The 70,385-nt window shown below is 45.4% G+C and overlaps 4 protein-coding genes across 15 annotated transcripts in view; 2 read left to right on the forward strand and 2 right to left on the reverse strand.

Moving 5' to 3' along the window:
- Positions 1-4,997: 4,997 nt before the first annotated feature.
- Positions 4,998-34,078, forward strand: LRRC75B (leucine rich repeat containing 75B). Its single transcript, XM_030501442.1, has 4 exons — positions 4,998-5,533; positions 10,249-10,377; positions 13,577-13,689; positions 26,681-34,078. The coding sequence occupies exons 1-4, from the start codon at positions 5,276-5,278 to the stop codon at positions 27,201-27,203; spliced, it is 1,023 nt and encodes a 340-aa protein (XP_030357302.1). The 5' UTR covers positions 4,998-5,275; the 3' UTR covers positions 27,204-34,078.
- Positions 34,079-42,309: 8,231 nt separating this feature from the next.
- SNRPD3 (small nuclear ribonucleoprotein D3 polypeptide) lies at positions 42,310-47,919 on the reverse strand. Of its 5 annotated transcripts, XM_030501450.1 has the most exons (5): positions 47,639-47,919; positions 46,855-47,026; positions 45,286-45,435; positions 44,327-44,519; positions 42,310-43,463 (listed from the first exon to the last, which is right to left on the reverse strand). In XM_030501450.1, exons 3-5 carry the CDS (start codon positions 45,409-45,411, stop codon positions 43,402-43,404), a joined length of 381 nt encoding a protein of 126 aa, XP_030357310.1. In that variant the 5' UTR covers positions 45,412-45,435; positions 46,855-47,026; positions 47,639-47,919; the 3' UTR covers positions 42,310-43,401. The 5 variants fall into 5 exon arrangements, with proteins under 5 accessions (XP_030357310.1, XP_030357308.1, XP_030357312.1 ...); XM_030501448.1 differs by lacking the exons at positions 46,855-47,026; positions 47,639-47,919 and adding an exon at positions 46,112-46,689; XM_030501452.1 differs by lacking the exons at positions 46,855-47,026; positions 47,639-47,919 and adding an exon at positions 46,372-46,445.
- Positions 46,193-56,191, forward strand: GUCD1 (guanylyl cyclase domain containing 1). Of its 8 annotated transcripts, none has more exons than XR_003993733.2 (8): positions 46,194-46,623; positions 48,437-48,521; positions 49,118-49,234; positions 49,983-50,148; positions 50,404-50,526; positions 50,874-50,965; positions 52,576-52,817; positions 53,446-56,191. XR_003993733.2 is itself a non-coding variant. In XM_030501446.2 (7 exons), exons 3-7 carry the CDS (start codon positions 49,227-49,229, stop codon positions 53,535-53,537), a joined length of 600 nt encoding a protein of 199 aa, XP_030357306.1. In that variant the 5' UTR covers positions 46,193-46,623; positions 48,437-48,521; positions 49,118-49,226; the 3' UTR covers positions 53,538-56,191. The 8 variants fall into 8 exon arrangements, 3 of the variants coding, with proteins under 3 accessions (XP_030357306.1, XP_030357305.1, XP_030357304.1); XR_003993734.2 differs by having other exon boundaries at positions 46,195-46,623; positions 50,436-50,526; XM_030501446.2 differs by lacking the exon at positions 50,404-50,526 and having other exon boundaries at positions 46,193-46,623.
- Positions 56,192-58,144: 1,953 nt separating this feature from the next.
- Positions 58,145-70,385, reverse strand: part of UPB1 (beta-ureidopropionase 1) — a 17,088-nt gene continuing 4,847 nt past the window's right edge. The window contains exons 6-10 of the mRNA XM_030501443.1: positions 66,332-66,501; positions 63,107-63,188; positions 62,215-62,257; positions 60,967-61,121; positions 58,145-58,752 (exon numbers count right to left, since the gene is read on the reverse strand). Coding sequence (XP_030357303.1) covers positions 58,657-58,752; positions 60,967-61,121; positions 62,215-62,257; positions 63,107-63,188; positions 66,332-66,501 — 546 coding nt within the window. The 3' untranslated portion in view covers positions 58,145-58,656. The remainder of the gene's footprint in view (positions 58,753-60,966; positions 61,122-62,214; positions 62,258-63,106; positions 63,189-66,331; positions 66,502-70,385) is intronic.

Here is a 70,385-nt window from a genome sequence, read left to right on the forward strand (position 1 = left end):
GAAAGCCCACACAGGGCTGGAAGAGATACCCCATGCTGGAGGTGTGTGATGCATTTCCTGAGTGGCACAGGACAGGACTTTGCGCTGAGCCCGGCTAGCCCCAGTGCTTACAGAGCTGTGATGGGTGTCTCTGGTGGTGCTTTCAGAGCTGCTAAATAAAATTCTGCCTTTCTGCGAGGCACTGCAGCTGCTGCAGTGGTTCAGTGCAAGACTGTGTGTCCAAACCTCACAGTATCTAGCTTTACACATGGCTTCATTTAGTCAAGACAAAATTAATCTAAATGAAATTGGTGCAGCATGCTTCCCTAATGGAGGTAACAGAAATCTTCCATGTACCTCAGACACCAAATTAATTCATCATGAAAGCAGTGGAAGCTCAGAATTCTGTGCTAAGAAGCCAAGTTAATGTCATGTGTCACTGTAGTGGACTGGTGACATTCCCTGTGCTTCCAGCAATGTTGTCCAATTTATGTGACCACAAGATCACAAGTTGTTAAGATTCTCTATTCAGGCAATACACAGGCCAACAAATCTGCTTTTATGGGCCCTGCTAGAATTTGATTGATTTCCCCAGTAACGAGTGGACCAGTGTCCATAGTTACTTAGCAGAACTCTGCCATTTTTAAGCCACACCACTGCACAGATGCATGCCTCAGACCCAGAACACCACCAAGGTGCCTCATGGACTGTAAAGAGAGCCTCAGCTGCAAGAGGCAAAAGGCTTAAGACCTAATTAATATTACATGGGCTATTGCTACCATTTCTCCATCAAGTGCAGAGTCTCAGCAGTGCCTGTCTGCGTGCAGTTGCTACTGCCAGCACTGATGGTGTGTTCATCTTTTATCTCCCCACCTCCATGTACTCTGCAGAAGCAGTAAGAGGATTTCTTCCCCAAAACTGCAGTGTCATTGACAGGTGGACCTTCTCCAGGCTGTGCTGCTTTGTTCAGTCAATACTTCACAGGTATTTGGGCTATGAAGCTCCCTACATACATTTCCCCTTGAACAGATCATGGCTAAATAGCAAGTGCATTTGCCCCCATATATAGTGGAATTAAACCTAGACTGTGGACTAGCTCTTTGCATGTAACTCTCCAGGGCTATAGCTCCCTTCCCTGCAGGAAGCTTGGCTTTGAGGGATCTGCCAACAAGCTCAGAGCCATGAGAAATAACAAGTTGGGAGCTCAGACAAGCAGGTTTGCAGGCAAACAAAAGCTGAAGCTGTGAAAGCGTGAGGCAGTCTGGCAGCACAGCCTCACCACTGCCTTAATCCTCTTTCCCTTCTTAAGCACTACATTAATCAATTACATTTCCAACCCAGCAACAACAGTCAAAAATGTAACCTTCATCATACACAAGGCAAACATAATTAGGATTGTTATTCAAATCCAGCTTGAGCAGAATACAAATCAGAACAGCCTCAGCAAGCATGCAGGTGTGTGAGTGTACCCAATTCCTCCCAGGCAGAGGCAATGGGAATTGCGGTCACACTGGGAGCAGCACAGAGTATTTATTTCAAGGGAGAGGGCAGTGACAGAGCTCTGGCTGCAGTGACCCAGCTCTGCAGTGCTCTGCTGAGCACTCCCCAGACAGGGTGGTGGCATGTTATACAGTGCACACTGAAGGCAACCCTCCAGTTGTGTCAGGGCGGAAGCCACAACCTGCCCCACCACAGCGCATGAGCCCAAGCTCCCAGCCTAGCACTGCATACACCACAGACCCTACAGGGATGAGACAGTACAAAAATAAGAGGCCTTGGCAACCTCTGACCGTGGTTGCCAGTGTGAATTCGTAAGGGGAGAGCAGTAACTATCCCCTTCCCAGTCTACTGACAGGCAAACTGAGACACAGGGGCCTAAGCATGCTGTGCAATGGCAAGAGCGAGCCAAAAGCGGTCAGTGAAAGCATCAGCCCAGGGGTCAAAAGCAATCAAAAAGCCAAAGTGAGTACTAGAAGACAGACCAAAACCACAAACCTCACTGCTATCTGGTAGCTCCAGGGTGCATCTGCATCCCCATGGCTGTTGTGCCAGTTTGCTAGAGGCTACGGCAGAACTAGAGAAGGGGCAGGCAGCTGGTTAGGGGTGATCTAAGGTCTGGAAAGTCTTCTGGACAAGACCAAGATTCTTCAGCCTAGGAAACAGACACTTGAGAGGTTTATCATTTGAGAGTAGCTTAGAGAAAATTAATAAGGAATGACTGCCTGCTGCTTCTTTCAAAAGCTACAAAGCATCAAAAGAAAACTGTAAGTGACAGATGCAGAACAAAGTAAATATTCACACAACACACAGCTGAACAGTGGAACTCATGGCCATAAGATGCTGTGGATGCCCTGAATTTGCTCAGGCTCAAAAAATGATTAGGAAAAACCTGTGAAGGACTATGAAATGTAGACATCCCCACCTCAGGAAATTCCCAAATTACAGGTCGTTGATGGTAAGGAGGACATTCAGGAACAGAGTGACCTGCACCCCCCTGTTCTTATGCTCCTCACTAGGCATCCTCTATTAACCACTGGTAATTCAGGATTCCAGGGGAAAGAGACCTGCAGTCTGATCCAGTACAGTCACTATTCTGTTCTGGCACTGACCTGAGCTATCCTTACTTGCCCAAAAGGCCAGGAGCTAGGAATTTTCCCATTACTGGAAACTGTGGTGACAACAAGGAGATGTGCTTACAGCACAGAATTGAGTGAATAGCGAGAGGATCTCTGTTTAACTTCCATTTTTCCTATTTCTCATTTTAGGAGAGATTTTTGGTAAAACTCTTATGTCAGCCATGCTGCACCCAGCTAGTTGCAGTTGGCAGCACCATGTACAGCTGTGTTAAGGTTAGAATAAATTAATATCCTTCTGAGAAGTGCTAATATATCCACTGGGATGAAGTGGGACCTCAAACCCCTAGCTTGCAGTGACTGTGAGAGACCCTGCAGTCCCCACTCTGTCCTACCCAACAAGCTCATGAGCTGATCTATCTCCCTGTAGTGCCACCACAGCAAAGAGGAAAGGGAAGATGGCAACACTCCTGTAGACTGGTATCCCCCAGGTCTTGCATCCTTGCCTGCTGGCTCAGGCTCTCCTGAGGCTGCACTCTCTGTCAGAGTCTACTCTTCCCAAACTCCTGCCTCCTCCCACTACATGAAGCAAACCTTGTTGACCATCTTAGCTACAGAAATACACCCACTTGCTGTCATATGCCCTTCACACAGATAGGGCAGAACTATTTTTTAGTCTACAAAGAGCTGCCATCCAGCCATTCTCCCTCAGTAAAGCCAAGCAGAGCACTAGTGTGTTTCTCATTAGCTCCTATTATTCATGCTATTGTAGTGTCTCCATTTTTAAAACACATAGCCCAGAGAGAGCTGAACTGCTCCTGCAACTGTTTGTTTGTTAAGAGGATTTGATCTGTGGTGAGATATTTCGAAGCGGCACTCACTTGGAAGTAGAAGATGTCCTGGTACCAGTGCCATCCTCTGAGGCACTTGCTTGCCTTGGTTCTCCCACCACCTTGGAACAATGCACATGAACTCAGCCTCACCTACATGCGAACTGCAGATTATGTTTCCTTCTCCTGACTCTCGGAGATAAGGTATGAGACAATTCAGCCATAAAAAGCCATTCAGCTATTAAACGGACCCTTTGGTTATGAACCCCACTATTGCTGCTTCTCCTTTCAGCAGTGCTCACAGAACAGAGCAGGCAGAAGCACAAATCTAAGGCAGCCTGTCTAGTTGCCTCCGCTGACACCTTTACCCATCGCTCCAGTCAGCTATTGTCCTTCCCTTTGCTCCCAGTGACACTCCTGCAGCCATAATGCTGCACTCCAAACAGGTGACTTCCTTTTGACCCAACCTCTCTCAAAGCTCTCCAGCCAGATCCTTGAGTCCTTACTCAGCATCTACTCCCTCCAAATGGGATAAGCCTGAGTCAGGCTCAGTGATATCTCAGGATCTGTCATGCTAATTTCTCTCTTGCAGGTGCTTAGATGGAGCAGGGCTTTTCTCTGACCAAACATTGAGTAAAACTCTAAGAAGGGCTGTCAGAATTTGATCTGTCATGGTTAGAGACCTGCGTAAATGCTATGACAAAACTGATGCATTGGCCAGGCTGCTTTAGAGTCCAACCCCATTTTGTCCCTGTCTCTTCAAGCCAGACTGAGGTCACCCATAGAGTATTTGAAAGAGGCTGCAATGATGCAGAACACACACATCTCCAGTCCTATTCACAGCTGAGGAACACTGAGAAAGAAAATGAACCTTGCTGGCTCTGTACAGCAAAGAGCCATAGCCACCCCATTTCCCCAAAGTGAAGACCCAATGACCACAAGAACAGATTCTACTGCAGATGCATCAGATAATACTTGTCTAACGGATGCACAAGGCAGTGAGAACTCCAGGTTGTTCCTATAGCTGTATGCCCTCACATTACAGCTATCACATCCTCCTCCTCTGTATGCAGGTGTCCATCATGGGCACCTGGGCTCAGTGTGGTCATAGCCCTGAACAGAAGTGAGCCTATGGCTCCAGCTCCGGAGCAGGTCAGGCTAAGCCACCATGACTCGGTTGCCTGCAAAACCTCAGTGGCTGGAGGTGGAATTCGAGCTTTGTTTTTTACCATCCTGTCGCATGGCAGTGATTTTATCTGAGGAATAGCAAGTGCTGTGCACTGCTGGAGGAGGGAGGAATGCATACGAGGGAAACACTTCTACCCACAGCAAGTAAGGAATGGTGCCAGCATCGTACTATCAGTTGCAGACAACGGGTGTTGGGCAAAATTCCTGCCACTTTCTAGTTTCTTAAAATCTAGACCTCCTCTGGGTCCAACAGCAGACCGATAGGAAACACAGCCCACAGAAGTCCCAGACAGATGGCGTGTTTTGAATCACTATTACTCTTGACAACCTTTTGCAGCGTTCAAAGAGTTTGCCTAGGAAAAAAAAATCCTCCCCAAAATGCCTGGATGCAAGGGGCGCTCCCGGCAGCATCCGCTCCTCTCTTTGTCTTTTCCACCAAGCATCTCCCGGCAGAGGAGGCGCCTTCGGGAGAAGAGGCAGCGAGGGCTGCCCAGCCGCTGGGGAGGCGGGTGCTGGGGCTGGGACTCGAGTAAATAAAATACTCCTGGGGCGTTGCTCCTCCGGGAGCGCCGGGAACCACCAGCGGCGAGCTCGGGGAGCCGGGGCGGAGCCGGGCGGGGCTGCCCGGACCTCCCTCCTCCCCCGACCCACAGCCCCGTACCCGCCCGGCCCGGAGCACGACGGCATCGCGGCCGGAGCGCGGCCATGGGCTCCCGCCTCAGCCGGCAGAGCAGCCTGGAAGAGGAGAGCACCCAGGAGCCCTGCGCCGGCAGGCTGGAGGGCGGCCGGGGCGACTTCCACTTCTCCTCCCTGCTCCTCCATCCGCAGAAGCTGCCCGGGGTGCTGCGGAAAGCCTCACCGGCGCCCTACGTGCGGCGGGTGGGGTGGCTGCGGGAGATCCAGGCCACCATCCGGGAGCACAAGCGGGAGCACGCCGTGCACATCCTCAGGCTGCTTCGCAAGGTAAATGCTGCGAGCGATGAGGGGCTCGGGCCGCCACCTCCGGGGCAGGGCGGGCAACAAAGGGCTGTGCGCGGCGCGGGCGGTGCCGGCCGGGCCGGGGTCTGCAGTGTGGGGCGGGGAGCCGGGGTTTACAAGCTCCCCTCCTCGGCAGTGTGGGGTTTGCAGCTCCCGTCGGCGGGGTGGGGCGGGCTCTTTGTGCTGCCTTTCTCCGCTCCGGCGGTGCGGGAGCTGCCTCGGTCGGTGCCGCGGCAGGCAGAAGCGGCTGCGAGAGGCGACACCTGCCCGGTCTCCCGGCCACCGGCCCGGCTCCCCGCCCGGGCGGAGGGGCTGGAGGAGGGCTCGGCTGCTCTCAGGAAAAGGGGGGTCCAAGCCTCAGCTGTGACCATCCACACCCCTCAATGCAAGCCCCTGGGTGTGCTCAGGATCGATGCCCCCCAAAGAAAAGCCACTGCCATCCCACTGCCAGCACATTCCATTATGTCCACCCAGCCAGACTGGCCAAGATCTGTTTTTGGGAGAACCCAAAATGGTTTTGGAGAGGAAGAGGACCTCTGGGGCAGTCTTTGCTGAGAGGAGAGGTAAAGGGGTCAGTGTATCAGTGGAAGCTTGTTTCTGCCTGCTGCCATTCAGGAGCAGAAAAGCCAGTGTGCAGACAGTGTGGTGCCAAACTGATGCTGAGGACAGAGCCCTGCTGCTGGAACAGAGCCATCTACTCCATTGCTCGGTGCTACCATCACTTTCCAGGCAAACTCAGCTCCCCCAACTGCAGGCAACTCTGCAGTCAGTAGCACAGGGGATGAATCCTCCCTCTGATTTGGACATAAACCACCATCGGTTCTTAACTTTCATCTTAGTTTGTTAGATAATGACCTACCTAATCTTGGGAACATACTGAGTTTCTTGCCATAGTGGCAACTAACCTTTGGGTTACTCAGGGAGTACGATGGAGCAGGACTGGCTTGCTGGGATGCTTGCAGCCATATACCAGCTGCAGGGAGCTGCATTAGCAGCCCTCTCTCTGTTCTGAACATCCTGGGCTTTGCAACACACCCAACAGTGGTGGTCAATGCCCTGTGCTCCCAGCAAGTTGCACACTTAGGAGTAAGAATTTATAGGACCAAAACCTACGTCTCTACTTTTCTTGTCCACTGCCTTAGCATTCACATGAGGATTGTCACCAGCTCAAAAAACATTGTTCTTGCCACACATGTAGACAGATAAACCCTCAGCAGAAAGCCTGTATGTGTGCACCTGTATGGCAGACAAAGGTGAAATAACATTTCAAAGGCAGTTTGGAGAGGTACTATTACAAGAAGCTTGTGAAGAGAGAGGCAACCACTCACTTCATGAACGTGGCAATGAACAGACTTTTGTAGTGTATGGCCTAAGGCCAGAACTACTGAATGTTATGTTCTGTAGTGCTCAGCACCTCTCTTTGAGACTGAAGCACTGAAATCCTCCACAGGCCTTGGAGGTCTCCAGAAGATCCATCTGTGAACAGTCAGGGTTTGAATGCTAAGTCACAGGGCCACCTGGCCTGGAGGGTCATTTCTAAGCCCTCTTTTCAGGACCAGTTAAACACTCAGCTTCCGCACATCTGCAGAGAATTACCATGTCCTGAACATCAGATTTTGTCCACTGCCTTTCCAGTTCCTCTTGTTATTCCTGGTCCCCATGTCTGTCTGTCCATGTTGAAACAGCGACCCTCATGACAGAGCAGTGAGACGTGCATCCTGTAGTCACAACACAGCCTTTCTCTGCCAAGTGAGACGGGAGTCCATCCAACGCCACCCCAAAGCCTCCAGTTTGGTGTGTGCTCAGAGATTTCAGAGGCACAAGGCTACGTCACTAATACATACCACAACCGTCAACAACTAAACACAACTCTCAGCCAGTCTGGGGTCATGTAATCAGAACCAGTCCTCCTCACATGTCCAGCACCAGCTTCGAGAGTACTATGATCAGCCTTTTTTCCCATTTACAAATTTCCCTCATTCCCTAACTAAATTCAGCCCTTAGCTTGGTCCCCAGCATGTTCTTCCTTACACAGACTGGCTTACCTTGGCAGTAAGATGCTCTAAGGAGTCACGGATTAATGTGTCTCAGGTAAGGGTCTGTTTGTAACCTGTAAAAAGAAAAAGATAGCTTGTTTAGTGGGCAGTGATGATATTTAACGCCATACCTCATCACTGTGCCTTGGGCAAGGGTACAAACACCCCAGAGAAGGCAGAGCAATGGTGGGACCAGAATCACAGCCTCCTCAGCTGAGCAGACACACTCAGCCAGACCAGAGCTCATGGGCTGCTGGTGTGTGCCTCCTGCTGCAGGCAGCCTGCTGCTTCCAGCAGAGAGAGACCTTATCTAGTCCTGCAGGTGTACCCCGCAGAGTGTGATTGTATCTGCTAGTGGGTTTTGGCCTGTGGACTGCTCCAGGATGTTGGGAGGGTGTAATAAACTAAAGCAAGCCAGGCAGAAGCAGATCCACTTAGAGAGATGCAAGGTCCTAGCATTTTAGAAGACTGCAGTTAGAATAACTGCAAACCATGCGTGTACACTCAGGTACACTTGCTTTGTACAGGAGCACTTGAACAACTTCACTGCACATCACCTTACCAGTCACAAAAATACCACCTGCAAAAGACGGACCAGATTTCTGCTGGTCTAAATGGACATTACTCAGCTGAAGCCAGGGGAGACAACAGATTTACACCAGCACGAAGCCTGGTACAGTCTGATTTCCCTGCACCCAGACAATGGCCAAGTATAATTTTTAAGATAACAGCACTAAGCAAACTGATCTGGCAAGACTTACAATATTCTGCTGTCTGCAGCCACCCTTTAGGTGGTACAAAATTTTCCACAAAATGATAGAGAGGGAGGGAGGGAAGTAAAATGAACCATAAAACGTCCCTGGGCTAAGAATTCATGGACTATCAACATGAAGTGAACATTTACAGCTATATTACTTATAAAGCCCTTGCAGGCAGGTTTTATAATGGAATGCAGATTCATCTTAATAGTATAGCTCCAACTGGGGGAGTTTAATTGCTGCTCTGACATCCAGTGCTGCATGCCCAGCCATGCCATCCTCTCGGCAGCTTTCTTCATCTGCGCATATTACATTGGCGTAGGAGGCTCCATTTCCCTGAAGCCTTATGGTGAAGGGAGACATTGGCATGGTGCCTTGGTATGCTCCTGGCCCACATCCAGCTGTGTCTGGCTGGCTGTCTTTCGGGACTTATCCACTGCTTGGGTTCCTTGGTTGCTTATGGGTGTCATCTGTGTACACACAGTAATGGGACTGTAAAGCATTTCATTTATTATCCCTTTCTCCACTAGATCTGTACCCAGGGTCTCTTTGGTATTGTGCTCTTGCTCGATTCAGGCAGGAGAGAGTAGATACAACAGTGGCTTTACTTGCTGCTTAGGGTTAAGATCCCACACCTCTGCTAGCTATGGCTCTGTCCCTGCTGCTGATGGATGTGTGTACACCCAGCTGGCTTTTTCTTCTCTCTCTCTCTTCTTCTTCTGTTTTTATTTTCTCTGAGCTCTCAGTGCACCTTTCACTGGTGATGCACACATTCCGTGGAGCAGCGCGAACATATGGGGCACCCATTTGCTTATTCATTTCTCCTGGCAGCAGCATGCAGAATGTGCATAGGACTTGTTTCCTCCCCCAGCTGAGCCCTCCTTGTCAACTGAATCAAACTCAGCACTATCCCTATTAGGGAGCTCCTTCGTTCTACGTTCCTTCTCCTGGGATATTCTTTTTCTGTCCTTAAGGCATTTTCAATGTGAGTATGTTGTCTCTCTTTACCGGATGCCCTTTTTTATTTTCACAGCCCTGTGGTACCTCCTGATTGGAAGTAACTGTGCCGTATATTAGATCTTAGCTTTCCTCTTAGCAAGAAACAGCTTAGTTCTTTGCAGTATCGCCCATCTGGCCCCTCAGAGGCTTTTTTGTTCCCAAGGATGCTGAGGTTTCTTCCAGCATGTGCAAAGGTGCCCCATACTCGAAGTCCATGGAGGTAAGTTGCATGGGCTACTGATATTCCCCCAGCTCATGCTGTGGAAGATAAGAAGAGGACTCCCCGAGGCTGTCATGATTGACAAATTTACCTACACCCAAATTTACCTATACCCAAATTTACCATTACACCCAAAAGGCAATACTGGCAGTGCTTAGCACTTAGTGAGAAATTCAAAGCACAGCTAAACTCATATTGACGGGCAGGACTTCTGCTCTGCCAGCCACCACCAGGGCATATGGCAACATCTAAATACCTGAGAAAGGTTTGATTTTTCCTGGAAATCTGAGATTGGAGAGGCAGGTTTAGAGCCAGCCTTCCTGCTCAGCTTCTTCAGCAGATTCACACATAGAGGCTGACAAAGCTGTGAGCTTCTCTAATTCTCTCTGGGCTTCAGCCAGCCTGGGAATAATACCACTCTCACCTTCCTAAGGCGGGTGGAAACCAGGTGGTCAGTCCATAGGCTGACTAGCTGAACTTAACACTGCATCTCATTCAGCTCTTTGGCTGTCCACATCTCCTATCGCAGTAATGCTGTGTCAGACACAGCTGCTTCACCTTTGTTGGATAGTTTCCTGCATTGAGCAACCAGCTGGCACCTCATCACATTTACTTTTTGGTTTCAAAACACCTCATGGTTATAGCTTCAAAGAAGCCCATGTATCTAACTGACTGTTTTTCCTGTAGGACCTGGGACTGGAAGGAACATTCCTCAATGAAGTGCTCTACAAAAATGCGACTTTCCTCAACTTGGTGGATCCCATCTCCCACGACTTGTTGATGAGCCTTGCTAGAGATCTACAGTGTCCCAAAAAGGTGAACCCTGCCCCCAGCCCAATGAATACTTTGCAACATAACGCTGATGCAAAGAGAGCCCAAATACAGTGGTGGGTGGTGCTTGCAGTCTTTCAGAACCAGCCAGTGTATGCCCTTGGAATGGTAGCATATAGATTGTGGTGTATATTTCTGTAGAAATGAGTTAAAACTACCTCAGAACATGAATGCAACTGAAGGAGGGGGTGGTTATGTGCACAGAAATCGCTATTTTTGTGCCAATGGTACACTTGATGACATGGTACAGGGCAGATAAAAATATATGGGGTGGATAGTGGTGCCATATTCCCTGGGACACCTCAGAGGTTCCAAGCAGCTAGCTTATCGGGGGACTTTTGGGGCTGCAGAGGGGAACAGAGATCTCTGTGAACCTCTGCCCAGACTGGTGCCTCTGCAAGAGGAGGAGAACAACCTCTTTCTTGCCAGAGCCTTTGCTATATTAACTGCCCTCACCCAGCATTACATCCCCCCTATAACCTTCCAGATCCCTAAGGCCAGTGCATGAGGAATATATTACAATTCAGGGTCCAAGAAGCAAACATGTTAGGGCACAGTATCTCTGCACTGCTTCGGCATGTTCCTTCAGAGACCGAGGAGAGCAGAAGCAAGGCTGGCTGTAGACAAACATCAGGGATACACAGTCCCACTGCAACACCAGTATCTTTTTGTTACGAGTTTTGTTTTGTAACACCAGTAACTTTTGTTACTCCTTGCCACCCCAAACACTTGGATTTGCAATCCATCCATTTACTCATCAGGCTTGGCAAGTGTCATGTTTGCTTTATAAGGAGAGCAATAGAGCGAATTTCTTTATTCAAAGAGAGATATGACTTACACAAAGCTCAGAGCAAACAGCAGGGCCCTAGGGAATACACTGAATGCTTGCTGTAGATTACTGGCATTTCTAACCTTGTTCTGTCATCTCCTGACACTCGTAACAGTTAACCTGTCGGGTGTCAATAGACAAAGCACATTTAGACAAAGTTCCATCATCATCATTGGGCTGCAATGCAGCCTACGTAAGATCTTTTAAAGTGTAGTTTTAGTGCAAATTTTATAAGCATCTAAAAAGGAAGGGGGTGGGTTGCAGAAGCACCTCTTAACCATACTTCGCTTGACCTCACCTCCAGCTGTTGTACCAGACCATCTCCAACCTCACACTGTGCAGAGCCCTTCAGGGAAGGCAGCATGAGGGGACATGACCTTACACAGGTACCTAGCAAATAATACACTGCAGTTCTTACCTACCTGCATATGCTTCTCCTCCTCTATTTTCCACGTGTTACGTGACACATGTACCATTATATAGATAAGATTTTCCCCATTCCTAAGGAAAATGCTGAGTACCTGAGCTGGCCCTCAAAACCAACAGGAGTTTAATTAAGGGGCTAGAGACACTCAGTACTCTACAGCACTAGCACAAACCTCAGCAGCCCACGTCCCCTCTCTGACCCTGGCTGAGCGTCTGGTGGGTGTAACTGCATTACAGGCAAGCAGGCTGAGTGCGATGCCCAGTCTGTCAGTGAAATTTAAATCAGTGAGGACATGGGAAAGAACAGGACGGTAATTCTCAGTTGTGAGCCAACAAATGCTTGCAGAGCATTGTGCCAGCTTCTGCACTGAAGCCTGCAGTGCACATGCACCCACTTGGAAAGGTTTGGTGTTTTGGTGACAGCAGTGTGCCACTTGCAGCCCTGCCAGCATAGCAGTAGCCTAGAATGAGGCACCTAACCTAAGGGCATGGGCCAGTCCTTGTGGAGTTCTTAGGGGACCTGTGACGGGGATGAGAGAGTGCTCAGCTGAGCATTTAGGCTGGGATCCCTCTCCACTTGGCACAGCACAACAGCCACATGCTGGCAGCGCATCCCTGGAGAGTTGAGCTGATTCAGGGACTGCTGAGGAAAGTCACAGTGCAGCTGCTGGCCCACAGCACAGCGCTGTAACCACTTGCCATAAAGAATGAATTAGCATATTCCCCTACAGCTTTACTATGTATTTACCTACCAAATCCCTACATGCACATGTTGCACAACAGCTGGAGGGCTGAGGAATGGGAATGCAGGTGTCTGCCAGCATTTGGAAAATATGATGAAAAGGGCAGAAATCCCAGCCTTCAGCAGCTGCCATTTGCCATTCTGCTTCACCAGAGGAAGAGAGGTGCTGTTCAAAGCCATGGCAATAGAGAATACATGCAAAAATAAACTCAGGAAGGTAACAATCATCTTGGTGCCATCTTTTCCTTGTGAATTACTACTGCAGGGGCTGGAGGGAACTGCTGGCATTGGGAAACGCCCAAACGCAAACCTCCAGGAGCAGAATGGATGCAAGGATATAAGATGGCGTATGGGGTACTCACTGGTTCCCTGTCCTGTTATCTCCCAGCTGAAGCACAGGAGGGAACAAAGTCAGAGTGCTGCTGCAGGAGGAGCAGGGATGTCCCAGGGCACATCTCTCCCAGCAAGCAGCACCTCAGGGATGGAGCAAGATGCCAATTGCTAAACTTTCCATATCAGGGTAACAGATAAGTTGGTCCAAAGACAGTATGTAGTGAGAGTTTGGGAAGCATAGCAACAAGGTCTTTGAGAGAAATTTAGCAGAGTCCTGTACCACATTGTTGGCAGCTTGTTTGCACAGCTGGGGACAAGTGCTGCTGAGGATACAGCAGTGAGGAGTTGAGACACCCATGTTGTCCCTTGCATTGGACTTTCAGTAACAGTGGAGGTCTTCTGAAGAAAAGGGTGTAGGGGGTTCCCTGCACAGAGCCCCTCACACTGTCAGCCACCTCTGCCCTCCTGGGTGTTGCCTGGCCTAAAGCCAGACTCCCTGCCACAGCTCTAGAAAATAACCCCTCTTCTGAGCTTCACTTGCTCCTGGGTAGGCTGTGAAAGTGTAGCCCCACTCTGGGCAAGACCATGTTGGCTGGACTGGAGTCCTTTCTGGCAGTGCACAGCTCCTGCTGCTTCTCCTCCACCTCAGAAGGAGATGGCATGTAGCAGAGGCACCTCAGGCCTTCTCACCACTCCTCTTTCATCCTCTCTTTCTCTTCTCTTCATCTCCTCCCTTATATACATGTACCTGCTCCACTACCACCTCTGCTCCTTTCCCATCTTCCTCTGTTTTCCCCCTTGCCTCCTCTTCTGCTGTGGTGCACACAGAGTCTAAGCTGTCCCTTTGCTTTCAGGAATATGACCCTTGGAAATCCTCAGACAGGATCTGCAGGCAGCTGATTTACCACCTAACCCCCCACTCGAAATGGCACCGGCACGGCATGCCCCGGAGGAAGTCCCAAGTGTGGTAAGCAGCATGACAGGGACACTGTGGGTGGGCATGGAGGGGGATCTACCAGGAGAAACTGTGCTGCAACCCAGCCCCATCCCAGTCTGCCACTGGGATGCCACTGGCCTTCTCAGAGAAAGGTAGGACTTAAAACCTGCATGGCAGCCACTGCTCAGTTTCTTAGAAAGCCTCAGGCAAGCAGCCCAGGGTCAGTACCAACACCCCTCTCCTTGACCTGGTTTCCTATTTACTCCTTTTTATATAGTCTTACAGTTCCTCAACCTCTCCCAAGGGCATCAAGATCAATCCCACTGATTGCAAAGCGCAGACAACTCTCCTGGCAGGGCTTACAGGGTGTTTGGCCCTAGGAGCATGGCAAAAGCTGGCAGCCTTGCACATACACACACCCATGAGCCAAGCTGAGCCGACCCCCAGCTCTGCATCCCACTTTGTCCTTGTTTATCCCAGTAGAACTTCCCAGCCTGTAGGGAAGGTCTCCCATTAAAAGGCACTACCAGAAGCTGATCACCCCGCTCAGCAGGAACCACTGTGGGATGGCTGACAGAGAGGTGACCATCTTTACTTACCTCCCATTTCTCTGCCAGGACTAGAAGGACCTGAGATGGCGTAGAACCTCAAGTACAGGGAACCCAACTCAAAGTACACTGGCCACTGACAGCTACTGGATGTCAGCTGCTTTCCACTACTACAAACATATCAGACACCCACACTTGTTCTCTCCTTGAGATTTGATGGCTTTTCTAACCAGATAAAGAGCAATCCCTACTTCTTTTAAATCCACCCCTTCTTTCCTCATTTTCTTCAAGCAAAGCCTGTTCCTGTGGCACAGATCACCACTGCTAAAGAAGAGACAGACAAACTAGTAAGAAAAGAGCTCATGTCAGTCGCATTAGCTTCTCAGGAATAAATGCAGGATTGGATAAAAAGAAATGCAAAATTGACAGCACCTGAGAATGGCCTTGGGCTTTTCTGAGACTTTCAGTCTTTGATACGTGTACCAGCAACTTAAAATCCCCCATGGAATTGCTATTTCCATTGCACCTTTCATTCTGACTCAGAGGCAGATCCCCAGTGCATCTTAGGGAATAAAATCCCTAATACCATGATTTCCAGGCCATCTGCCTCTCATAGCTGTAGCCCTGTTTTACCACTGTGAGTTTCAATGCTCTCAATCCCAGCACTCCACAGGGCAGGACTGTTAGTGTTGGTTTGCAGGTGGGAACCACAGCACAAAACAAGACCGAGGGACCAGAGATGAGTGAGTCCTTTTCCAGATCCACTCAGTTAGATGACATAGAAAGTGCAGCAGGAGGGCCAGGAGACCTCCATGGATGGACAAGGAGCTGCTGAGGAAACTTAGAGGGAAAAAAGAAGCTTATAGAAGGTGGAAGCAAGGACAGGCGGCCTGGGAAGAATACAGGAACATTGCCCGAGAAGCTAGGGACCAGGTTAGGAAAGCTAAGGCCCAGCTAGAGTTAAGTTTGGCAAGGGATGTAAAAGATAACAGGAAAGGATTCTATAGATACGTAGCAAATAAAAGACAGGCTAGGGACAATGTAGGCCCTCTCCAGAAGCTATCAGGAGAACTGGCTACCATGGATTTGGAGAAGGCTGAGGTTCTTAATGACTTCTTTGCCTCAGTCTTCACCAGCAAATGCTCTGACCACACAACCCAAGTCTTGGAAAGCAAATGCAGGGACTGTGAGAACGAAGACCTTAGGCCCACTGTAGGAGAGGATCAGGTTCGAGACCATCTTAAGAACCTGAACGTGCACAAGTCCATGGGACCTGATGAAATCCATCCACGGGTCCTGAAGGAGCTGGCGAATGAAGTTGCTAAGCCACTGTCCATCATATTCGAAAAATCCTGGCAGTCAGGTGAAGTTCCCAATGACTGGAAGAAGGGTAATATAACCCCCATTTTCAAGAAGGGGAAGGTGGAAGACCCGGGGAACTACAGACCAGTCAGTCTCACCTCTGTGCCTGGCAAAATCTTGGAGCAGTTTCTCCTGGAAAACATGCTAAGGCACATGAAAAACAACGAGGTGGTTGGTGACAGCCAACATGGCTTCACTAAGGGGAAATCCTGCCTGACCAATTTGGTGGCCTTCTATGATGGAGCCACGGAACTGATGGACAGCGGCAGAGCAGTTGATGTCATCTACCTGGACTTGTGCAAAGCATTCGACACTGTCCCACATGACATCCTTGTCTCTAAATTGGAGAGACATCAATTTGATAGATGGACCACTCGGTGGATAAAAAACTGGCTCGATGGCCGCACGCAAAGAGTTGTGGTAAATGGCTCGATGTCCAGTTGGAAACCTGTAACGAGTGGTGTCCCTCAGGGATCGGTGTTGGGACCGGTCCTGTTCAACATCTTTGTCGGTGACATGGACAGTGGGATTGAGTGCGCCCTCAGCAAGTTTGCCGATGGCACCAAGCTGTGTGGTTCGGTTGATACGCTGGAGGGAAGGGATGCCATCCAGAGGGACCTTGACACGCTTGTGAGGTGGGCCGATGCCAACCTTATGAAGTTTAACCAAGGCAAGTGCAAGGTCCTACATCTGGGTCGGGGCAACCCCAGGCACTGCTACAGGCTGGGCAGAGAAGAGATTCAGAGCAGCCCTGCAGAAAAGGACTTGGGGGTGTTGGTTGACGAGAAGCTTAACATGAGCCGGCAGTGTGCGCTTGCAGCCCAGAAAGCCAACCGTATCCTGGGCTGCATCAAAAGAAGCGTGACCAGCAGGTCAAAGGAGGTGATCCTGCCCCTCTACTCTGCTCTTGTGAGACCCCACTTGGAGTACTGCGTACAGTTCTGGTGTCCTCAACATAAAAAGGACATGGAGCTGTTGGAGCAAGTCCAGAGGAGGGCCACGAGGATGATAAGAGGGCTGGAGCACCTCCCATATGAAGACAGGCTGAGAAAGTTGGGGCTGTTCAGCCTGGAGAAGAGAAGGCTGCGTGGTGACCTCATAGCAGCCTTCCAGTATCTGAAGGGGGTCTACAAGGATGCTGGGGAGGGACTCTTCATTAGGGACTGTAGTGGTAGGACAAGGGGTAATGGGTTCAAACTTAAACAGGGGAAGTTTAGATTAGATATAAGGAAGAAGTTCTTTACAGTGAGGGTGGTGAAGCACTGGAATGGGTTGCCCAGGGAGGTTGTGGATGCTCCATCCCTGGCGGTGTTCAAGGCCAGGTTGGACAGAGCCTTGAGCCACATGGTTTAGGGCAAGGTGTCCCTGCCCATGGCAGGGGGGTTGGAACTAGATGATCTTAAGGTCCTTTCCAACCCTTACGATTCTATGATTCTATGATTTTCCCTAAGGGATCCTGCAGAGCACTAGAGATGCAGGATATAGAGAGTAGGTCAAACCTCACCCGCATCCAAGATAGAGAGACTTAAAGATAAGAAGTGCTGAAAATACGTAGAACTCTATAGAGGGTGGCTGTCTCCATTCCATACTGAAACTCACCTCCATTCTGTTTTTCCAAGTGAAAAAATCCCTCCCTGCTGCTACTAACTCAACCCTCTGCCTCCATACTCCTGTTTGCAGGACAAACCTCTCCTCCAGTTGGACTTTGGGCTGGAGAGTCAAACTGGAAATGTTCCCCAATTGCACAGTCCAGGGAGAGCAGAGGACTGCCTGCTGCAAACTCATCACTTACTAACAACACAGAGAGGAGGTCTGTGGCCAGAGGAAGAGCTCTGGGCCCCATGAGACCAAATCCCACACAGAAGGGTCAAGCCAAAACGTACAGGGCATTGGCCAGAAAGAGAGCATCTGTGAGCATAAGCAGGGAGAGGGCAGCAAGACAATATGCAATGGAAGGAAATACAGGTCTAAAATGGGCGGCCCTGCCTGGTAGTCAGGCCCAGCTGCACAGTGTTACATAAGGCACAAAATAATTGTGATTAAATATTAAACAGCAGAGCTTTACTTTTAAGACTGGAGAGGAATTGGTTTGCAGCAAAAGGCACCTGCAGAGTTGATACCTGAGGCTGCTGCAAGAAAATGGATGTTGTCAGTAGCAGGAAGGCAAGAAATAGCTGCTTCATTTGGAGATGCAGGCACCTGTTTTTGTCTGGATGGGCTGTTTTAACCTGACCCGAATTCTTTGCTTCCCTCTGTCTGGTAGAGGGAATATTTTACGTCTGTGTCTGTAGCCCATGCCCTTGGCTTGCACCCTTCCTGCCATCAAGGTCCTGTAAAAAGTATGGGTGTAGCAGTAATACTTTGAAGGCATTTCTAAAATCTAGTGGGGATTTGGGACAACAGGGAGGAACTGGTGCATGGAGACCACACTGAGGAACTGAATTCATTTTCCTCTTGCTTTTGTGATCCCCTGGGCTTTGGCTTCTGGCTTTCACTGAGCTGATGGAGGACTCCCTTGTTCTCTTCTGAAATGTGATTTCCGCTTTCTGGCAGCATGTTAGATGAGTCCAGAAGATAATTAACAAGAGAGCTTCCAGCATCTGCCAGGTTCTAATTATGTTTGGGCTGTTACGGAGATGTGGTATGGGAGATGGAAAGGACCTGCAATACTGGGACCAGATCACACATCAGGTGTTCCTTGCCACTGCCAAATAACAAACCAGCAGGTCAGAAGCAAACTAATTGTAGTTACGTCGCTATCTATTCTCAATGGGACCCAAAGCATCCAGCAAGTAGAAACCTGAGCCACCCATGTACTAATAAAGCATAAATAAGGTACATTTCTTCAAGCTCTCCTGTTATGATATACAGGCCAGAAGCAGAATCCATACAGAAACATGGAATGAGAAAGCTTATGGCAGCACAGTGAACTCTCTGCAACAGTAGAAGAGATCCAGCCCAGGCTGCGTCTGTTTTCTCTGCCCGATTAAACTGTCAAAGGTGATGCTGGGAGGCAGTTTGCCCTCTGCATCTGTGCCTGTGGGTTCTTGACAGTGGCTGTCTGCCTTGTACAGGGAAGGGTTAGCAGTGTTCCAGCTGTGCAGTCACCCAAAGAGACTGTTTCAGCTGCCCAGATGATGGCCTGAAAGCTTGCCATACTGAAAGAAGGGCTCAATTCTCCTTTCCTGCAAAATCCCGTCTCAGGTCTGCAACTTCCAGCCAACAGCCACACCGCACTTGCAGCTGACCTTATCGGGTTGGCTGCCTAACCAAACAGAGAAGGTGAGGTCTTGGGGAATTTAAAATTAAAAGCAGAGAAGCTGGAGGATAAGATTTCACAGCAGGGACCAGCACGACTTTGCTGCACAATTTTCAGTCCCTTATATCCTCCTGGGAATTCAGTTTTTGTGCCATTTTACAGCTGTATAGATCACACACACTTAATGAGCAGAAGACATCCTAGAGTGTTGTGTAACTCCAGCTTCACTTCCTTATTGAATGGACATTTATAGTGTAAAGAGTAATGGATGAAGAAATGCTGCTCTACACACATGGGCTTTTTAGGCTATCAACACCACTTCTGGGGAATTTTGACAGATGCAGGATTTTTTTTATATTATCAATTCTTGTTTTCAGAAGTTGAGACCTTCTGCAAAGCTAAATTAAGGAAAACTCTGTGTGCTTGTGCAAGTGCCACCATCTGCCTCCAGAACAGGGCTGGACCCAGAGGATGTATTACTTTCTGAGGGCAAGATACACTGGACTGCAATTCAGAGGGGGGAGGGAGAAGGGTATCAAGTGAGGACAGTCTTTGCTTGGAGAGCTGGATCGCAGCCTGGGACTGCAACCAAGCTGTGGATTACAACTGAGCTGTCTTGGCAAAAGCCACGTCAGGGAACCTTAATGGGTTTTCCACTTGCCTCATCCCCAGAGCTGTCTACTTCAGTGTAACTACTTCCTTTCTTAAGTGCAAGGATCAAACCTGAATCCACAAAACACGCAGTCAGTAAACACAAGATGATCTTTACAATCCGGGTGTTCCTGGCACAAGAAAACAACCAAAACCCAACAGATTTTCCACACGGTGACTGGTTCTGGAAGAGCAAAGGCAGTTGTGTGTATGGAGTTAGTAACTCCCAAACTGCATGCACCTGGGCTTTCTGTTTCACAAGTCTCACCACAGTTTTACTTTGCTCATCTGAATGAATTTCATCTTGGCTAATCCAAAGCTGGGTGGAGAACTGAGTATCTCTTCTGGGCTCATTGCTCCATTTCTCAATTATTAATGTGCATTGTTCAGACATTGTGGCATTAGATGCACTTTTAAAATGCAATGAAAACACTTGTGTCTAGAAGACTGCAAGGAAACAGCTTTAAAAGGCTTTGTATCTTTTTTTCTTGAAAACATCACTCAGGGCTGTGGATAACAGCTCTGGCAGATTAAATCCCAGCCTTTACATGGCATGAGATGAATATTAACTACAGCTTTATGTCACCCTTATGCAACAGGGTAAACAGGCCCCATCATTCCTGCTTTAGAGATAGGAAGCCAAGTTAGAGAATACCAGTCAGTAAACTAAAACCACATGGTAATAATCATATGGGAGTACAGGAACTGCCCCACACAACGTTTTCGAGAAGCTGCTGCTCACAGAGATGTTATCTGGACAGAGATGAGCTGGGGAATAAGTTGTGGAAAGGCAGGAACTGTCCCTTCATCTTACAGTGCAGAGTCCCAAACAATATGCATGATCAGGGTTCCCAGCAGCATCGAGAGGCAGGTACATGTGCAGAGGCTGTTGGAGATGGTAGAAAGGGTCATCCAGCAGCTTGACACTGCCCTGTCACAGATCAGAAGAGAAAGTCCAAGGCTCGCAAGCAGAAGGTGCAGGACACTGATAGAGAGAGAATGAGTGAAACAATGGAGGCTGGGTGGCAGATGGTAGTTAAAAGGAATCAGCAGAGACCTTGTGCCTTCATGACTTACACAGTTGAAAATCTGACAAAGACATGGGCCAATACAGGACATTTACAGTGAGGAGGCAGCATCATTTGCTGCATTGCTAGGATAGACCTAAATAATGAGGGGAAACAACCAGAGGTCCTGGGCGGATCATGTGGCAGCAGGAGGGAGGCCAAGAGTTCACAGCTCTCTTGAACACACCTTCAAGGACAGAGTGAAGATGACAGCAGAGCAAGGAGGAAGAGAGGTGTTCAGCTGTATCAACACCTACAGGTACCCAGCTGCAGAGGAGGGTGGTAGAAGAAAGGCTGCCTTTGCACTCCCGGCTCTCCAGAGTGAGGGGTCTCCCACAGCTGATCAAAAGAGCTTGGGTGCAAGGATGGAGATATGACTGGGGGACGTCTCATGGAAGTCCCTTCTCATGGAATTCTCATGGAAGTGGCCTATTTGTGCACTGCCTCCATCTTTGCAGAGGTGCTGGGCCCAGCCTCACCAGCTCAGGCTGGGTTAGTCTAGGTCAATGCTTTTGAGGCTTCACTTTCCTTTTTCATGTCTCACTAGAAGCAGCTAAAGCCAACCATGCACAGCAGCACCCTGTGCCACAGAGAAGCAAAGCAAGCAGATTATGCTAAGTAGGTGATTAAAAAGCCCAGAGTCCATCCCCTAAATTACTGCTCAAAGCAAAGAAGCCATCCAGACATGTCTGTCACTAGGTTCTATGCAAGGAAGAGCAGCCAAGAGATACCAGACTCGTGACTAATTAGCCACTACTGGCAGTGCCTGTTAATGAAGATGGGGATGCTCAGTGATGGCAGTCTCTGGCAACAGAAAATTTTACATTTGGAGGCAAATTAAAAATAAGAGGAGGAGGAGGAGGAGAGGGCTCGTAATTCCCCAGAGATAGGCAAGGAGTTCTGGACATCCCTCATTACTGAAATTTAGTCTGACTCTTAATGTTTCCTCCTGGTCTCTCTCTGTAGCATGGAGACAAGGAAATGAGGCTGGGACTCCACAAATCTGGACATTATTGGCCTGAACAAGCTCTTCCAAACCCCACAAAGCTAAAAAGAGGCAGCAGCCACAGCAGTGCTTGGCAAATCCCATCAGAGCAATGGTCAGGAGCTGTTACACCCCTTCCCTGCAGCCACCAAAGAATTTAGCTGATGAACAAGATATTGAAGGGATTCAGTGCTAATAAATAATACAAGTGCTGAGTCCTTAGCTTTATGGACTCAAAGAAGGACTTAGAAGAGGGCCTAAGGGTTAAGTCCCTTAGGACAGGTCCTGGAGACAAATGAGTAGCATTTCAGGTCTCCTCATTGTTTCATCTCAAGACAGCTCTGAATTTGCTTGTTTTAGCTGAGTTTCCAGGAGAAAGGAACAGTGACTGAGCCTTATCCGGAGAGAGGAAGATTTTTACCCCAGAAAAAAGCCAATGGAGGCAGCACAAGATTATTTCATCCCTTTCCTGGCCCAAATTTCTGATTAAAGGAGAGCGAGCTTTACTCCAACATGTGCAGGTCCCTCAGAATCCTTGCTCTCTGGGCTGATCCTGGGTGGATCTTACATGCCCAGGATCATGGTGCAGCCTGGGGACTGCTGAAGGGTAGACTTGGCACCTAGGGAAGGGTGAAAGGAAGGCTGCCTGCCTGTCACTGGGAGAAAGACCAGACCCCAAGGAGGGAGTTAGGAACAACACAAGAAAAAACTTGTTTTGCAGGAGAAACAAGGAGATGTACCAAGAAGAGCTTTCATCCCTCAGCAGTGCTGGACCACGGTAGCAAGCAGGAGGGTGGGCAGGCACTGTCCCTCACTGGATGCTGCATCTAGCTGCAGGCAGGAGGGGACAGGCTGCTGATTATCCTTGCTTAAACTTTCACAGAATTTATCATTTGCAGGCACTTCTCCAGCATCTGAGGGAATAGGGGGTTTGTTTCCTCTCTGAGCTTGCCGCAGATAATACAACACAGTCTGCTTCCCTGCAGCTAGGGACCAGATCCTTGTTAGATTCAAATCCCCACAATTACAAATCTGCACACAGCACCAGTTGCAGTAGCATTAAGTTGCTGGCATTCAGCCTCCAGTGCTTTGCAGTCCTCTGCCCACAAGTCCCATGGGCATCCAGACCCATATCCTAAGTTGCTACCTTGTCCCACACAGAGGAAAAAAGCTCCTGCAGCTGAAGCAATCTTTAAGCCTGTTTCACATGCAGAAGTTAGGGGATAATAGTTTACTTCTATTTCCCTGGAAGTAAACCTGGCATTTTCTCAGCTGCTGCAGAAGTGTCTGAGCCTGGTGTCCTATGTATTGTGCACCCTCCCTCCTCCCTTCTCCCCTGAGAAATAGAGCTTAGCAGAGCTCCAAAAAAATACTAAGTGACAAATAATTCAGAATAAAGCATCTACCCACATCTCCCCGTCCCTTTTCTGACAGCAGATATATTTACCTCTAAAGATATAGAGGAGAAGGAGTGGGCAGCTATTCTGTGCCCTGCCCTAGAGATAGCATTTAGCTGCACCTCTTGGAGCTGCACATAACCACCAAGGAGGCGAGGAGATCTAGCATGCATGGGGCATCAGATCTCATGCTTCAGCACTTACCAGAGAGCTGAGAGCCTGGCTGCAGGATTAGGGGTTACGTCCACCAGGGTGAGGCTTCTACAGACACATCCCTACAAGAGGCATTTTTACAGGCAAGAGAATAACTTAAACACAGAAGGAGCCCACAGTGCTGAGACAGGAGGCCCAGAGTCACCCTGGCAGGTACAGCAATGAGGGCAAAAGGAAGCAGCAAAAGCACAGGAAAGGAAAGAAAAACGAGCCAGCAAAGGAGGGAGGGAGGGCGGGCTCTGGCACAGGACAGGGGGGTTTAAGCACATTCAGCCAGGAACAGTCCAGTCTGGAGAATCAGTTACAGGAAGATAATTTGTCTGCTTGATTTAGGCCTCCTTGGGGTGCTGGCTTGTTGCTGGGGAGAGCAGCAAGGGGTACTTGCTCTGGTCAGAGCACAATACATGACTTATTACTGCAGTGCCTACCTGGCAGCCAACAGGAGAGGAGGCTTAATAGGGCAGAGACAGACAAGCACATTGCTTTTGTCCTTCTGACATTTCCCCTCACGTATCACTGTCTGCACTCAGAGCCAAGTCACTCAAAATGGGACCCCAAGAGCCATTCAAACTTGCCCCCTGTTGAAGCTGCTGCTGCAGATGCAGCAGCAAAACTGGCACCTGAATGCTGAGGCCCATCAGAGGGAGCGGTGCTGGCTCAGACATGCCCTCCAGTGGTCCCCACTCCAGCCTGGTTCCCATCCCCATACCAAACTGGGAGCACTAAGGCTTGTTCTTTGCAGCTTTGTAATAGGGAGGTCAGATGAGGCTTTGCACTGATTCAGACAAGGCTTAGGGCTTGAGGGGCCCTATGTTTGTGTCTCCTTTGTGTGCTCCCCCCACCCAGGATCTGCCATTGGTTGACAGCACTGGGGAAGAGAAATTCCAGGAGCCACAGGCTGTGTTTGCACAAAACAGGCACTGAAGTCATTGCAGGCTTGCCTCTATGCTTGTTATCCCGTATTCCCCCAGATCCCCAACAAAGTCTTACTCTAAACCACTACAGGCCAGAGAAGGCTTCCATCTCTCCTCCTGCACCAGCCCTTACTGGATAGAGGGGACTATTTCCCCTGTGCAATCAGACTTACATTCAAGATTAATTTCTCCCTGCTTAACCTCACCAGTATGAGTGCATATCTCCACTGTGCATTCGATGCTTAGTTTTGCTAGAACAAGTACTCCACATCAAACACCCAGATAAAACACCTAGAATAGCTAAAGGGATAACATTGTTCCAGGGGAGACAAAGACTCTTCTGGCTTTGAGGCCAGTCCCTGATAGAGTTTATACAGTTTGAACCCTCTTTTGTGGTAGATTGTGCCACACCACTGCTAGTCACTGGTGACAAACTATACCAAAAAAGCACACATTTATTTACCAGGAGAGTTGACAAAATACAGCTTCAAGGCAGCCTGGGCTGATATCAAGCATCCCTTGATTTAGCAGGAAAAGGAGTGCTAGTCCAGTGCCTTCCAGACCGCAGTATGCACAGCTCACAACTCCTACTGTTATTGCGGCAGCTAAGAGAACTGCACTGCTGCAACAAGCAATGTGGTTGATTAATTCTTCACAATCCTGTCTCTGGGGCCCTGATACTGGAGAGATATCAAGTACCATCTTCAAATGAAGGCCCTTTGGAGAACTAATTTGTGTGGTTTCAGATTAATATTTCACCAGTACATCAGTCTCTGCTGTACAGTATAGACAAGCACTGCTCCCCTTGCCCCTCCTGTGATTCACTGAGGAGTAGTCTGGGTTATGTAAAGTATAAGTTATGTAAAGTATAAACATTTAGTAAGTAGTGCATAAGGCTGTTTTAAACCTTTAGGCCTGAAGTTATTTCTTATTGTTACTACCTCTCTACAATTAAAGCTCATTAATTCAAATGCAAATTTGCAGATACAGCCTGAGTCTTGCACAGTGAATTCCTATGAGAAGCATAAGGACATACAGAAGCAGCTTGAACAAAGTGCTGCTGAACCCAGAATAGGTATTTGTGGGCTTGAGAATTGACAGGACAGGCCACAAGGTCTTTCACTTCACACTCCTACAAGGAAGCACAGCCAGTGCTTCCAGCACATTCAACACAGGTTTGCCAGTATTGAATGTGTCCACAAAGGGCTGTTGCCTGCACTGATGCACATTTATTCACTTGCGTGACATGCTCATAGGGGATTATTAAGGACTGAGATTTCCAGGATGCCATGAACTGCATGTGTAAAGCAAAGCTATAGAAGCAGTGTCACAACCTCTCACAACTACAGAAGGGCCTGGCAACTCTAGGGCTTGTAGGGACATTCTCACCTGCCACGGGAGCTCCTGCGGTGCTGCAGCCTCCTCCGAGGAAATTGCATGTCCCCGTGTACGCATTGCTTTCAGGGACTGGCTGTGCCACAGGTGTGCAGGACACTACGGAGAGCCAGATAGGAAGAGTGGGGACCTTCAAATTGGTGGTTAATTCTTAACCCACCCTGCTCCTCCCAAGCTCAACAAGGCACTTACAGACCCCACTGAGCACATGATTAGTGACACTCATTAGTGGGGGGTCCTACTAGGGCTCCCTTAACCTTAAAGCTAGATCTGCCTGAAAGGACAGCAAAACTAATATCATTTACACCAAGACATTAGGTTCTCCTGCAGCATATCCCCACCAGTTCCTACAGCCCCACAGCTTCCACTTCCTACAGCACTCTCACAATCCCACAGTCCATCATAAAACTCCACATCCTCCTCTTCTTGCATACACAGCCCCATAGCACACCTTTGCCTGCTGCACATCTTACCTATCTCATCCTCATTCCACTTGCCAGGAGGACGGCAGAAGAAATGGCTAAAACCCTCTCTCTAGATTTCTTTTAGCACCCCAATGTCCTCACAGCTGCAGCGGATCCCAGATGATTTGCTGACCACAGAGACCCAAATAGGCAGCCACTGGTGTTGCTTAATGACTAAGTGCTGCTTAGGAGGGCTTTTAAAGGGACATGCAGTAGATCCACTCGTGGAGTGCAGTTTGCCTATAGATTGTTTTCCTGATAAAATACCCATTTCTCAGCCTTTTAACACTCCTGTCCTCTACAGTAGCCCTGCAGCACAGTCTATTTGCAACAGACTTTGGCATTCACCTGGAGAGGTGGTGCACAAACAGCCCCCACACAGTGCAAACCAGCGCACCTTGGAAGTTTGCTTGCCTTGGTTATTTCTGCTTTCTATGCATGGGCATCTGTACATGCGCATACAGACAAACCCATTGAAATGTGCTAGTGGAAGACACTTTAGCATCCTGTGTTTAGCCAGTTCTGGCAAAGTTTATTTGTAAGTGCTGAGAATACACAGCAAAACCCCAGGACACAGTCTGCCCTGAGGCATGGTGCAAACCTTGTGCCTGTTTCTCCAACGAACTCCATTAACCCTCTGCTTAACATTCTAGCCCATGTTCTTAATGAGTTCTCCCCTGTCCCAAGTGCTCTCTCGCTTGGGTGAGAGATGGATGAGAGTGTTCCCCTTAATGATCTCTCTGTCTCTCCCCCTTTCCACCATTAGCCTGAAGACCAGCCTACAGAAGAAAGTGAGCCAGGACTCCATGGATTTGTCAGGGATCCCCCTGACCATGCGGGATGTCCACCGCATGGCCTACTACCTGCACAACAACAAGGACCACCTCACCTCTGTGGACCTGAGCTTCACCGAGCTGAATGATGATATGGTGCGCCTGCTGCTGCCCTTCCTCTGGGCGCTACCCAAGCTCACTCATCTTTCCCTCAATGGCAACCGACTGACGCGGGCGACCATGAAGGAGCTGACTGATACCATGAAGGACATGAACAAATTTCCTTGCCTAGCCTGGGTTGACCTTGGCAACAACGTGGATGTCTCATCCATGCCACAGCCATTGCTCGTGGGCCTGCGCAAGCGCCTCAGCCAGCAGACCACGCTGCCTACCATCTATGAGGCGCTCGACTGCGATTCGGAGATCTCCAGCGGGCATGAGGGCAGCCAGCCAGAGGATGAAGCAGCCGGAAGCACCATGCCACGTGGTTTTTCTCAGCAGGGCTGCGAGAGGTGACTGGACAACAAGCCGGCACTGGCACATTGAAGCTGCCCCAAGAAGCCTTGAGTACAAACATCAAGCAGAGGGCCAGCTTTACCGGCTTCCTTTGGCTCCTTCCTCTCGCCTTCCCTGACATATCCCCCCCACCTGCTGTGAGACAAAAGCCTGTCATCCCCCGACAATGTGCTCCACTTCCTCCCCTCACTGCAAAACCCATCGCCCATGTTCCAGAGAGGAACCAATGACTTACAGTGAACCTGGTCCCCAGGCAGGGTCTCACTGGAAGACGGGAAAAGACCTGTCGGAGTCAAGAATATCCTCCAGCAGCCATTGGGTTGAGGGAAATGGATGGGGGGGAACCTAAAACAGAAACAGGCTTGTAGTTTACTTCCTTTCTTCCTTTTCCTATGCACCTTGGAAACCTTGGGACCTGCAGCCTAGAGTGTGAAAGGAGGTAGCCCAAGAGCCTAGCTGCTGTGGAGCTTAGTTGAAGGGCTCAGAGGCTAGAGCTGGAGCCCGGCAGTGTGTCTCCCTCTTGTGTCTGGCTCCTTTTGTCTTGTTTTTTTCCTATTGTGTGTTTTGTATTAACCTCTGAACAAAGGGACTTGGTCAGAGACCATTGGATCGCATAGGCTGGGGCGGACACATGGCTTGGAATTGCAGCATCAGGATATTTGCTGTGTGACCGGGGTGAAAGGGAGGGGAAGGAGGTATGTGTTGGTGGGAGCATGGGGGATGGGATGAGTTGGGATGGGATGGGAGGAAGAGGGAGGAGAGGGAGTGGGAGCAGTCTTGTGGATTAGCAGGATTGGTTTCAAAACCTGTGCATTTGTACTAAAATTACAAGTTCCAAGTGAAATGGAGAAAAAGCAGACAGCTAGGTGCATAACTGTGGCGCTAGAGGAGCAAGCAGTGAACGTGCCAGAAGTGGGCACTTCCCAAATGAAAGTGCAAAGCTTTGGCTCCTCATGGCATATTGCATACCTCATAATACAGACACAATGTGAGCAGCTGCATCACCATTTCCAATGCTGTCCAAAACCCAAACCACCAATGCAATATTTCCAGTGTTTTCCACACTGCTCATGCTCTATGTAAACAAAATAAACAGTTCTCTTGGACATGAGCGTGAAGCACTACGGAGTCTGAGTATCCGGGTTGTTCACAGCAGCCCAGATGCTGCAAGAATATGGACCAGGAGTCCTCATGCAGTGCTGAGCAGTGTGGGAGAGGAGCAGCAAGTGCCATTCACATTGGTGAAAGTGGTTCATCCCTCTAATGAAACGTGGATATTCATTTGTAGTAGGCTGCCACCCATAAGTGTTGCAAGCTGCTGATAGAAATAAATTGATCACACTTTAGCTGGTAAGTCAAGTCCTCTAAGTTATCTGTCCCCACAGGAATTCAGAGAACAGGTATGTTTCTGAAAGAGTGAAAAGTTAAAGAAATTAGACATATTGAAAAAAAAACCAAACATAAATCCTGGCCCTCCTAAATTAACAATGGTAACTTTGCGTACCTCTGCTGATTCTTTCTGGGAGTCTCAATACATATAAGCAACTCTCATATACTAAGCCACACAAATCCACATGAAATAGACACACCTTTCACGCTCCTTGCTGATTTTACAGACACTGCAGGAAGAAAATCAATGATATTTTTCAAGCAATTTATCCTCTTTGGACAAACAGTATGAGGGCACTGGACAGTATCAGACACGATCAACTACCAAAAGACCCAGTAAATCCAGTCCCCTGAGGAAGAAAGCTGGGTTTAGGGACACTCTACTGAGTATTACAACTTGGCACTGCAAATGCTAGAGCCAGTCCTGTTCGTACTCCAGTCACTGGAGGAGGACCTCATGTCCTTCATGTTGTTAACTTGCAAAAAGAAGTGTTGTAAAGTCTGTCCAGCTGAGCAAAAGAAGCAGAAGATGTAAGAGGGTAAAGCAAATATAGCTAGGGCCAGGTGCTAGCTGCCCCATCCCAGTGGAGGAGGAAGAGAAAAGGCCCTGAGATAGCCAGAATGTGATGTTCAGCCAAGAGGATGGGGAACACGGCATGCAAATGTAGCCAAACACCAGCACAACCCAAGGTGGGAAGCGAGCACGTTCTCCCCTGAACAGCTGTCACCCAACCCCACTTTTTAGCCCTTCTAGGGAATCTAGAAGTAAAGAAGTCATTTCTGCAGCAAAGACTGAGTTTAGGGAGCATGTGGTGGTTTTGCAAAGGGCAAACCAGTGCTGCTAAAGCGGCCGTTCCCATTACTGAGGGAAAAGCTATGCTGCTTCCAGAGGTCACCAGCTGCCTCTTCTCACAACTCACTTTTCCCTTCTCAGCGTGGCATGTTACAGAATTACAGAATTGTTCTGGTTGGAAAAGACCTTTAAGATCAAGTCCAACCATTAAACCCAACACTGTCAAGTCCACCACTAAATCGTGTCACTAAGTGCCACATCTACACATCTTTTAAATACCTCCAGGGATGGTGACTCAGCCACTTCCCTGGGCAGCCTGTTCCAATGCTTGACAACCCTTTAGGGGAAGAAAGCTTTTGTAATATCCAATTTAAACCTACCCTGGCACATTTCCTCTTATCACTTGTTACTTAGGAGAGGAGACCAACACCCCTCTCACTACAGCCTCCTTTCAGGTAGTTGTAGAGAGCGATAAGGTCTCCCTTGATCCTCCTTTTCTCCAGGCTAAACAACCCCAATTCCCTCAGCTGCTGTTCATAGGTCTTGTTCTCTAGACCCTTCACCAGTTTCATTGCCCTTCTTTGGACAGTCTCCAGCACCTCAATGGCTGTCTTGTAGTGAGGGGCCCAGAACTGAACACAGTGTTCAAGGTGCAGCCTCACCAGTGCCAAGTACAGGGGGATGATCACCTCCCGAGTCCTGCTGGCCACACTGTTGCTGAGACAAGCCACACTGCCATTGGCCGCCTTGTCCAGCCGGGCACACGCCAGATGTCAGCTTACACCCCCAGGTCCTTTTCCACTGAGCAGCTTTCCAGCCGCTCTTCCCCAAGCCTGTAGCATTGCATGGGGTTGTTCGAGCCCAGCGCAGGACCCAGCACTGAGCCTTGTTGAACCTCACACAACAGGCCTCAGCCCATTGATCCAGCCTGTCCAGATCCCTCTGCAGAGCCTTCCTGCCCTCCAGCAGATCAACGCTCCCACCCAACTTGTGTCCTCTCTAAACTCACTGAGGGTGTGCTTGATCCCCTTGTCCAGATCATTGATAAAGATATTAAACAGAACTGGCCCCAATACTGAGCTCTGGGGAACACCACTTGTGACCAGCCACCAACTGGATTTAAGTCCATTCACTACCACTCTTTGGGCTCAGTCCTCAGTTTCCTGCCCTACTGTGGAAAAGATTATATTACTTTTTTCCTTTTTTCCTTCCAAAATACCTTTTACCAAAAATGAAAAGCATTTCAAATGTCAGCAAGATCTGCTTAAACTCTTAAAGTCTGAGCAGAGCAGCACTCTGTGCCAAGAAGAAAACTCGGCCATGAAGCATTTTAAATGAAGGCTTGGAGCCACCTGGTGAGTCAGTGGCATATCTAGAAAGAGGGAGCAGGAGTGCTGAGCATTTAGTACCTGGCTCTGAGCACTGTCTCTGTAAGCTGCTGCATCAAGGCATTTTCATAGCTTCTCCATAACTGTGGCAACCTCCCGAAATGAGGCAAACCTCCAGCTTGCAGGCCACCACTGACAGCTCTTCCCTGCAGACCTACTGACCCAGCCCCAGGGAGGATCTGTGCAACCTGTTTTAGCCCTGCTGAAAGTTGTGGGTTTGGTCTGAGCTGTGCTGTGCTAATCAGCAGAATGGAGATGAGACATTCAGCCCCTTGCAAGGGAATTCTGTACTAATCCCTGATGATGCCTGGCTGCTAGTTGGCAACTCCAGGAGCTGGAGATAAAGCACGGCTTGAAACAGACTGGTTCAGCTGAGCAGCTGTGGGACTGTGTTTATTCCCCCATACGCACTTGGTTGCTCCGCCATAAAAACCTCCCCATGGGGAACTGATGGTGAATAAATACACGCAAATGCAAATTATGAGGTCCTGGCCTAAGAAACTGCCACTGCTGCTTGGATGAGCTCTGCTGGGCTGCAACTTGGCTGTGGAGAAGCTATCACAGCATACTCAGCTGCTCCCTGCCAGCTCCTGACTGCATTGACAGTGAGGGACTCTGCGGGCACAGTGGTGTGCATCCAGCTCCAGAGCTGTGAAGTGCCCCCCTAAGATGAGATGCATACTCAAGGAGCAGGCCTGGCAGCCCCAAATACAGACAAAGCTAGCTTCATAAAAGCCAAGCTTACAAACCAGAGAGGATGACAAACCCAAATGAGCCTTTCCTTGCACTGAATGAGAAAGTTCAGCGCTCTCAAAGGGGATTAAAGGGATGAGCTGCTAATTCAGGTCTTCTCATTGATACCAGAGGGACCAGCTTAGTTATGCTCCTAAATCAGGGGATGCCTGCCCTACAGTGAGCCTCTGTCTCCTGCTAGATAACACAGCAGGAGAGATGGATCCTTGTCATACCAAATACTCTCGTCAGTACTGTACTTGCTGGTGCAGGGCTGTAACCTCAGCTACCTAAAGCAGCACACACACCTCAGTATCAAAGCTCTCTCCATCATTTGCAGTTTCCCAGCCTTCCTCTCTGTACAGGTTCCAGCTGGTCAGCCTGTGATGGGACCTTTGTCACGTAGTAGGGAGGAAACTGGAGCTGCACAGGGTAGTATCATAGCCCTTTTCCCCACCTCCGACCTCCCACCAAGTGATCTCAACGTGAGATACTTAAGCCCACCTTTCAAAAGCAGGCTTCTGGAAGGAGAGGTCACCAGATGTAAAGCTATGCCACACATTCCCACCACCTTATTTTTCTCAGGCTTTATAAAGTACCCACAGGAAACCCTCCTCCTCCTGGGGTCTCTTTTGAGATCTACCATTGCATAGTGGCAGGGTATGAGATAGTAAACTCCTCTCTCCACCACAGCTTCCTCCCCAGCATCCCTCACAGCAGGCAGTTTCACAACAGACCCTCCTGCATGCTCACAGGGCCACCAGCAGCACCTCACCTCTAAATGCTGGTGAGCATGGCTGGCTGGGGTCGGGCAGGCAGCAGAAGCCTCTAGCAGAGCCAGCCCGCAAAGCCCAGCCGCAGGGAGGTGCACTCGTGGGGATGCTGAGCAGTGTTGGTGCCAGGCAGCAGAGGAAAGGAGGAACAGACCAGACCTTTTCAGTTACCCAAACAGAAACATGCTTATTCCCTCTCTACCCAACTGGACAACACCTTCCTCACTCCTCCATCCTGTATTTTGCCCCAGCCTCTGACCACAAAACCCAGGGTAACCATCTTAGAATGCTCCAGGTGGCAATATGCTTAGCCCTGAGGCCGACACAAGCCTCCCTTGTTCCTGTAACTCTAAATAACTGCTAATCATTTTGGTGAGGTAAGGATGCAAAAACCACCTGGAAGCACAGGCTTGTCTGATCTATTTTTATTTCACACACTTCAAAACCTGTCAATCCCCTTCTCTTCTGCACACAGGGCTCTTTCTTCAACTTTTTGACTTACAACTCATTCCTCATCACAAGCACTTGGAAGATAAAGGAGTTTGCACTGTTTGGGGCGGGCTCACAGGCTCCTTGGTGGACAGCTGCTGACACAGATGCCAAGGTAGAAATTATTTAATCTTAAAGCAAACAAGAGAGGATTAAACATTTGCCTTTAGTGATCATTGTCCACCACCAGATCATGTTTGTTTCACAGCTCACCAAGAGCTGTCAAAGAGCTCTTGTTGAGCTGTGAAACAAAGAAGAGGCAAAGGTCTGTTTTTGAATACAAACTTTTCTCACTATACTATCTGGACAGTGCAGCAGGTATACATTCTTCCAGGGCACCGGCAGATGCCCCAGCTCTGAGCTGCTGGGGACAATTATCAATGGACAAAAGAATCTCTTTTGCAGTTTTCTGGCATTAAAGAAGTGCTCTTGAAATAAATGCAGTAGCTGGCTTAAGGCTGCCAAGAGGTAGTTCACAAACCAAAATAGACCGGAACACTCTTAGCTGAGGCCAGCACTCCAGGAAGCCATGACCACAACTTGATCTACTTCGAGACACTAAGTACTCTATTATGAATCTCTTCTGTTCCTCTCTGACTCGATAGTATTCCAGTGATGAATAGAGTTCAGTGATGCCGATTCAAAACCAGAATAGCCACGAAACACAATACTCACTCTTCCCCAGGATAAGAGTGAAGAGGAAAGTCAGCTTTTCCTCCACATGCATTTACTCCTTTCCCAAATCCCAGCACTCCCCTGCTGCATCCAAACTGGCTTCAAAAGCAACCACAAAAACACTGACAGATCTTTTCTACAGCATCAGGTTTGTTTAGCTTGCATGCAGGGCATGTCGCTAGGGTGGAGAATAGATACTTTTCTGCTCAATGATCAGCCAGTTTCTCCACTTCTGGGAGGATTATTTCTCCCAGTGCATTTTGGAGACAATCTGTCCCAGGTTGGATACAACAATGGGAAGCATTTGGAAAGCTATTGTCATGGTTTAAGCCCAGCCAGTAACTCAGAACCACGCGGTTGCTCGCTCACTCCCCGCCAAGTACACGGGCTTTATTCAACCTCCGCAACTCCCCTGAAACACACAGGGTCTCGCTAAGCACAAACATGGCACAAAAAACTGGAAAAAGGCACTTTTCTAGATGAGCAGCAGCTGCTGCCTTTGGGTCTCCACATCAGACTTCTGAGCAGAGCTTTGATCTTGATCCCCTGAAATCTTTTGGTTTGCAGAGCCAACAGTTTCATGTGTGCACCTTTGTCTGAACTCTGCTGCAACTGAATAAATAAGTCAGAACCAAACTTGTTTTACCAATAGTTTTGAGGGTTTTAGTTTTTCAGAAGCTGCAACTGAAAGAGAGCAAAATGGAGGACACCAAAGGACCAGCTTTGCTGTACAGGTACTCAGAGGCAACAGCCCAGAGCATCTCCAGCTCTAAGGTCCCCTCGCCCGGGTCTCAGCCATGGACTGGCCCATCCCTCAGCTCCAGGGTGAAAATTAGTATTCCAGAGAGGACTGTGCTGTGCCTGTGGCAGCCTGGCAGTGCCTGAACCTCCTGCCTCCCACAGCGTGAGGACCACAGGAGCGATCAGCCACTTTGTCACCTTCTGAACTGAAAGGTCAGGAGCAGAAAAGGCAGCATCATCACCTCGGTTCTTGCACTACTAATGCCTGTGCTGTTTCAGTCCCTTTGCAATGTTACTAGTTCACTGATTTGCCTCTCAAGCAGTGGCACTCACTGACTTTCCAGGCTTTTGGCTGTTTTCTGAAGACCTTCATAGAGACTCCTTTGTGGTAACATGCAGTAGGACCCTTTAAAGCAGGAGGAAGGTAATGCCTGGCTCCTACCTGCAGTTCCTGCTGTCTCTCACTAAGCAGAAACCAAGCCAAGCCAGAAAAATCACAATGTCTGACCACTAACCTCTGCTGTCCCATAGGAGAGAAGACATTCTGCCATGCTGTGACAGGTAAAAAAGTGTGAGGAATAGCCCCACAACACAAAGGCCAGAGGAGGAGGAAGAGAAAGAGGAGGAAAAGGTGCTTCAGGCACCATAGTGCCGTGCAGCCCATGGGGTGGCCATGGTGGAGCCCTGAAGGAGCCCCACACTGGAGTAGGGGCGCAATGTGAGGAGCAGCAGAGACAACCTGTTATAGACCCACCACAGCCCCCCATTCCCCATCCTCCCTGTGCCATGTTGGGAGGAGAGGTAGAGGAGTCAGGGGTGAAGGGGTGAAACCAAGCCTGCGAAGAAGGTGAAAGTGCAAGGTGTTGATTTAAATTAGTCTTTTTTTCTCACTATCCAAACCCATTTTAACTGGCAATAAATTAATTCTCCCCAAGCCAAGCCTGTGCTGTCTGTGACAGCAATTGGTAAGTGATCTAAGTGATCTCCCTGTCTTTATCTTGACTCACAAGCATTTTCAGCATCTTTTCTCTCCCTGTTGAGGAGGGAGGGTGGGTGCCCTGAGACCCCCAGTAGGTAAAATAACTGCAGCTATCACTGGGGTTGGGGTTCAGAGAGAGACACCCAAGACACAAAGCAGGATTGGGGATGAGGGTGCTAAAGTAAAGCTAAGGCTGCTACTGGGATTATCCCCAGTGTAACTCTTAGACTGGGGGATCAGCGTGTCCCATAGCATTAGTTTCAGCCTCATGATAGTCTCATGTTCCAGAAGAGAGAGTTGAAACATACACCAAAAGCAAGGCTCAAATGGGACTGTAGAGGCAAAGAGAGGGCTGCTACTAGGACCCTCCCAACAGCCTCCAGACAGAGGCTTCAGCATGTCCTTTAGTACAAATCTCTGCCTAGGTTTAGGGTTAGACTTCATGTATTTGGAGTAAAATTCTGACATGAAAAACCTCTAATGAGTTCCCTAGAGCTTCATCCACTTTCTCATGTCAGCTTTGGCTCATTAACTGGAAAAAAGAGGTTGTAGTGAAAAGACAAAACAAGGACAGCACATCCTAACAAATGCCCAGAGAAATGGAAGAAGCAACGTTCACCTACGTGCATTCATTCCTTCTTGTCCCAGACCATAGCACTCCCTATTGCTTGATCTAAACTGCCATCAAAAACAAGAGGTGAACAAGACTGCAGGCAAAAAACCGCACTCCTGTCTGGTTCTGGAGATGTCTCTGGTGTGCACTGTAGAGTGTTCTTCAAAGAGGAACAACATTGGCTAATGTCTGAGCTTTGCAAAAACCAGCTTGCTGTGGACCTGTTCCAGAAACCCACAAAACTTATGTAGGAAGGAGCTCATTCAATTGTGAAGCAACAAACAGCAACACCTTTTTTTTGTTGTTGTTACAGAAAAGTAAAAATCTCCACACTTCAGTTTTATTTCTCAGCTGGATATTGTGAGAGGGGAAAAAAACCCTATTCACCCTGCAATTTACTTGAGATTTTAGAAGACTGTAAAGATATCAATAAGCAACCTAAAATACCACCACATGGGTCTACGCATTATCACATTCTCAGTTTCACAGCATGTCTGCTGAGGGCCATCAGCTGCAGTACTCCAAAACCTCTTTGAGGCTGTGGGCTCATAACATTTGTGGCCTGACTTGTGTCTCTGATGCAGGCTAAGCACTGCCAGCCTCCCAAAAAACTCACTCTCCCTAAAAAGCCTAAACACAACAACCTTGACAGCTCTTAGTTTTATACAACAAATATCTTTTTTGTTATTTATAGATGTAAATTGCACTCGACACACTCAAAACTGGAACACAAAGCCAATTCACATTTGTGTTGCAGAGATCTATTCTCTTCTGTCCAGAGGGGTGGAGGGGCTTCTACCCTGAAAACAATCAAGTCTTTTGAAAGGAGGATTATAAATATGACTAATCCTCTAATCATCATCTTTGGTTGCACTTGGGCAGAGTGATTTGCAAAGTGTTCTTACCACAGTAACCAACGTCATTTGATAAGTCATTTATCTTCCCCATATCTTTGCAAGGAATGTCGTACAGTTATCTTGTCAAGCAACTTCCCTATAAACCTTCTGAACAGAGGCAGAGACTGTAACCTCTTCTCCAGATTCACAATCTCATGTCTTTCCCTGAACGCGCTCTCCATAAAGACATTTATCACTTTTACCTATAGTGAGTAAATGTGTTTGCCAAATCACAAGAATTCACAGCAGGATCACACCCACAGCTGTTACACACAGGTAACATTTGCTTATTCTCCAGAAGGGAACGTTAGCCTGTGTCCTTTAAGGATGAAATTAAGGGAGGAATTAGGGAAAGAGGATGAAAATAAATCAATGTAGCACAGATTAGGCAGTCCTTACTGGAATTGCCAAACAAGGAGAATTGATGCTTGTTGCAGGAGAGCAGAATAACCAGAAAAGAGGGTACAAACCAGCTATAACAGAAACAACAAAACTGCACTTTTCCAGATGCCACTGAGGGACTTCCAGCAAAGCAGCCTAAATATCCTAAGAAGTACCCACTCCACTAAGCCACCATTAAGTGGCTTACTGTTCAGCCGAAGACTGACGCAGGAGGTAACGCTCAGAGACCATCACTTCTGAGATGATCCAGCACTCACTGGGCCTCCGGAGGCTTTGTCCCTGATCTCCAGGGACACTGTGAGGCCTGTCACTTAAGGACAAGGACGAGTATTGAAAAATACTTAGGTGCTTATCTCTTTGGTTTCAGCAGGAGTTGCGGGCCCAAATCTGCCTTCAAATCCTAGTCTGAAACTCTTTGTGACTTGCTCTCCATCTCCCTTTGTCTTTACACCCTGTAATAGTTTTGTAAAGAAAAACACACGAAAGTGACAGCCGGTACTTTACAGTACAGAGCCATGAATAAGCTAAAGGGGCAGTTCCATATAACACGCCATCTCCCTGCAAATCCAGGCATTCCCATTGCCTTCCCTTTGCACCTCCAGCCTAGTGCTGTTGATATTCCTGCCGAGTGCTGTCCCACTCCCTGTTAACATTACAGGCACTATGGGATAAAACATGAGGAGTTTTGCGTTACAACAAGCAGTGGTTTGCTCCACAGTAGATGTACGAGCATCTCTCTACTGACCTGGAAATAGGGCAAACCCCCAACCAGACAACAGATTTTAAGTCCCCAGGCAAGGGAAAATGAAGAACAAATTAAATGTTCGCTGCAAGCAGTTCACGAAACAAAAGAACAATAATAGTGTTTTTCTGCCATTCTTTTAATTTCTCCCAGCATAACTACACATCTTCTGGATACAGTCTGTGTCTTTGCCAGGGCTTCAACATTCTCCCCTGAATTAATGATGCTGGAAAATCTCCACTTTTCATAGGCTCTGACAGTCTCTGCTGAGCAGCAGAGGGCTGCACAATACTTGCTTATGCAATGACTGGTCGTGTGCCAGGAATAATAGCCTGTCTACTAGGAACAACCAATTCACACACAAAACCAGAATACTTTTCCCATTAAGTGTCTGAATTAGGTGCAGTAAACCACCGCAAAGCTGGGCATACTGCACATTAATGTCAGCCTCCACACTGAACTAAATAATCCCACACCCTAGTCTTTGGGGAACATTTAAGGGTGGCACTTCCTTATTCATTACCTCTAAAGTACTCTTGACACTATCAAGAACTGTTATTACAGGACCAGGCAACAATAGGACACTTGAAGCAGTTAAAACGCAACTTCATCTGGGAAAGTAACTGCAGACAAGCACTGCTTTGGCTACTTCACACACTAGCATACTGTACTGCAGGCATGATCTGTCCCTGAGCGGATGAAGAGGTGGAGAACAGCATCATCTTACTTGCAAAGTTATCTGCAGCACACTGCCCATATCAGCATTTGTTTTAACGCTAGTCTGGGCCATGCTTTAATCGTGGTGTATCCCTATTTCCTCACAAAGAAACATTGAAGGCAGGAGGGTCCCATAAAGTTAGTTTTACCTAATGTGTGAGGAGGAAGACTAGGTCTTACTGTCTGAAATCAGCTTAGCTGCAATAAGGTGCAAGCCTAGTTTTTGGTCTGTCAGGATGGAAACACCAAAAATCCCTGGGAGAACCTTTCCTCCATTTTGACCTGTGGCTGAGAAATGAGACCAAATCATTGACACTTTCTCGCAGACCTCACAATTCCACCCTTTTCTATCTTACCAAATAATTATTCCACTGGGATGTCAGTCTTCCATCCCTGCTCACATTGTACTGGCAAGAGGAAATAGGACATCTCTACGTTAAATGAAAGCTCACTGTGAAGCTTAAGTAACAAAGAGATAGAGACTGTACAGGTATCCTGACCACCAGCACCAGAAATTCATGTTTTCCGCCTCATTCTTCCCTTCTAGAAGAGGTTTTCTGGAAGGCATGGGAGATCAAGGGGCCATCTCCCTTTACTCCTACTTTCACTGGCAGAGATTAAGAGGCTGCTGCCTCTCCCACAGTTTTAAGAGTTTGTAAAAGCCAAGTTCTGTTACCCTGAAAAACAGGGCTTTTACAATGTGGCATGTAATTATACTCAGAGAAGAGGCAACATGGCTTGGCACTTACCTCATCTACACAGCATCCCTTCCCAGCCTCTCAGTCATAACACAACACCTCACAGACTGCTATTTTGCAGAGCACCCTTGGAAAATTACTTAAAGTACAGCTTTAGGATCAAATACAACACACACCTGGAGAGCAGAACTGCACATGTATGGGATGAAAGCACCTGGTCAGTGAGGAAAAGTACTGTGCAAAGCATTTTTTTCAAGTGACACCTTCTCCAACCATTTAACTCCCCTGTGCTGTCATCAGGATCTCCCCTCTAGTTTTGTACCAGAGCACAACCTTGCTTTTGACTCAGGATGACTGGGTGAATTCCTACCTGCACTTCGCAATTCATTCTGCACGGCTGCAGCATAGCTTTCTGTCCAACATGAGTGCTGCAAAGGCATCTACACCGATGATATCAAAGTGGCGAGTTCACGTCAAAGCTTCAAGCCAGTAGCTTGTCTCTCTGTCAAAAGCAGGAAGCTATGGTGAGCCCTGAACTCACTGAACAGGAAGAGGTTTACAAGCCCCCACACGAAGTAACGGCAAAGAATGAAATTATGCAATTTGTAGCAGGAAAAAAAAGGTGAAAAACGAGGGAAGATGATAAAACCAGACCCAGTATCTTCCATTCCAGAGAAACAGATTAAGTTGCTGAACTCAAGAAATCTGCACAACCTACCCAACTAGCCAAGTACCAGGGAAACACACAGCATCAATCAACAGCCGCTGTAACCTGGCTTGCGTATGAAGCCAGCACTCTGACAACACGCAATAACAAAGAAAATAAGCTGAGTATTTTCACGCTACAGTTTGTAACAGTACCGAGTTTATGGATTTTATAGCAGAAGTCACATTTCTTGCACTTTTTTCCTTCCAGAGGGTTCTGGATTCTTGTATTTCATTCTCTTACCGACAGAGCCATCTAGTGGATGAGACATCATTTGTGAACAGGAAATTTTGACATAGCACACTGCAAGTAAGGATAAACCACACGTCACACATAGGATCTTCAAAGCAGCCTGTAACAAACTAGCATATCATTTAATATAGTCAGAAATTGCTAAGCAATATGTTTGTCTTGGCGGGGCTTAAATTTCTACCAATTGGAAACTTCAAACTTTTCAACACTAATTCACATTACCTTTCTGAAGAGGGTAAACAGTTCATCCTAGACTCAGCCTCAACCTCATTGCAAAGCTTTTCATTTATGCAAAATCCAATATATTCTTCAAAGCTAACATGGATTAGAGATGTTATGTGCTTTAAAATAAGCTCTGAAGTTAAGGCAACACTGGCAGGAAAAAAATAAAGTTCAAGAACAAGTTTCATGGCCATGTGCTCAGTGACAGTCACTAATATAGAGGGTGAGAAATACCAGAAGTCAGTGGTCAAAATGTGCTGCCATTTCCCTCTGCCAGCATCTAACCTTCAGGAAAGGATGTACGCTGTTTAACAGTCAGAAGGAAACACAGAGACACAAAGCCCATGGGCCAGATTTGCAGCCTTGCCAAAATGTTGAATCTCTTCCCAAAAATACTTCTAGTCAAGCTCCCCATCTGTGGCTTACTTATTTTCCCACATATTTATAGTTCTTTTTGGAGGCTTTACAGAAAAAGGATGCAGAGCTTTGAGGGCTGGGAAGTACTGGGTAGTCCCAGCAAAAAAAAGATGTGACAATCCTCACCACTGGTTTCCTTGAGAGGTTACAGGGAGACCCAGCAGAGCCAGAGCTCTGGCAAAATGAGGTCTCTTTGCTCAAACTGCAAGTGCACCTCTTGTCTCTCTTGTTTCTTAACAAGGCAGCAGTAACTTCATTTGTCATCCAGCCATGGCCAAGCTGACACCCTTTCAGCAGAACAGCTTGCCATCCTTCCACACCCACACGCTCCATCTTACACTATTTATAGCAATTAATCGTCGCACTAATTAACCTCGGATTTCTATTAGGTGTTTGCTTTAGAACAGAAGGCAGTTCGAGCTGCTGAAGAAGCATCCTATAAAATCTTGCAGCAGATATTTGACTCATTATACCGAAATATTTGTATTGTGCCATTCCTGCTCTTCCTCTTGGCCATAATGTAACTCCATTGTACAAAAATTCCAACTTGGTTAGCAGCACAATCACAAGCCTGAGGTATGAAAAGCAGTAAGAAACAGTTAACAGACTGAAAATAAAAGACATATTTCAAATAGCCATAATATACCACCATATACTACTGACAACAAGGAAAGCCAGTGGATGTCAACAAATATCTATTCTTACCTACCAACCCATCTCCAGAGATCCCAGGCATTAGCATGGGACACTACAAGCAGACAGTTCAATTCTTACTATGAAGCTCATGGTACAGAAGAACAGGATGGAACTGTTTTCTCCTTTGTGTGTTAAAACCCATCAGTCCCAGTGGGCATCTAGTATAGACTCAAAATGGATTTCAGCTTCAGGCTGACGTTAAGATAGCCTTTCTCAGAAGAGACTTGTGAAATTCAGAGGCCTTAAGCATGGGGAGGAAATTCTGTAAGAATGTCTCCTCTTCCACAGGAAGAGCTAGAACCAAACTTATTTAAGAATTCCAAACAGTACAAAGAGCTGCTACTACTAGTGATGAGAAAAGTGGTAGTTTGCATACAGACCAGTGCAGTTTTACTTGCCTGTATCTTGCACAGATAGACACTCAGAGGGAAATTACCTCATGAACTAGGATCAGTCACAATTCTGAGTGACCATCAGTTTGAAGAATGACACATTTCCAAAAGAAATGTTTAATATAATTACTAAAGCCCCAAATTGCTAATTTTTAAGTTGGAAATACTGACTTCAGGAAAGCACTACTGCTGTGTGAACATGACTCACATGCGATGTTTTGAAGCAGTGCTTTGTGAAAACTGTCCTATCTTGTGGACAAATTCCTCAGTCTAGGCGTAAGACAACTTGACAATGTTTTTATAGTTAAGCTCAAGCCTATCTTAATCACATTTTAAGGAGCTTTCTAATGCAAATATTTAGGATCATGACTGCCCAGAAGAACATGTAGCAGGATTTTCCTAATGGTGTACAGCTTTATTTACAGACAATTCAACAAATTAATACATAAGTTCAACTTTCATGTCTGCACACAAGGGATAGTCTTCACAGCGTAAGAGCAGAAAAGCAAGACTAGCTGTTCTGTACAAGTACAGACTAATAGTTGATTGTATGCAAGTATATGATAAGGTACAGAAGTCTTACACTTAAACTTCTCAACCATCTAAGTCAGTAAGAACAACCACACTTACACTTAAAGCAAAATAAACTTCGGTTACTCAACTACATTTGGCTTCCTGCCAATCAGCTGATGATCTATATGACTGTTAAGACCAAGAGTTGGGGTTGATCCTAAATCAAAAGATTACCAATTGTATCAAGTTGTATTTAATGGATAACCATTTATAAGACTTTCCCCATATACCTGCATTACAAGTTTACAAAACATGTCAAATTCATCCTTGAAAATGCTTATTTTATATTGTCATCTCTTCCCAGGCATAGGGGAAAAGACTACTAAGAATTCAAAATTTTCACTGCAAATACAGACTCAGGCTATCAAAGCTGTGTGTTCCTAATGAAAAATTATCCCTGTATCCAAAGAGAAAAGTAAGAAACACAAGAATACAAGCTCAAAGTACAGATCTGAAGATGGATGGACCTCTACCTACTGTAGATTCATATAAAGCAAAAGAACATAGTGATTTGCTTCTCAGGAAGCTGACTTTGATTCACTGTGTTTTCCATAAATGCAGCTGCTAATACAACTTTAAAAGGTATTGTTTAAAAATTCTTCATAAAAAATGCATTCCCATTCTTTAGAGAATGAATGACAACAGGACTAAACAAGAAACAGGAAACCGTGATCTTTAAAAGTCAATGCATCACATAAGATAGTCAAATGCAAAAAATCAATTCCACTATTTTCCAAAGCTGTTTTAAATTTGCAATCGATCTACAATGTACTTGCCCAAGAGGAGTCCTGCCATGCAACAGCAGACAAGTTTTTGTCGGAAACATTTATTAAGCAAAACTGATACCAATACACATGTAACCAAGTTAATACCCCCAGTGAAAAAGAAAAAAAAATGTTGGTCAAGACCAAAATTATCTTCGCTTCTGGAAGATGTTGCCACGGCCCATCCCACGGCCTCTTCCTCTTGCAGCCACTGAAGAAAGAAAACATCAGGGATGACGTGAATTTGACATAACTGCTTATTTATCTCAACTGACAAGCAAAACATAAACAACACAGTGTCTTGCTTACAAGCAAGGAAACAAGGCTATCCTATCAAGTTCAGAAAGTGCTGTGACAGCAAGAAAGTTTCTGTGATAAGAACCAGAACTAATGGTTACACAGACTTGCTACTTAGAACAGATGCAGTGAATACTTACGCACTTTGTGTTCCTTCTAAGCTGGCACACAAATCTGTATAGCCCAAGAGATTTAAAACCCCACACACTTCTTAGGTGTTGCAACAGAACTCGGAATGTTTCAGCAGATTTTGCTTCCCCACATAACCTTACTGCATTAGCTAAAGTTAACGAAGGACTTTGCAGCCTATAATTATTACTTGATCTTGTTATAACTACATTGTTCCCCCAAGAGAGGTACAAATAAAAGTGAGCTACCGAATGGCTAGTAACTACAGCTTCTCAGTAGGTTAAGTACTACCTTAGTATCAGGTTGTTTTTCTCCAAAAGCTTAACAATAACTCCTGAATCCTTCCCTACATATTCCAAACAGCTAGTGATCACAACCACTAGAAAACGGAAGACAAAGTTTTATATAAAGCCCCTTTTTAATAAGACTACTCGCTGTATCTAAATTATTGTAGCATCAATATTACATATTCAGATAATTCAACAGTTGGAGTCTTGACTCCCACCATAAGATGAAATATTCAGAGAAATAATGTATGAACCACTAATCTCTGTTTCTCACAGCTTATGTGTCCTCAGTGATAGAGATGAGTTTTCCAGTTCTTTTACAGCAAAATGGGGAAGGGGGAACCATAAACAAACTACACACCTTGAGCTTTGAGAATAGCTGCTTTTCCTCGCCCAGCTCCAGAGCCCTGGTTTTTATTCTTCATGCTCTTTAGCATAGGAGCGTTCTTCAACATATCTGGTAAAATGAGAAACCGTATCTTGCTGCCTCTGATGTAGACCTGTTCCAGCTGTGCCACTCGTCCGTCTCTGTATGTCACTGTTATGTTGGACATCTGGAAAATAAAGATAAGTCAGTGCTCACAGAGGCCTTTAACATAGTCTGTGATCCTATTTCCCTTGCCTGAAGAATATACAGGCAGGATTCAGGTATCAAAGCCAGAGACTTTCCAAGCATAGTGCTTTATCATCTGGAGTTGTGAGACAAGGATCCAGGCCCATTTAAACATACTCCTATGCCTGCTACTGTTCAAGCAGACCCATGACTTATGCTTTCTCCCCAGTTGGTGATTCAGTTTTATCAGCTTTGTTAGTTTTGTTTTCTCATTATCGAATCAGTTTTAATAAAGCTGATCTATCTTTCTAGGAACTAGAAAGGAAGCATTTTGATTTCAACAATACCTTGCCTAAAGTCGATCAAAATGAAGTCCTCTTGGGATGATTAAAGCAATATGCATTAAAAAAAAAAAAAAGCTTCAATTGCTTAAATCAAGATTTGTTTATTCTTACACTCAGTGTCTTTAAATAAAGAAGCCCAGCAGAAACACTGTTCACAGAACAGAATCTTAAGAACCCCGATATTATTAACAGAAATGACCAATTCAACTCTAAAACTAGAAAGAATAAGCTCTGGCCTCTTCAGAGCACTCAGTAATCCTGAATCCATTTCACTACAGTTAGACAGTATACACACAGCAGTAGTTTCCTTTATCCTAAAAATAAAAGCAACAGTCTTTTAACCATGATGCTAACAAGCTAGCTATCGGCCTTTCCAGGCACAGAGCAGAAAGCCCTCCCTCCGTCCTCCTGAAGCAGGTGTACCTGACAATTCATATTGTCTTCTGCTTCAATAAGTTTGCCTCGGTAAACTTCTCCTGTATTGGTTTCACATGTCACAATATGGCCTTCAGCCTCATGCAGGACTTTAATAGGCACTCCAATCGACATGTTTGCAGTGCTGTGGCTTTACACCTGAGACAAGAAAAAACAAAGGACATCATTACAAAGGAAGCTGTAGACTAGATTTTACCTACACAAACTATGATCTCTCTCATTACAAAGTAATTTTCTCTCTTGCTCAAACACACTGTATGCTTTGACAATACATTGATAGAACTTCAGGAAGATGCTCATGGGAAGAAATTACTTAAGAGATGAGCAAAAGTAGGTCTTTTCCAGGTCACTTCTGGCCTAGGAAACTCACTTGCAAACACCAGGGAATAGAACACAGGTACAGCCACGCACACCTCAAGTAGAAACAGCCAGAGGTACATAACGATGCAGCCACCCTGACCCGCGAGTGGCCCCGCCGCGCTCGCAGCCCACGCCACACCACGCAAGGAACGGGCTCCTCCGCACCTAGCCCACATCACACCCCCCAGCCCTGGCACGACCTCCTTCACCTACAAACCCCAGCCTCAGCCCTACCCCAGCGGAAAGAAGGGCCCCGGCCCGGCGGGGAACTCCGTCCCCCCAAGAATGCGAGCAGAGCCCCCGCGGCCGGTGGCTGCCCCGCCGCGCCTTCACCCCCTCAGGCCTCGGCGCCCGAAGGAGGCTACAGCAGCACAGCCCAGGTACGTGCCCACACAGCGAGGCGGGCCGCGCCACTCACCGCCCGCCAACCGCCTCGGCGCGGGCCCGCGCTTACCCCTAATGGCTCCTCCAGCGTCCCGCCCTGCACCGCGCGCCGGAACCGGAAGGCAGCGGCACGGGCCCTTCCGCCTAACCCGACACCGGGTTCCGCCGCTGCCCCGTCCCACCGGCTGGGGACGGCCCCATCCCAGCGGCGGTGCCCCGCCCCGGGGCAGGGCTGGCTGCCGCCGCGCCCCGCGGTTCCCCGCCCGCCTCAGGCCGCGCCCCGGCTGCCGGTCCCGAATCCCCCGCCCGCCGTGTCATGCCCCTGCCCACCCGCGCGCCCGACCACCGCCGCCGACACCGCCGCGACGGCGCGGGGCAGACGCCCCGGGGCCCGGCCCCCCGCAGCCCCCGCCTCCGCGCCCGCCCCCGCGGCCGGGAGGAGCCAGCGCCGCGCCGAAGCATGCCGGGGCCCTGGGCCGCGCCGCCGCGCGGGTCGGCTCGGCGGGGCCGGCAGTGAGCGGGCGGCAGGAGCCGCCGCCGCCACCATGAAGAGCCCCCGGGAGGCCGGGGAGCCGCCGCCAGGTCAGTGCGCGCCGGGCAGAGCCCTCCGCGGGGCGCTTGGCGGCGGAGTGGGGGCCGGGACCGGGCGGCGGGATGGGCTGCGCGCCGACTTGGGCCGGGGAAGGCAGACCTGGGATCGGCCCCGCCCACCCCGCGGACCGGCGGCTGTTGTCCCCCCTCGGAGGCCCCGCCGGCCTCCCCCCTCCCGGAGCCGCGAAGCCGCCGGTTTCGCCAACAGCAATGTAGAATTACCGGCTCCGGTAAGTTCGCTGCAAGTTCGCTGCGCCGAGGAGCTGGCGAAGCAGAGGGCTGGTGTCAGGGTTATTCACAGCCACAGCACACACGGGCTTGTGTCTTATCTCAGGATGGCTGACAGGCATCACTGAAGAAGTCTGGGTGTGTTGGGAAACAGGGTGACTGGAAGCTGAACATGCAAGAAAGTTAAAGTTATTACCCTTTGAAGTCTTCCTGTAGAAAACATGCACCTCTTCAGTTAAACCTAGCACTTGACAGAAGCTCTAGGTAATAACAGAAAGGGGACAGAATCATGCGTGGTACTTGGTTGCCGTCTGGGATTAAACCATGACACGCACCAAGAAAAAATGACAACAAAATACTCAGAGATCCTGGATTGAGGAGAATCTGGGAACTGGGTTTTCATTTTTTCTTTAGGATACTTAAGAGTACCTTAATCTAGATTAATCAAAAAGATTGAATATACCGATGGTATGCCAGACTTCAAAGTCATCATTAAACAGTGGCACAATTATGAAGAAATATTTGGAAAGAGTCTGGAATTGGCTTGTCCCTACTGTAGGTCTGTAGCTTTGTTAAAAGTAATAAAAGATTACAAGCAACATTATCTAAAACATTTTAGTTATAAAATTACATCAAAACTAGAGCAGTCCACATGATGTCAAAAGCATTTTTATTCCTATCTTAAAATGTAGCTGACCTTGTGTTAACAAAACTTTTCAAAGGTCTTCTCTAGATCAAAGGTGAGGTTACTGAGAAAAACCCTTTATGATTAACTCACTTGGATTGATGCTGAAGCAGCACTAACAGGCACAGCTCTTCAAGCCCTTCGAGTGCAAGGGCATTTCTGAAATGGAAGCCACCAGACTGCCAAACCTATAAGAAAAAGAACTGAGGCAGAGGGATGGAGTTACGGTATTCTGGGACTTTTTGGTAGAGATTGTTCTTTTTCCCCTCCCCCGTTGTTGAGTTATTGAGGGAGTTAATACAAAAGGCAGCTGGTGCCATTTGTGAGCTTTGTTAACCTGGAATTACTCAAAGCAAACTACAATCCCTGAGGAAAAAGACAGCTGTAGAAAAGGCTCAAATCTGTGGGGCTTATAGGAGATCAGTACCTGGAGATCTTGGTTGTGTCTGTTTTCTCATTGGTTTAACTCCTTTTGCGGCACAGAAATAGATTCAGGCAGAAGAGAAAGGATGAATACCTATGCCTTACCTACTATTATTTAGGAGAGGAATCAGCTTCATAGTGTGGGCTGGTGGGATGTCACCCCACCAAAAAGAATAACATGAAACTTCCAGAGGAGAAGGGGGTGTATCATACAGCAGAGCAATTCAGGTATGGAACAATAAAGGAGTACAAGATTAAACTACTTAACTGTACGTAAGTACCAAACCTCCACCCCCCTCAGAAAGACAAAAATACCTGCCAGTCACATAAAGTAAAAACATGTTCCCAAGTTTCCACAACCATAGTGCTGAGGACAAGCTGAGTTTTCATGCCAAGGTATGGAAACCCCATTCCTGTCTGGACTGACATCTTTCGTGTTTTACTCACACTGGGGTGTTTTCACTGCAGTTGACTGCATCCAGCTGAAAGTGCCAGTCATTCAGCAGCTCTACCACTGGGACTGTGGGCTGGCCTGCTCCAGGATGGTGCTGCAGTAAGTGACTCTCTTGGCTTGAATGGTGGGAATTCCCATCCCGTGGGATGGGGGTAGTGGGAAGCAACATCCAGGGAGGTGTGCTGAAGCAGCTGTGAGTTTAATTTAGTCTTACAAGAGTACATACATATTCTCAGGTACCCTCGGAGAATTACTGCTGCCTGGGCCTGGCACAGCTTTCCAGTAGGAGCAAGGGAAAATTTAAACTAAGCTTAACTTCAGACCCTTTTGAATAACTGACTGTTCTGACAGATGCAAAATACCTGTAAGAACTGTACAGGTCAGCATGCATAATCTGATAAAAAGTTATTCCTCTTTCCTGCTGTTACAATTCAGAACAGATGCATAGCACAGCAATTCACCTGCCTCCTTTCTGTTGTTCCCAAGTGATGGGTAGGCATACCCCAGTTTATGAGTACATACTTGCTCTGTCCTGCTGAGCCCCCAGTCTGTGGGTGAATGTTTTTGTTCCAGGAGTAGATTCAACTCAAAACAATGCACTGTAATGCCCTTTGGGGTGGTTTTTTTGGTTTTGTTTTGGTTTTTCTTTTTTTGAACTAGTAGCTGTCCTGCTGAACTCCTCTTTCCTTCCACAGAGGAACATGAGCTTAGGTGCAGGAGAAATACCTATTTAGATGTCCACTTAGTAGATATGAAGCAGAAGATTTTCATTTCTCTCCATCCCTTCTGCCAAGACGTTAGTCCATGTGCTGGTAATTTCCCATCTTGACTACTGTAACCTCTGCCTCTACTCCCTGTACCTCTTTGCCACTCCAGTCTGTCCAAAACTCAGCTTCCAAGATTAATCTTCTCACCCTGCTGATCTGACCTCATTTACCCTGCATCCTCAATTCCAGTCCCCCCACCTTTTTTTTCCATTTACTTCCATTTGTTTTCTGACTTCCAGAACTCTCTGTAACTGCCTTTCCCTACCCCTTTGCAGCCTTTCCCAACCTTCCTCCCTTTGTTGCCTTTTGTGCCATCAGTGCCTAAGACAAGCTTCCTTTGAATATTTACTGACTTCCTTTACAGTTCCTTTACAGTTCCTCCTTTTGAAATACATCTATTGCGTGAAGCAAGTTTTAGTCTTTAACACTTCTTTCTGTGTTTGCTCTAATATGCTTGTACATTTAGACTGTAAGCCCTTCAGGACAGAGTTCTATACTTGCTCAGAAGAGCTTGCTGTTGTACAGCACCTGTACACTTATAACATAAACCAGTCAAGATACCCATACATTTCCAATTTTAAAAAGTCAGCAATAAATCTAGTTAAATATTCCCTACTCCCTTCCTTTCCCTTAAATCTGTGGCTCCTTTGTGGGTTGTTTTCTTTTTGGTATTTCTTAGCCGAGCCCATTGTTTCAGTTTTTACGTCCTGTGATGTGGAAGCTTGGGCTACAGCACACATTTTGCTTCTCCTAAGATCTGTGCTTCCCTTCCCTGCCTTTCCGAATACCATAGGTACCTGAATCATTTGGACAATGATGAATTTCAGAAAGCCATCCAGGAACTCCAGTTAACAAAGAGTATCTGGACTATTGACCTGGCCTACTTAATGCGGCACTTTGGTGTCAAGCATAAGTTTTGCACGCAGACACTTGGAGTGGACAAGGGCTACAAAAATCAGGTTAGTATTCTCATGTACTGGGAGACAGCAGAGCTTTAAAAGCCCTGTGTGTCACGCTGTAAAAGCTCTCTGCTTGTTACTGACAATCAACCACAATCCCTGTAAACAAGGTTTGCCTATTGCCAAAACCAGCACATATCAGTTCCAAAGGCGAGGCTGGATACAAGCCCACATACTTCACATCTTTGATTCCATAATATGAATTTTGAAAAAGTTTTCATGTAGTGCTCATGAAAGGTTCCACCTATTTGACAGCTTGGAGACTGAAGCCCTCTGTCTATCTACAGAACACTTACAGCCTGGGCAGCAGCACTGCTAGCTTCCACCCCTTCCCCACCACCGTGCCTCAGCCCTGACCTGGAAGAACCACTTGTAGAGGTGAGAGGGGAACTCAGCCTCTTCAAGACTGCCAGCAAGGGGGCTGGTGAGGGGCCCATAGCAGCGATGGCTTCTCTAACGCCAGCTCCTTCCCAGTACGAACCAGGCAGGCTTCTTTCATGTAGGCAGCTGAACAGCCACTGGATGAAATTACAATAATAACTGACCAGGAGTGAATTTAAACTATTTAGAGCAGGAATCCTTTTCCTGTTACCAGTGAACTAAGGGAGAGATCTCTTATCCCATAGCCAGATCTCCAGCTTGTGCAGGCCCTTGCTAGCAGGGATTTTAAGTGGTGGATTACCTGAGGGAAACATCATGCCAGTTCATAATTATTATCTCCACAGTCATTTTACAGGAAGCACTTTGACACAGAAGAGAATCGAGTGAATCAGCTCTTTGCACAAGCCAAAGCCTGCAAGGTGCTGGTGGAGAAGTGGTAAGCCTATTGTTTTCTTTCCTTTCTCTTTGGAGAGTCTGTGAGCCCTATCCTTTACTTGGAGTCAAGCTAAACCGGTGAAAGAGACTGAAATCAAGCCCCTGAGCCTTTTTGTTTTTTGGGTGAATTATAGTCTTTCTAATAGATCCGTCAAAAAAAAAAATAAAATGTGGACATCAAGAGTTAATAACGAAGTTTGAGGAAAAATAGCTGACACAGAATTAGTATTTGAAAATGCTGACTGGAGTTGGCTATTGTTTATGTTTTGAAGTGGATTATCCATTAAAATTACCCAGTAGGGAGTGCCTACAGCACTCTAACTGGCCATTGCTGGAATTTAGGAGGGTGCTATGTGGGCACACAACCCATTGTTCCCAGAACTATGCAAACATTATAGCTCTCTGTTCCTTAGACAAACATGCAAAGAAAAAGCTTGCAAACAAGCTTTTGCCAAGAGGAGGGTGAAATAACCTCTATGAAAACTGCAAACCCAGGGGAGGAGGAAAAACTGCAGAATTGTTTCACAGCTGACAGTGATGTTCTACATGGGAAATAACAGAGTGTCCATGTTCAGTTTGAGTTGCATCCCTTTTTAGAGTGAAACTGGATTTGGATCTCTGTTGTCGAAGCAGACGAGAGGGTGCAGGGCAGCCACAACAGCATTTGAATGCTGTAATGCAACTTGCATTTAGCAGTTTTCAGTGTCCTGTTTAACACACACACAGAGTCTTTTTGGCACCATCTATTTAACTAGAGCTGTGACAGGACAGAAGGTTCAGTCAGTCCATCCTGCGTTAGCCATCTTAAGATTGTGGCCTGGATCAAGGCAAAGACAGAGAGCATGTCTACCTGTGTAGACACAGTACTGAGGCTGGGGTATCAAAAAGTGACACTGGAAAAGATTAAAAAGTACGAGTTCAGCTAGGTAGTGCACACAGCCTGGACATCTAGAATGTATCCAAAGGATGAGCTGCTTAATGCGTATGGACTGCATGTGCCTCAGTGAGGGACAGGTTTTAACAGATGAGGTTATAGGTTATGTTTGGTTAATACTCATTTTCTGTAGGAGGTACTATAGCAATAAAGCCTCAAGAGCATCAGGCAGTCCAAAACTGCAACTGATAGAAGTGTACTGCTGTGTGACAGAGGCAAATTTGGGTGCGTCTTAATTTGGTTAGTGATTATACAATCTTTAACCACTCAGCCAATAAAGATTGGGTGCTTAAGAGAGAAGCTTTTCTAAGATGAGGAGAGAACACTTCGCTTACGGTTTTCCCACAACAGAAGTCTCTCAGGTTACTGAGTTGCCAGCTCCTTTAAAACTCTTCTCTGGGGCATCTGATACCTTCTGAGATTACATTGATGTTACTGCAGAATCCAGAGCTCTTGCTCTGCACTTCAGCAGCAGCAATGAGATCAGAAGGCCTTGAATGACACAGGTTTTATCAGGCTTTGTCTGTAGCAAAGCTTGCTGGGTTTAACTGCAAAAAGCTGTACCTGTGACAAAACATGCCAGCTGCATGTCTTAAGTACTGTCCATCACCACACACTTCATTGTGTACCAGTCTCTTCCCTGAACTTAATAAGCATGCCTGATCTTTTTTCTGCAGCACAGTAACTGTTCAAGACATCCAGAACCACCTGTCTCAAGGTCACGTAGCCATTGTCCTAGTGAACGCAGTCCTGCTGTTGTGTGACCTTTGCTCAAGTCCTGTCAAATACTGCTGCTTCCTCCCGATTGGACAGAAGTGCTTCTGCAGGAATCCTGACTACCAGGGCCATTTCATTGTTCTATGTGGCTACAACAAAGCCTCAGGGAGTATTTACTACAACAACCCTGCCTATGCTGACCGTGAGTAGCCTGTTCCTTTTGGGTGGATTCTAAGCTATCACTTTACTGACATGTCTGTAATACAGAGCCACAGCTGGACCTGCTGGACCTCCTCTAACAGTGTGCCTATGCTCAAGCATCACTCACCAATTTGTGGGAAGGGGTTTTGCCACATTAAATCAGTGCTGCATTTGTGCTGTGATTTACTTGAGATACTCATTCTAGCAAACGTGTTTGGCTCTCGGCTAGGTTTGTGAGAGATGCTGAACTGTTCCTATGTGCAGAATATAACAGAATGGGCAATTTAGTACCTATTTACAGCATTACTTCCATGAGCACTGCCTTTGAGCTGAAAACATCACAGAATCGAGAATTGTTTAGGTTGGAACACACCTTTGAGATCGTCAAATACAACCACTAATCTGGCATTGCCAAGGCCACCACTAAAGCAGGTCCCTAGTTCTGCATTTACATTTAAAGCTTGCTCCATGGTGCATCAAAATGAAACCAATGAGTAAAGCTGTAACCTAAGCTGATAGCTCTACTCTGTACACTAGTTTTCTTTGTAGAGACTGCTAACCCCAGTATAAGAGCATTTCACAGGCAAATTCTTCTGAATTCTTAGTAACCTTTTGTTCCTCCTGAACAGGAACGTGCTGCACCAGCATCAGTAACTTTGAGGAAGCCAGGACAAGTTATGGCACTGATGAAGATATTCTGTTCATCTACACAGACAGCTGACATCCACACCTGATGCTCCTGGCCCTTTCTTGTGCAGCCTGCGTGGCAGCTGGCTGCTTGTCTCAGGACTGCCCCTGCAGAGACCTTGTTCTTGAACTGCAGTGGGATCTTAAACAAGGGAGGCTTTATAGACATTGATAGGACTATACTGCAATGCTGTCTTTACCTTTTTTTCCTCATGATGTATCTAATTTTGCAATGTATATCTGTTTTTTGTGTTTGGTTGGTTTTTGTTTGTTGTTGGGTTTTCTTTTTTTCCTCATTTTCAACATTGCACATTTGACAGCAGTTTTAAAATATGGGCCCAGAGCCTAATTCACTTTGAGCTTATTTTCAAATTAAACACGAGAAAAAAAGCAGCACCAAATTTATGAACTTCAACACTTGGTAATACATGCATAGGTTTAGCTAAACAGAAACAGGAGGAAAAAAAAAAAAAAAAGAGAATACCTGTTTCTCTCTCTGTCAAAGCATCAAGGGCTGATCTTGATCCTAAATCTAGGGATTTGAGGCTCAGCAGGGTGTTATGGAAGGAAAAAATATTAACTTAAAACCACTATTAAATTACAAAAAAAGCCTTGCTGGCTCATCAGGTCTGTGTTATAGGAATGAAACACATTTACCCAAATTCACCTTACACAGATATAGCATTTATGCCACTGCATTCAGTTTTGAATCACAGTTATTGGTATTGTTCCCTTGTCCTACAAACTTAACCTCTTTTGGCTAAATCCTCTAAGAGGGCTGCTCAGAGCTCTGCGTTGCCCCAAAAGTGAAGATATTTTATTTGTACCTACAATTCTTGCTCTTTGCCAAAACCTCTGAGCATTATGCCACCCCCATGTGCCAGTTTCTGCAGAATCCCTTCCAAATATAAACTTTATACTTATTAAGCCAATGCAGAAAATGAGCATCTACACTAATGGCATGCATTTTGTATGTAAATGTAAATATCTGACAGCGAATATTGGATTATAACTAAAATGCTGAATCATTATTTGAGCCAAATTTTGCCATTGGTATTAGTTCAGTGACCTTCTAAGAAGAGCTGAAATCAATTAAAAAGAGGGAACACAAGTAAAAAGGCAGGAACTCATTTTCTAGCTCTTATGCTACAGTATAAGTATTGGGCTTAAACTGAAACTGTTAGTGGCCCATTCTTAATCCTTTCATGTTTTACCTGGGTTTAATCACTTTGCTGAGGAGCACTCTAAAGTGTAAGAAATAGCCAGTTACTTACTTCAGATTTCATCCATCACACTTTCCTACAAGTCCTGATCTCCAGTCCTGTTTGTGTTGAAGTGAGTAGAAAAATCAATACTGATGTAAAGCTAGCACAGTTTTCTTTTGCACTTAAGTCAGACATCCCGCACCTTTGGCATGGTGTTAGGAAAAGGAACTGTTCAAGTTCTAGAACTGTGTGGAATAACAGTAGAAAGACATAGTTACTTAGTGGTGGAGATAATAAATAGGAATCTATTGTAAGCACAGTAAAATCTTTTGCTAAGAGAAAGATTTTCTTCTATCAATTGTTGACATACTGAATAAGTAGCTGGAAAGCATTCAATAAGTAATATTAGTAGAATTAAGGGTTCTCCTTTATACAAAAAAATGGTAACAGATATTTACATGCAGTAGCCTTTAAAAAGTCCTGAACAAAAAGTATCTGACAAGAAATGTTCAGTGTATCATATTTTGCTTATAATTGGTGAAGTTGGAATACGTTGCAAAATGAGTAAAAATTAGGATGTGATTTATAAATAGTAGAACCAGCACATTAGTGGCACCAGCAGAATCCCAGAAAAAAGGTACAAAGCCTATTATGGATAAAGCTTTCTGATTCCTTCAAAGTCAGTCACCAGAAGGCTACTGATGTGGGAATTTTTAAGCCACAAGTCCAAATTCAGGATGTTTGATTTGGAGAGATTGTATTAATTAGCTATGTTACTAATTAACAGATGTGTGTACTACAGGCCAATAGAGTACTTCCTTAACCCCTGTGGTTTCAGGTAGGTAGGTCATTCACTACCACTGAACTGCCCCAGGATTTATTTCAGAGTAGGCTTGGTTAGCTAAATAAAAACAGTTCTTCAAAGGGCTTGTAACTGACATTTAGCCTTTTACTGGTTCAGTTATCCAAATACGAATCTTGAGCTTATGCAAAAAACATGAACTTGAAAGCATGCAAGTGTTCCGAAGTGCACAGATAGGTGTAACAATATTGACTGCTCAATATTTGGTACCCAGAGTTTAAATACTTCAACAAAACTGAAAAATAAAGAATCGAAGCTGTTAAAGAGAGACAGAGAGCTCCACCACTGCCACAGGATCTCATAGCTGCCAAATACAAGGTAGCTATGAAGGATGAAAACATAAGAAGCAAAAGCCAAGTGAAAAGGCTGAGTATATGACACAAATTCAGATTTAAAAGCAGTTCACTGCACAAGCATTCACAACATCTGCATTTTCTGAAACTTTGTTTCCCATTACAAGATTGTCTATCAAAATATTCAGAAAATGTCACTTTGTTTCCTTCATGATGTCAGTAGCAAAGGAAGGGGTATTTTACATGCAGGGATTTTATACATAAATATATTTTTATTTGTAATTAAGCCATTCTTAATAAAGGATTAAAGTCACAGATAACCCTGTAACATAATGTAGCAAGTGCATTTATTAACTAGCTTATTACGAAACGTTGGAAAATCTTTAAAGCATGTGTTACATTTTAACTGGAAATGGCAGAGCTGAAATTGTGATTTGGGAAAAAACCTAAGAGTTCAAATATTTATTTCAGCTATGAATTGATAGTTGCTAGGCTGTAAATTGTATTCATTCTGCACTTCCTGAACACCCACTGTATCACCTGAATCACACTAAACCAAGTTTCAATATACACTAGGAGCTGAGAATAGCAAATGGATTTTTATTATCCATATTCAACAGCTGCTTTGTGTACTCCACATCCACTGGGTATCCTACTGGAGTGCAGCTGCAGGGAAATAGTTTTCATTACCCACCCAGATTCCCTATAGCATCTCCCTGTCTTTCTGTTCACAATGCATGGCACTGGCCTGGCCTATGCTTTACCCAGTGTTTCTGTTTTGGTCCCGTAACACAGCACTGACCTTCTGAAGATACTAAAAGCCTCTGTCTGCAGCACTACTTCTGCACCTTGAAGGAGCCCACCAAAGACATTGGTCCAACTGTGCTTGTAATTCATAGTATAAAGGGAAATAGAATCATAGAATAGTAAGGGTTGGAAAGGACCTTAAGATCATCTAGTTCCAACCCTCCTGCCATGGGCAGGGACACCTCACACTAAACCATGTGGCCTAAAGCTCTGTCCAACCTGGCCTTGAACACCACCAGGGATGGAGCATTCACAACCTCCCTGGGCAACCCATTCCAGTGCCTCACCACCCTCACTGTAAAGAACTTCTTCCTTATATCTAATCTAAACTTCCTCTGTTTAAGTTTGAAGCCATTACCCCTTGTCCTACCACTACAGTCCCTAATGAAGAGTCCCTCCCCAGCATCCTTATAGACCCCCTTCAGATACTGGAAGGCTGCTCTGAGGTCTCCACGCAGCCTTCTCTTCTCCAGGCTGAACAGCCCCAGCTTTCTCAGCCTGTCTTCATACGGGAGGTGCTCCAGCCCTCTTATCATCCTCGTGGCCCTCCTCTGGACTTGCTCCAACAGCTCCATATCCTTTTTATGTTGAGGACACCAGAACTGTACGCAGTGCTCCAAGTGAGGTCTCACGAGAGCAGAGTAGAGGGGCAGGATCACCTCCTTTGACCTGCTGGTCACGCTTCTTTTGATGCAGCCCAGGATACGGTTGGCTTTCCGGGCTGCAAGCGCACACTGCAGCCGGCTCATGTTCAGCTTCTCATCAACCAACACCCCCAAGTTCTTCTCCGCAGGGCTGCTCTGAATCTCTTCTCTGCCCAGCCTGTAGCAGTGCCTGGGATTGCCCCAACCCAGGTGTAGGACCTTGCACTTGGCTTGGTTAAACTTCATGAGGTTGGCATCAGCCCACCTCACAAGCGTGTCAAGGTCCCTCTGGATCCCATCCCTTCCCTCCAGCGTATCAACCGAACCACACAGCTTGGTGCCATCGGCAAACTTGCTGAGGGCGCACTCAATCCCACTGTCCATGTCGCCGACAAAGATGTTGAACAAGACAGGTCCCAAAAGTGATCCCTGAGGGACACCACTTGTTACAGGTTTCCAACTGGACATCGAGCCATTTACCCCAACTCTGCGTGCAGCCATCGAGCCAGTTCTTTATCCACCGAGTGGTCCATCCATCAAATTGATGTCTCTCCAATTTAGAGACAAGGATGTCGTGCGGGACAGTGTCGAACGCTTTGCACAAGTCCAGGTAGATGACGTCAGCTGCTCTGCCCCTGTGCATCAGTTCCATGGCCCCGTCATCGAAGGCCACCAAATTGGTCAGGCAGGATTTCCCCTTAGTGAAGCCATGTTGGCTGTCACCAACCACCTCGTTGTTTTTCATGTGCCTTGGCATGCTTTCCAGAACCAAAGTGGTCTTGCTTTGCAGTACCCACAGATCTTCAAACAACTAGGATGCGTTTGGGACATTACTTAAGTCTAACAGAACTTTATTAAATAGTTTGTAATTAAAAGAAAAGACAGATTAAAATAATTGATGCCTTCTTTCTCCCTAAATTATACTTTTGGGTAGAGGATAAAGAACTGGAACACAGAAATGAATAGACACACGATGCAAAGCTTATGTAAAAATTCTTACGTCCTCTGAACGCATCATTTCCATCAAACCGTATCACAGTAAACAGTACTGAATACATTTCATCATCATTTTATAGCAACATATTCCTACTGGATATATTCTCATAACAAACAAAAAGTTTGGACTCATCAGTGTAAATGAAAACAAACAAAAAAAAAAACCAAGAAAATACCCAAGACCAGAAACCAGAACCAAAGAAGCTATTTTTCAATCATTTTACTTAACAAAGGTTTGAATTCTATTACTTGAAAGTTGTTTACAGGAAATTAAAATTACAACATTAAAATAACAACTTGTGATCCACAGTAAGGCTATCATTCAATAGTACCTTTTTATTTGACATTAATGAGATGCTCTCTCTTTGATTATATTGGGTACAAAACAAGGCTGCACTGCTTCAGTGAGCTTGTCTGCATACATTTCATATCTACCAGTCATCTGGAAAAGAAAAATCAAAGCTTCAGTTCTTTTGGTGAGCTGTGGAAGTACTTCAGTAGAAAATATTTATATTCATCCCTTTTTTTTTTTTTTAAATGATGACATATTATTTATTTGCCCCCAAATGTAAAATCATAATTCACTCAAAATACAAGACGTCCAGTGTCTTAGCACAAACTAACATACTTTTCTAAAAGAACTCACATTGTGTTGCCTAAAACTATACTTCTACCCAAAAAAGAGCAGAAATACATTTCTACTCTGAAAAGTACAACTTCAAATTGAACACCTTCCTGTTTTGCAGCTCTCCTTCATTGACAGTCATGTCTGCTGACTAATTACTTAAGGCTATTTTGGTTATCCTGGATAGATGAAAGTTGAATGTGAAAGGTGGACCGACTTTCTTAGCATCAACAATCCTCTCTTTTAACTAAGTTAGGTCAATGAAGGCAAAGGAGTGTATCTGTAATTATCTTGTCATATTATGTCCTTGACATCTGATGAACTCATGCAAACTTACCGTTGGCAGCAATGTGCCACTGATGGTATTTGGGTTGCTCTTACTTTAGTCATTAATAATACAAAATATTGTCATTGCTTTGGGTGATACAATAAGTTAGGAGGCTGGAATACAGCATTTTCTGTAGTGCTATCACCCTCTTCTGAAGTGCACAATCTACAACACTGGCTCTGAGAGGAGTGAATTACTTCTTTCTTGCCAGAGTCTAATGAGGGCTACTTGTTTAACTATTTTCCTGCTGTAAGTTTAGCAAAGACATTCTACTTAACATCTCTTTCAGGCATCATCGAATGCAAATTGCAGATACTAGAGCAGGTTAAATAGGTTCCTGCTTGCTATCAAGGGTTTTATGCAGTGGATAACTGATGACTTCATACTTCCTCATTCCCCTCCTATCAAGCACTACCTCTGTCTTGGCCACAAATGGGAGGAAAAGGAAACAGATATCCCCTGTCACATGAACAAAAGCCACAGCTGTGCCTTATGTGCCAAAAGACCAACAATAGCAATCCACACCATCAACATAAAGCTAAGGTGCTGAAAACACAAGTCTTGAACACAACAAAAAAAAAGCAATTCTGTACAAAACAGCCAAAGGTCGGTGTTTTACTGTTTGTCTTTCCTAAGCAATACAATTGCTTTTGTTCAGACACCCCTACTACGCTGTTGTAAGCAATGCTTCCTGACACACTAAATCTCTACTCTGCTATAAGGGCTTCAGATTTCCATGGCAAAGCAAAACTAAACACCTGAGTTAAACAACAGTGGGAATCTCTCAGCACAATTTAATTCCACTACTACACAACCATCTACCCACTACACACATCTGTAAAACATATGTTTGTTAAAATAAATAAATAAAGTCCCATCATGCCACTAAACTAGTATCCAGTGTGGCACCCCACATAGCTTGTATTGGCACAATTGAAGGGTTAGCACATTGCAGTGCTGAGGTGGCAGTTTCTTAAACCAGCAATGCTGCTGGACAAATTAAATCAAATGACACCTTCAGGAAAGCTGATCCAAATGAGCTTTATCTCAGAATATAAAAAAATAGTAATAAATAAGTTTGTTAAAGCCATGTGGAAAAACTTGCAGCCATCTTAACTTGATTTAAGTAAATTCAAAAGCATGTTAGGATGCTTTAGAGATGAATGTACACAGTTCTCTGTGGCTTCAACATGTCCATAAATCCAGGGAACTAACAGTGCAAGAAGTTTCCATTCAGAAAGTTCTGAGAAGCATAAAGATTGTTGTGGGTTTGGGTTTTCACTGAATTTCACCTAAACTGACAAATAAGGCCGACAGGAATATAAAGATCCACCGTATTAGGTCAGATCAAAGGCCCATCTCAGTTCAGTGTAAATGCCCACACACCTTGCCTAAGGAAACCACATGCGCCTCCCTAGCAGTCTTCAGAGCTCCTGGCAATCCACCCCTAAGGACCAAGGCTAACCTTTTCATTTAAAAGCTATTGGCCTAGTTTCCCTGAATTTGGCTACTCCTTTTAGGAATCTGTTTATGCCTTCGGCCTCCAGAACATCCTGTTAAATTAGTTCAACAATTTAAGCCCTGGACTGTTAAATAACAACAACAAAGGCTGTCTTTTAACTATTGCAAGATCATAAAATTATTATGAAAGCTTGTTTGTTCTAATATCATATGTAAGTTTGTATCTTTATAAGCAGGCTTACCTTAAAATTCCATTTGTCACTGACTTGCCTGCAAAGATTCAGATCCATCTCTACCACCAGAAGTCCATCCCGACCACGAGAGAGTCCTGGTGTCCTGCTGCCATCTGGTGCAGCTACGTAACTTGAGCCATAAAAATAGCCCAAATCATGGTGTGCTTAAAGAGATTTTTAAAAAGCATGTAATGCCATCTGCAAATAAGTATACAACTTAACATGCAGTGCCCCATAAAACCGGGCTCGATTTCTTGTGGTTGCTCACTAGCTGTGCTTTAAGCAAGGCATCATCCTGAAGAGTCACAGCATGATCCTACGGTAACTGCAGTTTTGACCAGCAGTTACTGCCATGCACAGTACAGCTTTCACATATATTGAATTAACAGGAGAAAACTCCCTGCACTGCCTTCTAAACAATGTATGCCTTACCACTACTAAGTCTCTGAACTAAAAGGCTTTGCTTTCATTGGTTTTTATTTAGAATTTAAATGAATTCTAATTGTCAACTCATATATTTCCAAAACAGCTGACAAAGATGCACCCATTCCATTTTCAATACAAAGGCCAGAGGTGAAAACACTGGGATTTGAGGCACAGGAAAAATCCCAGTTGTGCCAAAAATCAGCCACATCTGTTGTACTACTAAGCGATGGATACCACAGACCCTTTTCATGCAGCTACTACAAACACTTAGCTCCAGCACTAGGTAAAAAGAGGCTCAGGCCCACTTCCAGATGAAGCCAGAAGCAGTCATTGCTGCCACAGGACAAATTACAGTGTTTCAACATACAAGCGAAGTACATACAAGCAAATCTCATGCTCCTCTTTGAGCATTCTCGTTAACTTCCAGCAAATCTGTGAAACAGGGCAAAATGGCTTGGCTGGGGATTTAGTCTAGGACTATTACTGTTTATAATCTTACAACTACACATAAGAAGTCATGCATGCAGTGACAACACGGGCTGATCTGTGGGATTTCAGTCTTCCAGTCCTACAACACTACATCGACTCCAACACTCTTAGTCCTCTGAAAATATACAGAAACCTTAGGCGTCAGCTTCTGGTGACCGCATACCGTGGTACCTTTAGTAAGAAGTGCTGCTTCTCTCCAGGTTATAAAACAGCAGTCTTAAGTATGACAGTTGCTGGCTACCATAGCTGTCATGGGATAGACACTTGTGGGAGAGCTATTGTTTCTTCAGACTTTCTAGTTAACGATTACTAGCAACTGCTGAATGTGATTTCTGAACATACCTTTTCCACCATCTCCAGAAGTAAATGCATTTTTGTAGTATTCCTGTGAAATAAGAAGAATCCGTAGGTGGCAGTATAATTCCATTTCACTCAAGAAATACTTGCTAGTCTTTCATATTTAATATGGAAGTTTATATAAATCTAGAAAGATTTTTTTCTGGCATACTATCATCACTGTCTAAAGGGAGCCATCAGAGGGGCCTAGTCTCTAAGATGAACAGGGTAGAAAGCAAGATCTTTTTGTATCACTGCCTGTCTTTCATATACTTTGGGGAACATGCTTCCTATCAGTTTCGCAAGTCTATCTTTAGAGGCAAAAGAGAAGACATTTAACCAAACACATCTTTGCAGATCACGAAAGAAGGTAAATGTATTCACATAATGGCAAGAACAAGTCTGCATTTTTGCAGGGAACCTTATAAAAGAACACACATTGAGGGTATCTGGACTAATCTGAAGGCAAGAATGACCTCTTATGCGCAATATTAATTTTTAACATAGAATTTCAGTGTTCATAAAGAGGTAGTATCTGTACAACAGTAAAGAATTGCATACCACTGCCTGGAGGATATATTTAATCTTCAGACGTTTTGGCTAAAAGAATACTGATTTCAACACAGAAACCAGGAGAACTAGCAAAAGGGAGGGTGCCTATTACAGAGAGCAATTCAAGAACAGGAAGCAGCTGCAACCAAAAAGTAGGCTGCCAGCAATAAGGCAGCTCTCAATCTCTTTATCATTGTTCATCTTCAAATTATATTATAAACAGTAATACAGTAGTTATACGGCAGAGGAATATATGCATTCCGGTGCTATTCAGTTCATTACCTTGAATTAACTCATGCTACAATGCCTAAATTATGAAATTAAATAACAAAATGAAGATACACACCATTCCTACCCTGTTGATGGGACACGTAAAACAGTGATTAGCTATGGCAGCATTTCTTGCTTCAATTGGCCACATTGACTCGCTGCAACACACAAAAGAGCAGGCAGGTATTCACCACTTGCTACTGCAGTGCTGAATTCAGACTGTGACTGTCTCGCACTACATTTTCTGACAAAAAAAGCCAAAGTTACCTACAAAGACTGATCTTGGTCTTACAACCACAATTATTTTTGCTCAAATACAAGTTTAAGAAATTCTACCTGGTAATCTGGTAAATATGGATTTATTATGGGGGAAAAAGAAAAAACTTAGCACAGCTCAAGATTTTCAAAGCAATTAAAGTGTAAAATGTTTTACTCTCTGAATTATGCAAAGGATTTACATGTGTGCTTTCATATCCCGTTAACTTTCAATATACCAAACACCACTCTGCAGCAAAGCTGCAAGATTCATACAAGTTGCATCCTTTTTTTCCCCAGACAGTTGAGGAGAGGCTTTTGTAGCAATGAAGGGGGGGAAGGTGGGAAGGGGCAGAAAGAAAGATGAATAACTGGGGGGGGGGGGGAAGAAGGAAAAAAGCTTCTTTTCCAAAGGAGATTTCAATTCTGACTGATGTTTAAGAAGTCTTCTTTTTGTTAGTTTTGACACACAAGGATCAGACTAGTTAATAGGATGCCTGGAAGTACTCTGAGCTCCAAAACAAAGGTGATATAATTTGTACACTCCTGTGACAGCTTGTACCTGCCAGATTCTGAATACCAAGACAAGGTTGCAAGCATCTGACTCATTAACCTCCCAATCAGACTCAAGAATCTTAAGAGCTGGGCACTGGACTGATTGCAAGGACTTGGTTTATTGCCTCTTCTCTCAACTGCTTTGAGTCTGGCAGCCAGCTTTTCTAAGAAAAAGCGATTTTACTGAAAAGCTCCAGAACATTACAATTTCACAGAAGAGAGACAGAAAAAAAAGGCTATAGCCAAGAAGCAACCTCAGAGACAGTTTTTACATCAAATACTCTTTCTGTAATAAAAATTTTATGCTTAAAAACAATTGAGTGAAAGCTACTGATTTGGAGAGCCTGAAGCACTGATGAAGTGCTGTGTGACAACAAGGTAATTTCTCTTTGCTTTCCTGTTAATGGGCTACAAGTGGACAAACGTCACAAATATTCCAATACTGACACAAATGACTCAAAAGCATTGCGTATTCAACTCTTTTCAAAGGACATTTCCCAACATTAACGAACATAAAATATCTTTTATACCACAAAATATTAAGGGCAGTTTGAATGACAGAATCTAACCTGCAGTTCTACCCTCCACGTTTGTAAATACATGGTTCTCTGCATCAGAACTGGCTGTAGGTATGAAAATTTTATGCCTCTAATCTATTTTTCACCATTTCTACCCTATTATGAATGCTCATCATCCTCAGAACTTTCTAGCTGGTCAGCAAAATAAAAAATGGATTAATATTCTATGACCATGAAAACTCCAAATTCACATTAAACATGTAAAGCAAAAGGCTTGGGGGAAGCTTGAAGAAACAGAAAATGGAATAAAAAGAAGATATTCCTCTTACATTTCTAACTCTGCTACTGTCTTGCATACCCAGTGAGCAAGTCTGTATTGCCTGAACATTTCATATGTTAAGGTTTACACAGCTGACACAAGAGAAATCTCTTCCTCTAGGTTTAAAGAAATAAAAATGAAAGTATGCTGCAATTAGTCCAAGCACACAAGCTTAGCTGAAGGGAGCGAGAAATGAGAAAGAATTTTTAGCATTATAAAAGATCAATATGGGGGGGGGAGGGCTGTTTTGTTGGTTTCTTTTCCTACTGGATATTATACTTGTATTGCAGTATCATCAGTAACAATGAAATATGCTCCTGATAACTTCCTAAAACTTATCTTTGAAGCTGGAAACTAAAAACCAGTTCAGCTGGCCTAAAACATGTTTTTTTTAACTCACAAAGGAAACGCTTTTGTTCCAAGGAACTCGCAAAGCCAGACTTCTCCCCCCATAACAAAACTAACCATTTATGCTGAAAAGAGTTAAAAATATTAATACTTAGAATTAAGCATAAATTACCATCACTTCCTCAGTTGTATATATGTAAACACCACACATGACTAAATTACTTTTCAAAGCCTACTGTACCAGGGAAAAGAACAAAAAAAATCCCCCCAAAACCCCTAACCAAAACAACAAGAAAACACACAGCTGTCCCATCGTGTGCTAAGCTGATGTGCAGACACATTCTGGAATCCCACATCTCAATTTATAAATAGTCTAATTTGAATTTTAAAGTATTGAGTAGAATAGCAAAGGCCAGAATACAGTGAGAATGAAAGGAAGGCATGGTGATTTTGTCCAGAGGAGTGGTGTAAAGAGCCACTGAGCCCATTTCTACCAGGCTTGTACCTAAAGAAAGCTCTCCTGCCAGCCCTGAAGCAATGCAGTTATTTTGCATCACCTTGTATCCCAAGCAATGCACAGCCTGTGTCAGACAATGCTTTGGAAGCATGGCACATTCAAATGTGACTGATGCTAATAAGAGGGAGAGAATATTCAAGATCTAATCCCCAAATTAATCATTATGGGCTAGCTAAGGAGCGTATTTTCTTAGTTCACTGAGCTAGTTTTCTTTTTGCTTTTAGGAAATCAAGTCAGTAGGGTGCAATTAATGTCAATCTGCAGAAGATTAATCTCAAGGGAAACAGTTTACACTAGTTCAGTCTGGTTCAAGAGGTCTGACAATCACAAAATTGCCAACAGTTAGAAAAAAATAGTTTCTGAGAAAAGTATTTCTCAGCTTGGCAATTTAACACCACAATTATTGGCTCCTAGGTGGCCAACACAAGCTGGCAAACTAAGCCTGAATGTAAATTACTATTGCCTGTCATAAAGCAAAAATATGACACAAATAATCTAAGTAAACTCTCATTAGTTTTCAGAACACCAGCTGGATGCTGGTTAACTCTGTCTCAGAGACAGAAGACCTGCAGATGTACAACTGAAGTTCTGGAAGAGAATCTGTGAGCAGACTGGTAGCCCAAAACTCCAGATGGAGAAGAACGCAGATTCCTTTGCGAAGGCAAAACAAAGAGGCTACACCTCCAGCTCCAAGACCTTAAGCAAGGTGGCCGTAAGGACCCAGCAAGGGACTTGGAGGTTCAGTTAACCCAGAAAGTGTGAAACAGCCTAAATCAGTTTGTATTTTACCTGAGCTTTCCAACAGTGGCTGAAGGGTTAAAGATGATCTCTGCTCCATTCATACTAAACATAAGCCAGTTCAGAGGGTGATGGCGCCCATAGCAGATATTCACAGCAATTGTTCCAAACTGGGTCTGAAACACAGGGTGTCCTGTATTTCCTTCCATGTAGTAGGTAGACTACAAACAAAAAAACAAGGCAGACTTCTTAAAAAAGTGAAAACTACCACCTTCAGCGTTGCTTTGACACTTGCAATTTCTGATTACCAGGTTCAAGTAATTAGGCCATGAGAGAGAACACCTTTCATTTAGTACACAGCTGCACTGTAATGGGTATATAGCAAAAAGTGGCCCTCTTCAGCTGCTGAGATCAAATTCAAGCCTCTTTCCCTTCACTCAGACTACACCTAAGCACTGCCTGGTTTTTACATAAATGCTTCTATCAATGCTAGAAACTTCTACAGCAGCTCAAGAGACATTCACAAATGCCCAAACTGTAGGCACCTCTCTTAGTACTTTCACCACGTGAGAAAATTTTCCAAAGACATTATGATCCTTTGATTCTGCTAAAAGACAGAGATGATGAACACTGTTTAAAGGACACGTTCATTCATTCCCTCACATTTCTTCAGGAACGCATTCATTCCTTTACATCCACCTGTTATGCAATGACATGCAGTAATTTTATGAATACTATAAGGAAATATCAGTGTATATCCAAGATTCATTATTTAAATTTCCTATATGGCTATTGCTCTGAACAAACAGAAGGCTTGAAATAACCACTAGGAAAATCACAGAGTAAAACTAGAGAACACTCCTCAAAGGAACTGAAGCCAACTGTTGGCTTAAAAGATCCCGTTTACCATATGCTGTGAACTTTAATCTTATCAAACATTTCTAAACAGTTAGAAATGCACTGGTTCCTACAAAAGGCACTGGTGAAGAGAATGTCAGGGCAGTTAACAGCTATCAGGAGAGACCAACATTCACAGAGGTGTTCTAAATGAAATGTACAGAAATGGTTCTTCCCAGATACAAGAAAAGGGTACGTGTGGCATCACTGACAGTTGCCTGCTCAGTGGCAGCCAAAAAGCCAAGAAAACCTGGGACATCAGCAGGAGGTGTACTAAAACGTAACAGAAAACATTGTTTTGCTGGTTTATACGAATTTGGTGTGCCCATGCCTTGAGTACTCCAGGCAATTCTACTGTCTGCATGTCAATAAGGATATACTAGAGATGGAATAAGCAAAGGCAGCGGAAGGGGATGGGGCAGCTCTCTTCTGAGGAACAACTAATAAGCCTCTTCAATCTGCAGATGGAAGGCTGATTGTGATATAATGAGTAAGATTTACAAAATTACAAAGGCAGTGGATAAGATGAATAAAGAAAGCCCAAAGCAGTAGCAGTAGTGTGTATTCACTAAAATTACACTCTTACAGCTATTTTCAACCAAAGTAACTTTTCTCGTGCAACAGGCAGTGTACTTCTGAAATGTGCTTCTTTGTGAAAACAGGTATTATCACCAGGCTCAGAAGGGATTAGACAAAGTCACTGACAAAAGACCCACAGATAAGAAATGAAATAGACAGGAACGTCACCCAACATCCCTAAAACAATGACTGTGGATACTGAGGGAGTACAAAAGTCGCAATGTGCAGACTTATTCCTGGTAGTCCCTTTTTGTGATGATCTCAAGAGACCAGAAAAGCAAGGTACACAATCCACCAGCTTGACCCAGTGGGGCAAGCCTCTTATCATATAAAGGTGTGTTCATAACCAATTCCCTTTTTATTGAAACTATCTGTCTATTGTAACAACCACTGCCATTAGTCTTGAAGGAAGCAGGCCTAAAGCAAGCGCAGCTGCAGCTGAGAAACAATCTAGGGCTTCATGTAAGTGCACAGGAATGGCATGATAGACGGGGGGGATTATCTTCTGCAACCAAGGACCAGAGGGTCAGTGTGCTCACTGAAAGTGACATGTCACATTTCTTATTCATTATCAGGTTTCATGAAATTGCACGGTCTCCTGGGCACTGATTTTGCCTCCATTCATGTCTGTAGAGAGCACATGGCGGGCACCCACAAAATCCTTTTTCAAAACAATTCTGCTAATTGACTATATTTCCATTTTTTTTCTTCTATTCTCAGTTTTCTTTTATTAAAATAGGAGAAGGAAAACAAGAATGCTGTTGCTTCAGGGAATTCATTAGTTCTTATTTATTGCCCATCAGAGGTCACAATCATCTCCACAGCAACAAACTGGTGTCTCAAGAAGGAGAGATTTTTGTTTATTTCTGTGCCTTACCACACATGGCTGAATAGGTCACAGACCAACCTCATTCCTCTTTCCATTTCATTCTTGCCAACTCAGCAAGGATGATTTTAACAAGGCTCCCTTCCCCACCTGTTCTACAGAGACAATCCACCAAAAAGCATTTCAAATGCAACACTTCTTTGGGCATTAACTTTGTTGACAAAGAAAACAACATTTAAGTAACAGAGACGAGCATAATCCTTCCTTGTAGTCTTAGTGGTTTCTAAAGTTCCTTTATCAGAATTGCTCTGCTCAGAAGAATGGACTTAATGCTTTGCTAACAAAACTAGCTAAAAAGACAATGCTGTTTTAGGTAAACACTACTTGTTTCTATAATGAGATAGGTACAACAAGAAATGTCAAATCATTATAGTATACCTGCAAGATATACAGATATTGTATTGTGGTAATTCTGACATTTAGGATTATAAGAATTCACTGCTTTTACAAATAATGCAAAATATTTTAATGAAACTCTACAAGAATATTTTTTTAGGTATGTTTCATTACAGTTTCATAGCTGGAAACAAGGAAGTTTCTTGCAATCTGTTGATGCTCCACAGAACACTAGGACATCATATTTCAGCAACAGAACAGGAATATATTTTTTGTTTGATTACACAAGGGACAAATCAAGAACGTGGAAAGTAACCAAAATTCATTTTTATTAGGTCTTGTATTTTATATGGGTTTGTTGGTTAGCTTTGCTAACTGAAAGACAGAGCTGATAAAATAATACTAAATAACAAAAATAATTGCTAAAGATAGGAGTCAACACTGGTGACTGACAGGCCTGTGCCAGAAATCCATTGTGTAGAAACCTATTAACAGCCTCCTCTGAAGAAACACAAACCAGTCTGATCAGATCTGGAAGCCCAGGTCAGAACTGCTAGTGGTCTTTGAACACGAAGTTTCAAGACACCAAAAAACTTTTTAAAATTAATAAAAATGCAGTTTGGATTCTGAAGCATCATCTTAGTGATTGGAGCATTTAGACAGGGAACAAAAGCAACTGCAGGTATATTGCAACCCCCAGTGCTTAGAAGCAATGCCTCTGTTAATAACTCACTTTAGCTGACAAGGAGAGATTCAGTTAGGTAAGACAATGTATTTTTAGAGCTTGGCTAATTTTTAATCCCCATCTTTCTTCTTGTGATAGTTCTATGGATGGATAAACACATTTCAGATCTACCAGTTTTCCTCTGATATTGCCTCTACTAACAGTTCAGCTTCTGAAGCTGATTCTGGAGGACAGCCTAAAAACTGCTTCAGTGGAAGTAACGTGATTAGTAAACAGAACAGGCCATAAACCAGCTATTCAGTCAGAAGAATAATGAATTAAGCGATTCTGCTCAAAGAAACATAAGCAAAGTAACTGTCATTTCCAAGACAACCTCACAAACAGAGATCAAGATCTTAATGCTTACACCTGAACCATGAAAAAATTGCCCTCCAAAGTAAAGTAAGTTCAACATGCACACATGCAAAAACTATCTAAGCCAATCATGCGCAACTAACACAGCAAAGTTGCGACTCTAAGAACTTCATTTTAAAGATCCTTGATACTTCTGTAGTTTCCATCAGGCCAAGGAAGAGTACCTAATAAAGATTCAGTGTTATTTGCCCTTTAAGTCATTACTCTCTGCTCCCGATAAATTAACTTACCGTAATTTCACCTGAAAAAAATCCAATTTAACACCTATTGAACCACATTTTCCAGAAATACATTCCATCTGCTGCCAA

Source organism: Strigops habroptila, chromosome 11, assembly GCF_004027225.2.
Source record: "Strigops habroptila isolate Jane chromosome 11, bStrHab1.2.pri, whole genome shotgun sequence".
Lineage (NCBI taxonomy): Eukaryota > Metazoa > Chordata > Aves > Psittaciformes > Psittacidae > Strigops > Strigops habroptila.

Coding starts and splice junctions, on each gene's coding strand:
- GUCD1 (XM_030501444.1), top strand. CDS start 48,367: ATGGAAACCCCATTCCTGTCTGGACTGACATCTTTCGTGTTTTACTCA. Junction 48,522..49,982: donor TGCTCCAGGATGGTGCTGCA/GTAAGTGACTCT, acceptor CGAATACCATAG/GTACCTGAATCATTTGGACA. Junction 52,818..53,445: donor CAACCCTGCCTATGCTGACC/GTGAGTAGCCTG, acceptor CCTCCTGAACAG/GAACGTGCTGCACCAGCATC.
- LRRC75B (XM_030501442.1), top strand. CDS start 5,276: ATGGGCTCCCGCCTCAGCCGGCAGAGCAGCCTGGAAGAGGAGAGCACC. Junction 5,534..10,248: donor TCCTCAGGCTGCTTCGCAAG/GTAAATGCTGCG, acceptor TTTTTCCTGTAG/GACCTGGGACTGGAAGGAAC. Junction 13,690..26,680: donor CGGAGGAAGTCCCAAGTGTG/GTAAGCAGCATG, acceptor TTCCACCATTAG/CCTGAAGACCAGCCTACAGA.
- SNRPD3 (XM_030501450.1), bottom strand. CDS start 45,411: ATGTCGATTGGAGTGCCTATTAAAGTCCTGCATGAGGCTGAAGGCCAT. Junction 44,520..45,285: donor AAGACAATATGAATTGTCAG/GTACACCTGCTT, acceptor TTTATTTTCCAG/ATGTCCAACATAACAGTGAC. Junction 43,464..44,326: donor AGCTATTCTCAAAGCTCAAG/GTGTGTAGTTTG, acceptor TTCTTTCTTCAG/TGGCTGCAAGAGGAAGAGGC.